Source organism: Paroedura picta, chromosome 7 (genome assembly GCF_049243985.1).
Source record: "Paroedura picta isolate Pp20150507F chromosome 7, Ppicta_v3.0, whole genome shotgun sequence".
Taxonomy (NCBI): domain Eukaryota; kingdom Metazoa; phylum Chordata; class Lepidosauria; order Squamata; family Gekkonidae; genus Paroedura; species Paroedura picta.
The window spans coordinates 96,496,386-96,559,452 of record NC_135375.1 but is presented as its reverse complement, the minus strand read 5'-3'; the positions used below and the strand labels follow the sequence as shown (position 1 = coordinate 96,559,452).

The 63,067-nt window shown below is 48.1% G+C and overlaps 2 protein-coding genes across 2 annotated transcripts; one reads left to right on the top strand and one right to left on the bottom strand.

The window, feature by feature from the left end:
• The first annotated feature begins 2,653 nt into the window (after positions 1–2,653).
• Positions 2,654–5,845, top strand: TOMM5 (translocase of outer mitochondrial membrane 5). Its single transcript, XM_077345525.1, has 2 exons — positions 2,654–2,869; positions 5,424–5,845. The coding sequence occupies exons 1-2, from the start codon at positions 2,749–2,751 to the stop codon at positions 5,456–5,458; spliced, it is 156 nt and encodes a 51-aa protein (XP_077201640.1). The 5' UTR covers positions 2,654–2,748; the 3' UTR covers positions 5,459–5,845.
• A 3,409-nt stretch (positions 5,846–9,254) lies between these two features.
• On the bottom strand, positions 9,255–51,778 carry IGFBPL1 (insulin like growth factor binding protein like 1). Its single transcript, XM_077345524.1, has 5 exons — positions 51,268–51,778; positions 12,699–12,808; positions 12,041–12,157; positions 10,624–10,770; positions 9,255–9,484 (listed from the first exon to the last, which is right to left on the bottom strand). The coding sequence occupies exons 1-4, from the start codon at positions 51,707–51,709 to the stop codon at positions 10,627–10,629; spliced, it is 813 nt and encodes a 270-aa protein (XP_077201639.1). The 5' UTR covers positions 51,710–51,778; the 3' UTR covers positions 9,255–9,484; positions 10,624–10,626.
• Between the last annotated feature and the right edge of the window lie 11,289 nt (positions 51,779–63,067).

Below are 63,067 nucleotides of genomic sequence, written 5' to 3'. Positions count from 1 at the left end.
GAAGCAAAAGAGACTGGCTACATGGTAATGGAGCATTGAGAAAATCCCCTGAGAGGCAAAAACAGGAAAAAATGTTGATTGAAACAAAATTTATTCTGACCCAAAAGCCTATGCAAAAACTACTTCAAATATGTTCAGACCGGTGAAACCATAAAAAATGAGCTTGAATAGTTACCGGTAAAAAGCTATTTTCTGGAAATACAATACCTTCAGAAAACTTTTTTGTTGTGCTGAGAGAGTGTGATTTGCAGATTACAGACAACAGATTCCCTAGAGTAGGGGTAGTCAACCTGTGGTCCTCCAGATGTCCATGGACTACAATCCCCAGGGGTTCATGGGAATTGTAGTCCATGAACATCTGGAGGACCACAGGTTGACTACCCCTGCCCTAGAGAAAATGACATCTTCAGAAAGTGGGTAATTCTACAGCATCTAATCCTGGCGGAGCCTGAGTGGTTTTCCCTCCCAGGCTGTACTCTTCCCAGGCTCCAACCCCAAAGCTCCGGGAATTCCCCTACCCCTGCCTGCTGACCTGCACCTTGGCAACCAACACAAAGAGATGTGGGCATTTCCTGTTTAGCTTCCCTGCCAATCCAACCAAAATTTCCCCGGGAAGGAGCAAGAGCCAGACAAGAGCTAGTGCTTGCTTCACTTTCCCTTGGAAAGTGGGAAACATTTCTTCCTCACATTCACGCTCACCCCCTCACACTGTGCCTTTCGGAGCTGCCCAACAGGAAATGGGTGTATGTCTCTCCATTCCAGGAAGAGATTCATCTGCCAGTGTTGCCAAAAGTACAGGACAGAGTTGGGAAACAAAAAGCTCAGCAACCTGACAAGCTACTTCTCCCTTTGAGAAGAAAGCCAAAATGCAGATGAAAGTCACCAAATAGGTAAGGAAACAGGGGTTTCAGGCTGCATGGCCACAGGTATAATCACAAATGAGGCAGGATGGCCATTTCATTAATGATGTTAAACAGGGAAAGCACGCTGGGTCACAATGGAATGAAACCTCCATGATGAACTAGCAACAATCACACTGGGGTACATATAGGACCCTGCATCACAGATCAAGGTTACTGGCATGAGGGAATTGGATCTCAGCCTCCTCTCTATTGTCTCTGGCTGAGTTGACAGATGGGCCAGCTGCTCTGGAAGATTTCTCTTGTGTTTTTTCAGGCTCCTTTATACACCTGCTGTCCTTTAGCTTGGGCCAACTGTGTCTCCTGGCAGGTGTTTTTCTCCCAGTGGTTCTTGAATAGCTTGAGAGTGTTGGGCTAGGAATTGGGAGACCCAGATTCAAATCTCCCCTCTGCCACAGAAGTTTGACCTTGAGAAGGGCCACTCTGAGCCAATCACTCCCTGTCAGCTTCACCTACCTCAAAGGGTGGTTGTGACAAAAAAATAGGAGAGAGCAATGTTGTAAACACCTTTCAGCCTTCAGTGGAGAGACATGCAGGATATAAATGTGTAAGTCAAGTTATGTGTGGACTTTTTTAGACCTGAAGAATGAATTTTTTCAGCAGTCACATGCTGCTAATATATTCTTAATCTGGTTATGGGTCAACCAACATCAGTCTTGTCTACAGTGAGTGGTGACAACTCATCAGCATCTCAGATTGGGGTCTTTCCCATCACCTACTACTCTTTAAGAACTTGCCACAATTTGTTGTGCTCCACACAATCAAAGGCTTTAACATAGTCAATGAAGCAGAAATAGATGTTCTTCTGGAACTCCCTAGCTTTCTCCATGATCCAGTGTATGTTGGCAATTTGATCTCTAGTTCCTCTGCCTCTTCGAAATCCTGCCGGTAATTCTGGAAGTTCTCGGTCCACATATTGCTGGAGCCTAGCTTGTAGTATTATGAGCATAACTTTGCTAGTATCCATATAATACGTAATGCCAAAACGTGGACCAGTTCAAAACACACACTTTCACATCTCTTCCCAGTTCTACAAAGTAAAAATATTTCCATTAACAATAAGAAACAACTCCTCAGGAGAAAGCTGCCTGTTTGGAAGGTGCTACACCAAAGAAGCCTCTCCCCTTTCAAACTCCCACCATGCCCAGGCTCCACGGACTCAAATCTCTTGTAATCTCCCAACCTAGATTTGGAAACCCTACCTGCTGGTGTCCATTATACGGCATTGCAAAGGCAAAGCTTTTACAAAGCGCTGTCGGGGTCCCCCCCCCCTTACAATATGAATATACTTTTTACAGCCTCACTATACAGCTATGCATCCTTAAGATATAGCTTGAAACAGGAGCAACTTGGACACCTTATTTGCCTCCTCGTGGTGCAAGAAAGATTTGCAAGCCAATCGGGTTTTTAAAAAGGTAATAATGGATGACTCATGGTTTTGCCTCTTCTTCCCAGCCCCCCTCCCCTCCGGGTAGCTGAGCCACGTGGTTGCTGCTGCCGCTGCATCACGGCAACCCCCCCCGTCCTTGATTTCCCCGGATCGAGACGAGGGTGACCGTGCCAAGAATCGCACCGTAGACACCGCGGTTCCACTCTCTCCCTCTTTTGCCGCAGAAATCAGAGTGGAGAGCCGGTTCGATTTCTGACCGGAAGTGTCGATTCAGGCTCTGGTAGTGTGTAACTCTATAGTCGCCCCTTCCTTTCTCGCTCAGCGTGACGTCTGTCCTCAGCGGGGACCCGTAGAGAGGCGGGGCGTCGACGGAAAGGACCTCCCCGGAGCTTCCTGCGGGACGTGGAAGGGGCTGCGGAGCGGGAAGGAGACTCGACGATGTTCCGCATCGAAGGGCTGGGGCCGAAGCTGGACCCGGAGGAGCTGAAGCGGAAGATGCGGGAAGACGTCCTCTCCTCGGTCCGCAACTTCCTCATCTACGTGGCGGTGCTTCGCATCAGTGAGTGTCCTGCCTGCTGCAGTGAGGCCGGGTGCGCATGCGCTAGGCAAGGCTGAGCACATGCGCAAGACGCGGCCTCCCGACACGTGCGGATTAGGGGGCTGGCGGCTTTCCACGCCGGGCAGAGCAGGTCGCGGGTCTTTAGGGGCGGTGGGGAGAAGGTGGCGGCTCGGCAGCTTCCGTCGCCTCAGAAAACAAGCAGGGTACTGGGCCATCCAGAAAACGCCCAGCATTACTCCTTGCCACGCTTTTTTGGCTTGAGATTGGAAAAACTGCACACCAGCATAGGAGAAGTTGGTGTTTATATCCTGCTTTTCATTACTCAAAGGAGTTCCAAAGCGGCTTACATGCCCCTTCCCTTCCTCTCCCCACAACAGACACCCTGTGAGGTTGAGAGAGTTCTGATAGAACTGTTCTATGAGAACAGCTCTAACAGGGCTGTGACTGGCCCAGGGTCACCCAGCTGGAGGAGCAGGGAATCAAACCCAGTTCTAATCTGGAGCCGCTGCATTTAGCCATTATTCCAAAACAAGATTGGGTGTATGCAGGGTAGGGTAGGGTAATCTGGTGCATTTGAGATGTGATCCGTACATGTGGGGTCTTGGCTTAGTGGTAGATGGGACTGCAGATGCAAGATTCAGTTTTTAAATCTCCCTGTGAAAAGTATGGGAAGCTGGGGTTGAGGTGGGCAAAGTTTATTTTTTCTTAGGGTGCCTTTTTTGGGTAGTTGTGTTGGTATGGAGTTGTTTTTTTTTTAATGTGGAAACAGATTGACCACCTATGGTAGTACAATAAAATCAGAGTCCATTAGCACCTTTAAGACCAACAAAGATTTATTCAAGGTACTATTTAAAGGTCTTAACGGTGATTTTATTGTGCTACTTTAGACCAACACAGTTACCCATTCTCACTACCTGTGGTAGTGTAGTGTATTCCATTCTGTTTCAGGCATGATTTAAAATGGTGTGACAATGCAGATTTACGGGATCAGAGGAAGATGGATTGCAGCATGGAAACTGAAAGTGTTCTCCCAATCTTAATGCTGCATTGTAATACTTTTCCTGCAAAAACACCAATGCCTGTAATAATCCATACATGGCTCACTGTTCTACATCACTCTCCTTTCTCCCAAATGCCTGGTCCTGGGAAGGGGAGTAGGAAGGTGGTGCCCTCGAGGTTTTTGTGCTCTGCAGTAGCACCAAATGCCTCAGAAGCTATTTCCTCTTCCCCAGCTGAGAGATCTCCCTGAGTCTTGTGTCCTGTTTCAGAAGCAACATGAAATGAGTAGCCATGCTTGTCTGTACAAGTAGAAAAGAGCAAGAATTCAGCAGCATCTTAAAGATGAACAAAATTTGTGGCAGGGTAGGAGCTTTTGTGAGTCACTGCTCAAATACTATCTGAAGAAGTGAAAACTCCTACCCTGCTACAAATTTTGTTCGTCTTTAAGAAGATGGATCTCTGGACATCTTCCTGATCTTGGAGGGGGAAAGAGGGGGTCCTTGTGGGTTTCAGAGTGCAGAGATCCTTGGGATACTGTGGAATCTCAGTGTGATGTCTGAAACAGGACCCTTCTCCCGAGAAGGATGATCACTAACTTTGGCTGGTTACTATGGCCAGCTGAAATCTCTGCTTCGAGAGTCTTGTTTCCATATTCTTGACTAGAGATACAAATCCTTAATGAAAGTTCTTTCCCCGGGGGGATTGGGGACTGCAAATTTAGGGGAAACTGAAATATATGCAAGCCTTTTCTTTCCTATAAAATCTAAAGCTATTTTTCTGCTTTAACAGTATCAAAGGCATTATGCAATGGTATTAATTGACATGTGTATGGTCCAGAATATAAACACTTCAGGTTCCTGCAAACAAAACTCCCAGTGATAAAAAGCAAGAGGCAGCTTGGTGTAGTGGTCAAGAGCAACAGCCTCTACTCCGGAGAACTATTCCCCGCTTCTCCTCCAATCACAGTTCATTTCAGAGCTCTCTCAGCCTCACCTACCTCACAGGGTGTCTGTTGTGGGGAGAATAGGTGATTGTAAGCCACTTTGAAAGTCCTTCAGTTACTTAAAAGCAGGGTACAAAAACCCAAATAATCTTCTATGCTTTCTTTGGACCTTTCCCTCATTCCAAAAGAAAATACCTATTCCATAGCTGTTTTTCAGTGCTCTCCCACATTTCCAATTTTTTTGGCAGTGGAATTGAAAGAAAGTATATGGCGGCTTCCTGGGTCTCATAAGGATGTAACAAGTATTGAAACTTTCTACATCAGTGTTCAAAGTAATTCAAAAGCTTTCAGTTTGTGCTAATCGCAAAGAACTGCAGTCAATTAAAGCAGGGTAGTCAACCTGTGGTCCTCCAGATGTCCATGGACTACAATTCCCATGAGCCCCTTCCAGTGTTTGCTGGCATGGGGTCATGGGATTTGTAGTCCATGGACATCTGGAGGACCACAGGTTGACTGCCCCTGACTTAAAGGATTTTGTGCAAATCATTGTTGTCCGCTAGCTTAGAGGGCTTTGGAAAAAACAAACAAACGGCGATCTCTCTCTATTTCCAGCTCCCTACGTATTAAAGAAGCTGGACAGCATATGAGGAGTGCTTCATGGATGGCCTGCGGATGGAAGAGCATGCTGCATTGCAGTCCCGAGTTTTGTCAAACTGGCTGAAACGTTTCTTACGACGATGATTGTGAAGCTGGTGAATACCAGAAAAGAATGTTCTCCCTTCCCTCCCATTCAGACTCTGGAGCACGCCTCTGTTCCCTCCGTGTGTCAGAAGGAAGCTTCTTTATGCTGGTACCTGGTTTAAAGATATTATCCACCTTGATGGGGAGGAAAAGGCTAAACAGAGTGCTTTGGAACAGAGCTACCTCCGAGCTGTCACCGTGATGCTGTAGTCACTCAACGGGCCTAAGTGTGTCTCGTGAAGACTCGTGTGCTGTTGGAATGGTTGAAATAAAATGGGTCGTCTGTTCTGAAATCGGTGTTCTGAAATATTTGAGTAAATCCGGGATGCTGCACTTCCCTGCTCTTGACCATCATGGGAGACAGCATAGTGGGAGGGGGGTGGTGAGATGCTCTCTTAGGGACTTCCTCCAGTACAAGGTTGCTGAGCTCTGTGATAGCTAGCCTGGAATCACAGCACTTCAGTGCTCTTAAATATCAGTTCCATATCATCCTGAACTTTTCTATTGTTAAGAAACCCCTGAAACATTCTTCAGGCTTCGAGAAACTCCAGAACTAGCATGATCGTCCAGAATATGGCTGGGAAGAATAGCTGTATGCACGTCCACCCAGGGGCCTTCCCCTTTCTACCTCTCCCAGACTCATTTTGGGAGGGGGGTGGGTGGGTCAGCATGATCATATATGGTCATATCACCTGATAAATGTTTATCACGTTTTAAAAATATGCACCAAATTAATTAACTCCCCCCACTCAGGGTTTCAGGAAACCCTTGTTGAGAAAGCCTGCTGTAAACTCATAGGGGCTCCATCTTCTGGGGATCCCCCCCCTTTACTTGTTTAGCTGCTTTCAGCCTTTCACAGGCAGCAAGCATCTCAGTCTTTACTGAGCTAGTTGTGTTTTCAATTGGCAACTTTTATGCTGTATATCTAGAGACTCCTCCCTACCCTAGGCAATAAAAAATAGAAATCCCTACCTTGTTTCTGGGTGGCTTCCTTTGTGATAGGCATGGGTTATGATTTTTGCCTTTGAGGGGGATAAGTGGGCTGTGAGGAACTGCAGACAAGGAAACGATCTGGGAGCTGCATCACTGAGATGTCACTTCAACGATTCTGTAAACTCTCAAACCCTTAAGCAAGTTTATTATCTCCTCGCCCCCTTTAACTGAGAGGCTTTTTTGTGTGTGCATGTTTACCCTTTTTCATCAGCCTGTTGAAGAATGTGTGTGTGCACACATTCACACAAATAAATGAATACTCCCTGATTTTGTTGCTTTGACTACTGCCAGGGGATTTGTATTTTGTGACATAGGTGCCATTCAACCATAGTGCTATTGTCTAACTCAGGACAATAACTCAGGGGTGGCCTTACTGGCTCTCCAGATGTCCATGGACTACAATTCCCACGAGCCCCGGCCAGCACATGCTGGCCGGGACTCATGTGAATTGTAATCCCATGGACACCTGGAGAGCCACAGTTTGGTCTCACTAGGACTTCCGCATTCAGAGGCAGCATACTTCTACAGAGCAGATGCGGGAGGACCTGCAGGGGAAGCCTGCCACCTTGATGTCCTCCTTGTGAACTTGCAGAACATCTGGCTCTCGGTTGGGTTCAGACATCAGTCTGACTCTGCAAAGCTATTAAAATGCTGGCAGTCTTGGTAGTGGGCCTTCAGAGAGCCATGTCTCAACCACTTACATTCCTCTCCCCCTTTCTGATTACTCCCATCATGCAAGATTCATGGCTGTAGTGACAGTAACACTGCCAGAAACCCATTAAGGAAAATACAATTGTTTTTTAAAATGGACAAGTATCGGTGTTGTGTATTTTAAAAAGACCCACCAGGGGGCAGCAGCATCCAGCAATTGTCTCCAGATAGTTTGGCTGATTTGTCAGAGATTTCTTAGGCAGGCAGGCGGGAGATGGCTAGAAAATTGTGTGGTGCACATTGCAACTGCCGTGTCAGGTAGAATGGGTAGTGCGCAGAGTGGAAAAGGCAAGATGGAACCCCGGGGGGTGCTGCTGTCATGGCCAAATGGCTGGGCCTTTGGCTCCTATACATTCAACAGCAGACAGGCTCAGCAGAAATTAAGCCAGCGATGACTTTTCTAGGAGAGACAGCAAGAAACTGGAAAAAAAAGAATCCAGATGAATTTTTGCATGTTAGGCTGCTGCTACATTCTAGAGGGAAACGGCATTATCTTTTAACGCTCTATATGTATTTTACATCCCAGCTTTCTCCTCAATAAAGCAAATTGAATTGTTCTCCCCTTCCATTTTGCTCCTCATGACAGCCCTGTGAGGTAGTTTATGCCAAGACCGCATGACTGGCCCAGAAAGCTTAAGAGTGGGGATTTGAGCCCAAGATCCTCGGAGCCTAGTTTGAAACTAGAACCGCTGCATCATGCTGGCTCTCTGGTGCTATTACATGCTCAAGGTGGCACAAAGGCTCCTATGGAAGATGCTCCACCTTAAATTGGAACATTATTTTGGTGGCGGTCAGCTGGTGCAGCCCCTCTGACAACCTTAGTGACAGTCGTACAGTTGTGGCCTGATGTCACCCAGAATGAGGAACAAACCTTCATGTAATTCCTTTCATTAGTGCCAATGATTTTATTTTACCGCCATGCTTGTACAATGTGAAATGGGGTTTTAATGGAGTTTTAATGGGGGTTTATTGTGTTTTGTTATGTCACCCGGCACGAGACGGCTTGCCGTGAGTGGCGGGAAACAAATCCAAATAATAATAATAATAATAATAATAAGCAGCACCAGCCCTGGGTTCAGTCAGAAACTCAAAGGACCACAGATCCTCCACTGTGACTAAGCTAATGTGGTGGCTGCCTTGTGAAAGTATTTTTGCTTGCAGGAGCTCTTCGTAAGGCCAAATGTTGCAGAAAGCATTTTAAAAAGGAAGAGAAGAAAGTGCATTTTTCCAAGTTGCCCTATAAGTTTCAAAGACAAGTGGAAATTGAATTCGGTCTCGTAGCAGGGTTGCAAGACCCAGTTGGGTCCCCATTTGTCTTTGAAGCTTGCTGGGCGACTTAGAAAAAAGCGCTTTCTTTCCTTCCTTTTAAAAATGCTTTTTGCAACGTCTAGCTTTACAAAGAGTTCTGAGGAGCAAAAAACCTCACAAAAGGTTTCATGTTATTGTGGCTGGCACTAATGAAAGGAATTACATGAAGGTTTGTTCCTCATTCTGGGGGACATCAGGCCAGTCATTCACTCTTGACATAGCCTACTTTACAGGGTGGTTGTGAGGCTAAAATGAAGCAGAGGTGAACAAGGGGTAGGTGGAAGAAGAAGAGCATTTTAAATATCCCTGCGTTTTGCTACCCAAAGCAGCTTTCTCTTCTTCTCCCAACAGACCCCTTGTGAGGTAGGTGGGACTGAGCTCTGAGAGAACTGCTCTGTGAGGAGTTCTAAAAGAACTATGACTTGCCCAAGGTCACCCAGCTGGCTGCATGTGGAGGAGTAGGGAATCAAACCTGGTTTGCCAGATTAGTATCTGCAGCTCTTTAACCACACCGCTCTGGCTCTCAAGGAAAAGATCAAAATGTTCTCAAATCATTTAAACCATTGACTTAAAAATGGGGAAACGGCTTATTGTTGGGATTTGTGTCTGTGGATGCAGCAAGGATGTCGTTCAGCGCTCTATATCTGGGTGTAAACAGTTGTGACGCCTAGGCCAATAAAAAGATACAGATTAAAATGGTAAAAAATCCCCATGCTTTATTGAGCGTTTCTGTTGCATTCTCAACTACATTATTAATAGGATATACTCTAGAAAAACCACCTGCGATGTCTTGATAAGAGGAACGATCAAGCTGGTGTCTTTGAATCCTCCACAAGGAAGACAGCAAAATCAGCCATCCGTCTCTGGGTTATAACTGCAGTGGGAGGTGATTCTCTCAGAAGTCATTAAATTGCTTCATCCTAGAGGGAGATGGGAAAGCTGTAATCCAGTGACTGCACAGACACCAGTGTGATAGATACCTGCCTGTATATGAAACCCTTCAAACTGGTAAGCAGAACACTGCAAGAGAACTCCAGGGGCCAATTTTAACATTTAATAATTCAAGAGGGCCGCATGACTTATTTTCACTTATAAAAATCCATCAATTCATAATAATAATAATATGCTAATAAAATGTTAGGTTTAGCCCACCCCTCTAGGATACAATCAGTGGCTTAACCCCCAGCCCTTATCCCCAGCCAAAACAAAGCCAGAGTACCTGTGATGGTGCTTGCTCATACGTATGACTTTTTGCCCCTCTCCTTCTTCTCCTTTTGTCCCCCCCCCCCTGCCTCCCACATCAAGTCCCACCTGGCCAAGACCTCTCATTTGCTAAGGTCACCTAGTAAAGCATCACAGGTAATTCTACAATTCGTTTCCCTTCTCCCATCCAGATTCAGACTGTAAATTCCACATGGAACGGTCTTCTCACGTTTGCTACGTCCCCTGTTATGCATCACGGACACAGGTGATGCTACATTAATTGAGATGAATGGATTTGAACAGCTGATGCTTGATTTCACCCTCTGTCTGAAAACACCCCTCCAAGATTCAAAGAGGACTAAGAATTAGGGATGGGCACGACCCCAATATTCTTACGAAAATACCCTGGCTCATGCCTCACAAACTAAGATTCAGGGGAGGCAGCTTTCCTGAACATTTCACGGACATTTTTCTGGTTCGGGGATTTGACTGGCAGCTATTTTAGGTGGACAGCAGATGGGAGTGCAAGCCGCACTTTCGGCCTGAAATGGCCACAAGTGATTTCAATGCGGCAGGTTGCTTCCCTCCCTTTGCAAGGGGGGGGGGGCGGGCAGGAGGAAGTGACCCACTGTGCTGAAAAGGCTTGACAGTGGGGCCAGTGGGCCTCTCAGCTGTCAGGCCGAAAGGGCTGCAAGTCATCCAAGCGACCTTCCTTCCCCCTGCTTCTAAACAGCAGACGTGGACTGAACTAGACCCGTTCGTTTTGGAGGGAGGCTGGTTGGGTCGTCTGAACCCCGAACTGGAATTTTCTGGTTCGTGTTCATCCCAGAATATCGTCTGGGAATAGCAAGTTTACCTGCTACTTCATGTCTTCCAATGGTAGAAGATGAGCTTTCTTGTGGGCATCCAGGACCTTAATGCTTCCTTCTGCCTCAGTTTCTCCCACCATGTTTGTAGCATGACACTGGTAAACCCCCTCATCTTCTTTTGTCAGCGGGTTAATCTGCCAGGGGGCAAAAAAAAGTATTACAAGAACAGCAAAAGTTAGCATGCCGTTAGCATACACAATCTATATTGTGTAGATTCAGGTCTGTTGAACAAAAATGATGGCTGTTATTCAGGAAACCTATAGATCAGCCTTTCTCGACTATTTTACCATTAAGAAACCTCTGAAGCCTTTTTGAGGTTTCGACATACCCCAGAAACGGTGCGATCATGCAGAATATGGTAGGGAAGCACGGCTATATACCCAGGGGCCCTCCCCTCCCAACCCCCTCCAAACCCATCATTGGCCATTTGGGAGGGGTGGGTGGGTTGATATGATCATATACGGTCATATTACCTGATAAATGTTTAAAAAAATAAAAAATCCCACCCATTTGGGAAACCTTTCCGGGGCCGTCAAGAAACCCTGGTTGAGAAAGCCTGCTATAGATTAATTATGTTAACTCTTATTAATTATATTAACTCTTAGTACGTGTGTAAAACAGAGAGAAAGGGCATTTTCCTGCTTCACAGGATGTTTTTTTCCCTTCTGTGTGGAAATGCTGCTTCTAAAGCAGTACCAAATTTTTTTAAATGAGTAGCATTCAACATTTCTTATTGTACTATGCAATCTCTGTACCACTTTATGTTCCATATTAATACTTCTGCTACCCTTCAGTGACAGTATCATAGACACATAGAGTTAGAAAGGGACATCTAAGCCCCTGTTCAATGCAAGACCAGTTCTTTCTGATTGTTCCAGACTTCTACAATCCTAACATGCGGGTTCTTGGAAGTCCCATTTTGTTGACTGTACTAACTCACTCTTTGTAATCTGCCTTGATTCCACGTGAGAAAAGCGAACTATAAATCATGTAAATAAATACAAACAATTAACCATTTTTCAGGTATGTGACCTTACTGGGGATCCCTTTTTAATGGAGGGAAAAGATTTTAAAGTGATGAATCAGTTTGTCGACGGAAGGTTCCAGCCCTAGAATTTTTCAAACAAAGGTATTTGTAAATTCCTTAAGAAAAAAATAGCAAGAAAAATGACAGGCATTTAAAGTACGGCTGTTTAATGTACTGGATGCTGTTAAGTTTGTATGGGTTGATTATGCAAATAGTCTCTGCACAGGGGGACGTTGCTTTTGGTGAGCTGGTCCCATGTGGCTGGTAGTTGGATCCCAACAAAAAGGGATGCAAGATTTCCCCCCAGCTCCGCCATCCCTGTGTCGCAGGCAGAGCATCCCCTGGCTGCCTTTCTGCACTGCCATGCACAAGCTTACCAAAACCCAGCCTGTGCTCTCGTGTTTAGAAGGTCCCCCCCGGACTTGGACTGCAACGTTGACTCTGTCCCCAGGCAGTTCTTCTAGAAGCTTCACTCCCTTTGGGGATTCTGTGACCTGCAGAGTTGACCAAGACAGGATGTGATCAAGCTAGATTTGTGGAATGTGAACCAGGGGAGTTCCTTCAACATCAACAGGAAGTGACAACACAAACTCCACCCACTCTAGGCAGTGGCCTCTGTGATCTTCCAACATTTGTTTGGGCAGGAATCCAGCTGCTGCTGGATCCAGCACCTTCTCCATGAGCAACATGGCTCCAGGGAACACCTTGGAAGGGCTATCTCTGAAGGACCACCTTTCAGCAGCCTTTCTCAGCTTTTTTACCCTTGAGAAACCCCTGAAACATTCTTCAGGCTTTGAGAAACCCCAGAAGCATTGCAATCATGCAGAATAAGGTTGGGAAGAAGAGCTATGTGCCTGCCCACCCTGGGCCCCTCCCCTTCTTACCCTCTCCAGGCCCATTATTGGCCATTTAGGGAGGGGCAGGTTGACATGACCATATATGGTCATATTTCCTGATAAATGTTTAACAAATTTAAAAAATATATACAAAAATTAATTCCCATACATTCAGGAAACCCAGGGCCTTACAGCGTACCTTTTTCCAGGTGATGATAGGTGTTGGGACAGCTTTCACTTCACAGGACAGGTAGACTTGAGACCCTGTAACGTTGTGGATTTTTTTGGGTGGCAGCATAATAGTAGGAGCTGGAAGGGAAACAAAGGGACATCTCAAAATTATGGCTCTCCCAGACAGGAATGGACTGCGTCACTGATTCGGATGGAGGGTGCAATTTGGTACAGAATTAGGGTTTTTCTTCCTTTTAAACTTGATGTCCTTATTGTACAAATACAGGCAGGACGGGAAAAGAGTTTTTCTGGGGGTGGAGCTTCCACGACCTGACCCACTCTCAGTGTTATATCATTGCTAGACCAAAGCTCTAGCACATTTTTTTTTTACCTTGCCTGTTCTCCAAGGAGATCTGGGCCTTCTACCTGGTTTTCCCTCCCCCTTTTTTCATCCTGTTGGTTAGTCCAAAGAAAAGTTATGGGGTCAAGATAACCTAGCGTGGTGTAGTGGCTAAGAGTGGCAGCTTCTAATCTGGCGAGCTGAGTTTGATTCCCTGCTCCTCCACATGAAGCCAGCTGGGTGACCTTGGGCTCATCACAGCCCTGATAGCACAGTCCTGTCAGAGCTCTCTCAGCCTCACCTCACAGGGTGTCTGTTGTGGGGAGAGGAAGGGAAGGTGATTGTAAGCCGCTTTGAGACTCCTTTGGGCAGTGAAAAGTGAGGTATAAAACTGAATTCTTCTTCTTCAGTGTGAAGGTATAATGAACCTGAGTTTCCTGTAGTCTAGCCTGACACTGCAACCACTATGCCACACTGGGCCTTTAGGTATGCTGTAGCTCTCTTCCTGCCAACATTCCTTTGCAAATTGAGAGAGAGGTTTGTGTCCCATCAACCCTTATTTGAAAACTGGACATGCAAAAGGATTACTGTGGTACAAGCTAAGGGTTGATAAAACAGTTCACTTTGCATGCTGAATTTTGCAATATTTCAGAGGGTTTTTTTGTGGGGGATGAAACAGTTATGCACAAGCTTGAGATGAGAGAAGTCGCTCTTTAGGATAGGCAGAACTGTTGATCTGAGCAGGACACCAGGCAATCCAAGATGATTGTTTAGGGCAGTGGTTCTCAACCTGGGGGTCGGGACCCTTTCACAGGGGTCACGGTAGGGCAAACAGCTTGGCGTGTGTGTGTGTGTGTGTGTGTGTGCCATTGACACATCCACCTTGCGGGGTAGATCGAGATAGAGCGTTCGTCTGTCTGGAGCAGTGGAAAAGAGCGAGATCAGCATATAGGGACAAGAGGCAGAACTGAATTGAGAAACCCTGGAAAAAAACCAATTTGAACAATGGCTCTTCACGCCATTGGTCAATTTTGGTTTAATTTCTGTGAAAGAACACTTGCCTGATTTTATGGATGGGGGTCACCACAATATAAGGAACTGTATTAAAGGGTCGCGGCATTAAGAAGGTTGAGGGTGGAGGGTGGTATATTAATATGAATAAATGAATGAATGAATGAATGAAGATGATGATGATGATGATGATAATAATAATGAAAGTGGCAAGGGAATGGGGACAGGATTCGATTCTCCCAAATCATCTGCCGACTGGGCAGCGTTAACTTTTGCTCAAAGATATTCTGAAACAATTCACACCCTAGACAGCCTTGATTACCAGAGGAATAATTGTGCGCACCATAAACAGCAAGCCGTCCTTCTCTGGAAAAGACACACACACCCCTCCACCGTCCATCCATCGCCAGACTGTGGCACGTTGGAACATGAAGGTTCAGGTGTCTTTTTGCTCCCCCCGTTTTTTACTTCACGCAGAGGGCTTTGTTAACTGTAACTATGGCAACATTTCACCGGAATGGCGGGCCTCCTCGTAGGGGATTTTCTTGCAACATTAAGTCAATTTTCATCCAGTTTTTTGTTTTGTTTTTTACAGCCCCAAGAGCAGACACATCTCCCTGCTCACTTGCACTCTTCCCTTTCACACAGCAACTATCACAGGATAATATTTTTCAAGCTGGTCTCTAAAACACAGGATCACACCTGCGATAGGCCCTTCTTGAAAGCTGAGCCCAGCCCAGCAGCCTGTACCACCACACTACAGATGCGGAGGGACTATGGAACACGTTGTGCGTTATGCTCTTAGTGTGCCGGCCCTCAGAAGGACATGGGTTTTCCGCACTGTTAGCAGCTGTCCCCGTCGATGTCTGAAAACGAAGGGAACAGTGTGTGTGTGTGTGTGTGAGACCATCTGCCAGGAGAGAACTCCCATCTGTAAAATTACCACTGACAAATGAATATTTGTATTGATGCTACTTAACTGAGTCAGTAAGGAGATGAAGCCCCCCTTTTACAACCCAGGGCAATTCCCTTGGATCCCGGGATTAATACCTGCTGTGCCCCTTCTGCTTCCAAGGGGTCTGGCGGTCGAATAGCATAATTGTTCACACCTGCTTCAAGATAGGGCTGTCCCTTTGGTGCAAGCGGACACTTTTTTTTTTTTGCAGGCTGCAAATTTGCGCCGTATGACAGATGGCATCTCTGAAACAGCAGCCTTCCTCGACATGACGGTCTCGCAGATAAGTTGACTGATGCTCCCAAGACTGTCGACGGCTTGCTGAATACCTGAGTGTCATTGCTGATGGTTTGCCAAAGAAATGTTTTCTGGGGCACATCAAAATCCAAGCAAGAAGTAGAACGCCAATGTTGGTAAACTGGATTATCAAACAGTTCTCATGTTGTAGGCTGCCCAGCGCAAGGATGGCTAATATTGGGCCAGTGTTGCAAACAGGCTGCTGGATTTACACAAGTGCTTCCCATGAGTCAAAAGTTACGTAAGTCAAGTTCTTCTTGGAAGCCACTGTAGGTGCCAAGCAATTTACTGGCCGTGGAGGGTAGGATTTAGGTTATATAATTGGGCCTACCTGGTTATAATTGTAGTCTTTCATGTATCCCTTCACTTTTGTTCGGTTAACACAGGATTTCTCAGCCGGGGGTTCAGGAAACCCTGGGGTTTCTTGACAGGCCTGGAAGGGTTTCCTGAACAGGTGCAAGTTAATTAAATGTTTATTTAAAAATTTAAAAAAACATTTATTGGGTGATATGACCCCCCACCCGCAAAATAGTCAGAGATGAGGGGGTGGGAAGGGCCCCAGATGGGCATGTACACAGCCATGCTTCCTAACCTTTTTCTGCATGGTCATGCCATGTCTGGGGTTTCTGAAAGCCTGAAGAATGTTTCGGGGATTTCTCAAGGGTAAAAAAGTTGAAAAGTCTGGGTTAGCAGAAAGCACCATAAACGTTTAGGAAATTAACCTAAATTAACTTCTCTGCTAACAACTCTCGCTGAACTCTGAAAGCCCGCCTGGCAGGACAAGCCTTATTTCTTTAAATTTAAACAAAATAATGTGGAGTAAGAGAGATGAAGCTGGATCACATAGATCCATAATTGCTATCGGTGCTTTTTACCTCCTGCCAGCAGTAGGCACTTGACGCAGGTGAAAAACCCTATTGTTTGAGGAACGATTCCACAAGGACCAACTTGCAGCTTTGTAGGAACTCTCCATATAAAAGTGGGAATCTCTGTTTCTTTAAGAACCCTAAGGCTTAAGCCAGGGGTAGTCAAACTGCGGCCCTCCAGATGTCCATGGACTACAATTCCCAGGAGCCCCTGCCAGCAAATGCTGGCAGGGGCTCCTGGGAATTGTAGTCCATGGACATCTGGAGGGCCGCAGTTTGACTACCCCTGGCTTAAGCCACCTCTTTGTTAAGCTCACTTAGTAGTTTCTCTGTTCTTACTTATGTACATAAAATCTATCAAGTCACAGCTGACTTATGATGAGACCAGTGAGGGGCTTTCAAGGCAAGGGAGAAGCAGAGGTAGTTTGCCATTGCCTTCCTTTGCAGAGGAAAGTACCATCCAAATGCTGACCCTGCTTAGAGACCGAGGCCTGGCAAGTTTGGGCTATACCACACAGCCTTCCCTTCCATGCAGCAATCCAGATTCTTAAACGCCAAATAATGGGAGAAAGAGAGACAGAGAGCTGGTGTGATGTGCTAGAAATCATGTAAAATTCATGCAAAAATCAGCATATAGCAAAAATTAGCATTTGGCACATCCTTTCCTTTCCCGGAACTCTTTGATCATTGCTATGGGCTGGATGCTTGCAGATGTCTTATATCTACACAAGATCGCATCTCCTGTCATTCACCCTGACTAACTACCATTTACCAGTCATGGACCTAGACTAGATTCACATGCATAATCAGATTGTGGTTCCACTCAGGCTTCCTTATGGGTAGGTCTTGTGTGTGTTTCAATAATGGAGAGTCCAAATGATTTGGTGGCGTTGGATTTGGTGGTGGTGGAGAACCAGTTTGGTGTAGTGGTTAGGAGTGCAGACTTCTAATTTGGCATGACGGGTTCGATTCTGCACTCCCCCACATGCAGCCAGCTGGGTGACCTTGGGCTCGCCACGGCACTGATAAAGCAGTGATAGCAGCCTCACCTCCCTCACAGGGTGTCTGTTGTGGGGAGAGGAAAGTGACTGTAAGCCACTTTGAGCCTCCTTCAGGTAGAGAAAAGCGACATATAAGTACCAACTCTTCTTCTTCTCCTGTTACCTATTGTCTGGGATTCCCAAGTTTTTCGAGTCCGTGGAAGCCTTTGGAATTCTGACACAGGGTGGTGGGTGCAAACACAAAATGGCTGCCACAGGAGGTGGAGCCATCGACAAAATGGCAGGAAGTGAGGCTATGCAGAACTCTTAACAGCAACACTTTTGACATTTCAGAAGAAGCTCTCCTTAGCCACATGCGTTTTAAAAAAAGGACAATGGTGAAACGTATTTTGTTGCAGGCATGCAGCTAACTTTTAGTCATGCAGTGCAGATCCTTGTGGGAGCTGCTACCAGAAGCAATTTTTTAAAAAGCTGCTACTATCCCTTGTTGTTTTAGAGAGCAGAACATGGCTGTGGGGAAGGCGATTTCTCTTGTTGCTGTTTCCGTGCTCTATAGCCCATCTGGTACCCCCAACTCATTTTCAAAGTGAGTCTCCCAACAAACATGCAACGTGAAGATTTTATTGAGCTATGCCACCGGAGACTGAGACACTATCCTAAGAGACACCTAACACATGGACCATGAGTCAAATGCAGCCTGCCCATTCCCAAGGTGCAGCTTGGAATTTTTAGCAAATCAAAACCCCTCCCCCTAACAGTTATTCAAATTATTCCAAAAAGGATGTGGACAAAATTGAGAGGGATCACAGGAGAGCAACAAGAATGATACGGGGCCTGGGGACCAAGGAAAGGCTGAGGGACTTGGGAATGTTCAGCCTGGAGAAGAGGAGGTTGAGAGGGGGCAGGATCACTGCCTTTGAAAGGTTGTAAATTGGAGGAGGGCAGGGAGGAGTTTCTGTTGGAAGCAGAGGATAGGACCCACAGTAATGGGTTTAAACTACATAGTGAATGATATCAGCTAGAGAGGAGGATTTTTTTTTTCACAGTCATAGTAGTTCCAACAGTGGAATTGACTGCCTAAGGAGGACCAGCTGGACAAATCCTTATCCTGGATGCTTTAGGCCAGGGGTAGTCAACCTGTGGTCCTCCAGATGTCCATGGACTACAATTCCCATGAGCCCCTGCCAGCATTTGCTGGCAGGGGCTCATGGGAATTGTAGTCCATGGACATCTGGAGGACCACAGGTTGACTACCCCTGCTTTAGGCTGATCCTGCATTGAGCAGGGGCTTGGCCTGGATGGCCTGTGTGATCCCTTCCAATTCTATGGTTCTACGTTCAATTCCACTACAATTACACCACAAAATGGGAATATTGTGAAGAACTGCATCAGTTCATTAAAAAAAATCATGCTCCCAGCCCACGTATGGATTTCAGACGTCCTTATAATAGACAGTATTTCAAAGAACAGTGTTTGAGTCCAGTGGCACCTTTAAGACCAGCAAAGTTTAATTCTGGGTGTGAGTTGGCCATGATATAGAGGCAGGCAATGGCAAGCCACCTCCTTCCCTGGCTGCCAGACAATCCTCAGATTTCCTGGCTGCACTTCACACACGCCATACGATAAATGAATAAATTATAATCTACATAAATGATGCTAGCAGCTGGCACGGATTCGTATTTCAGATATATTAAGCGTGTCTGAAAAACCACACATGGTTCTATAAAAATGACGTGCCTAGTCCTTCCGTCTAAGCAACCCCCTCCTCTTCCACAAAAATGGCCAACATCATTGAAACCTGCCAGTCTCCTGGTTGCAGACCTAAGCAAAACGATCACCACATTTTTTTGAAATCTACAGAGGCAAATAGAGACTTCTTTGATCTCTGTTTCTAGGTTCAGCACAGTGCCTAGCTCTCTGCAGCCAGAATATTTCACACAAACATGAGCACATGGACCTTCTTGCACCGTACTTTAAGGCTTCTCCCTTGCATCCAATTCTCACCCGCTTCCATGACCAGGAGCTCGACTATCCTGAGCATGTAAATTCAACGATGCTCAGCTGGTGTCACCCTAACTAATTAGCCACCATATAGAGGATACTCAAATTGGTCCCCGGGGGTTCAAATGATAAAAGGACATGCAGATAACTACATCAGATAGGAGAAATAATCTAATCGTGGGAAGAAAAATGCTTTGAGCTGGCACAGTGGCTGGAGAGTAGGTGTGTACTGCATTTCCCAGGGCTACTTCATCTAATACATTTTTCTGGGTATGCAGCTAAGACGTTTTAAGCGGTGACTCAGCAAAGCTGGGCATACAATGGCTGGAATATAATGGCTTTTTTGTGTATTGTTCTTTGTTCTTATGTAAACCACCCTGAGCCTCCGGGGAGAGCGGTATCTAAATATATAAATAAATAAATAATCAGTTAATTTCCAGATTTAAGTCTGAATTTCCAAGTCATCTGAACCCTTCATCAGCATTACCTGTTATTCTCTTGGAAACTCCCTTATTTGTGTTTGATTATCTGTACTTAAACCTTTCCTGCCTTTCAGTTAACAACGACAGCAACCAATATTCAAGAAACCACTGCACGGCTATTTCATGTAGACTCTGGAAGGACAAAGGAATAGAAGAAGAAGAGCTGGCTTTTATACCCTGCTTTTCACTGCTCGAGGAGTCTCAAAGCAGCTTACAATTGCTTTCTCTCCCTCTCCCCCTAACAAACTCCCTGTGAGGTAGGAGAGAGCTCTGACAGGACTGCTCTGTGAGAACACCTCTAAGAGGACTGTGACTAGCCAAAGGTCACTCAGCTGGCTGCATGTGGAGGAGCGGGGAATCAAGTCTGGCTCGCCAGATTAGAAGCCACTGCTCTTAGCCACTACACCACTGGCAAACTACCTCTGGAGGACCTCCTCTTCAGGAGCCATCTTCATCTCACAGCTCCCCAGCAGGTGCCACGACATCACCCAAGTTCAAAACACTCCACTTGTGTGCATCTCTCATCGTTCAAGGATGGCCAACTCCTAGGGATGCCAGCCTCCACCCGGGACCTGGAGATACTCTGGAACGACAGCTCAATTCTGGACTATAAAGGAAATACCCCTGAAGGGTAGACTCTGTGGCATCATACCCCACTGAGGCTCCTGTTCTCCTCAGGTTCCATACCCCCAAATGGGAGAATGGGGTCCCCCCAAATGGGACAGGCTCCATCCCCAAATCTTCCCAACCTGGAACTGGCCTCCGTAGACTTCCAACTTCTGTTGGGTGGCCAGGAAAATCAGCAAATCAGCAAACCTGTTTCAGCTAACCACAAAGGGGAGAAAAACCTGAAAGGACAAGAACAAAAAAACCCTAACTGAAAAATGGTTAGGATCCCGAAGGCTGGATGTCTATACAACTGGAATAATAAAAATGATATAAACATTTATTGTGAGCTACTTATAAGATTCTAAAAACATACACAAAGCCCATAGATTTCAAAAAACAGAATAGGCACGAGACAATAGTAACCTTTAGACCTAACATGTTTTGACCCAAATTGGGGGCCTTTTCGCACGGGGATCTTTGTTGCAAATTGTTTGCGGAATGAAAAATCGCCATTTAAAATAGTGGAATTCGTCGTTATGCATACCTGCCTTTGTAGTGGAATCAGTTGCGTTTTTTAGCGTTTCCCACAGGCTTCCGGTCTCGGCAGAAATCGCTAGAAAGGATGCGCTATTGCCAAGCTCGTCCCGCCCCTGGCCGTCAAGCAGCCAATGGGCAGCCGTTAGCATGCTCCCAAACAGCCCCTTTCCCTTTAAGAAAAGTTAAAAAAAAAAAAAAACGACCCATAGCAACGAATCTAGGTAGATTCGTTGCTACGGAGAGACCCATCCAGCTGCCTAATGTGAGCTGTCGTTTGATTGTATGATCGTTTGCACGCTGCCTCGAGTGATAAAAAAAAAATCCCCCCCCCCTCTCACGGGCCCGATTTTCGGCTGAATTTATTTGTAAAAAATAAAGGGACTTTATTTCAGCAAACGGGCTTTTCAGTGGTTTGTGCTTAGTGACTAAAGGTGAAGGACTGAAGCCAGGGAAGCCTCTAAACAGAAAGTTTAGTGCGTTTATCCCCGCACTGGTGCGTTTATCCCCGCTCGCTCGGAGAAAAAAAAATGGCGATCGCTTCGCCGGAAGTTTGGAGGAGAGAGCCAGGGGGAGGGACTTTGAAGAACCAGCAACAATGGTAACGCACAGGTCTTTAGCGCTACTGTTGCAGATTGGTTGCAGGAGTGTATCGCTATCCGGAGGGTGAATCCACTTTTCTGGATTCCCCTGAAAGCGCTACAACGAAGCGCTTTTTGCGGGTCGGTTTCAGGATTGTTGCAGATTGTCTACGACGTCGTGGGTTATGGCAAATTAGTAGCGTTTCCAAATAGCAACCATTGTGCTATTTTGAAGCCGTGCGAAATGGCCCTGGGTCTTCTTTAGAGGTCTAATTATGAACACCCATAAGGATTCAGTAGGAAGTCCCTAAAGCAGCCAGTAGAGGTTTTAAAGGTTTTAAAACTTACTAACAAAATCAATGGAGATGGAGCCGATATAAAACATCCACTAGGCAGATCATGGACTCCTTCTCATAAATGGCTTGAAAATTCTAATGAACGCCCCTATGTGTATATCTTTAACTCTGTCTCAGACCCAGATCACCTGGAGGGGCTCTTTGTGCACGGATTGTTCCAGCTCCCCGTTTAGGGCTTGAGACTAGAGTGGCCTCCCAGGAACACAGGTTGGCTCCTTGCCCACCCTCCCACACAGAAAAAGCTTCTGTTTTTAGAAAACTGCACATTTGGTTAAACTTCAATGAAGACGAAAGACAGCCCAGGCTTAGCTGGCAGGAGGCATGCCCTGGCCAAGAGCTCGTCAGTCACCATTTGTCTTGCTATAATTCCTCTGCAGCTGGTTCACAATCTGCTTGCGATTCAGGGAGAGCCGCTTGGCAGCTCCACCAGACTCCTGGTGCCGTTTCTTCCTCCTTTTCGACAGCAGTGCGCAATTAATTTACCCCTGCCTACTGCTCCTTTATGCAAATCCACTTCCACAGATTGGATCTCAAAACTGGACCTCCCCAAGGAACCTCCTCTCGAGTAATTGGGTCCGGGACTGACATGGCACCCTCAACCTTTCCTGACAAACTCCTGTGCAACCTGGCCCCAGAGAGTTGCTTGTGTGTTTCTCCAAGCCAGCGTTCTGGGTTGGGCTCCTCTCCAGACTTGGGTCAAATGGCTTTCCCAGTTCCACAGGTCCAGGCCCAGGTCTCGAATGACAGTAGCGATGGTGATGAACTTGCCTCTTGTAAATAAGATGTCTCCATCTTCCTGGCCGAGTCTAAGCCAGGAAGACCCTGTCGACAGCCACCTCTGCAAAGACTAGTTGGCTTGGTGTGTCCCTGGCCACCAGTGGCCTTCTGGGGCAGTGGCCAAGCAAGACATTTCCCATAAATGAAAAGAGCCAGTCCACCCATCGGGGCTGATTCACATGTTACAATGGCCACGTGGCAGGTATGTGTGTCACATGGGGAGCTTAATTCTGAGACACACAGGGGCCTATTCAGAGAACCAGGGCACACTGAGAGAAGGGGATGAAGGTTCCTTGTCCTGCAACTTCCTGTGATCTGGTTCAAAGGTAAATCCTTGGGGTAGCTATAGGCAAAGCCTGCAGGGGCTGGGCTCAGTGGCAGAGTATCAGCTTGCCATGCAGAACGTCCCTGGCATTTCCAATTAAAAGGATCAAATCACAACGGATGTGAAAGGCTTTTGCCTGTATCCCTGGAGAGCTGTTGACAGCCTGCGTGGACTATAAGGCTCCTTCCTGTGCTCAGGCATCAATCAATCCATTTTATATGTTTTATGAATCCCGCCATTCCCTAGTTGTCTCAGGGCGGGTAACAAAAGGTTTTAAAAACAGCCACTACAAGATTACACACAAAATGTTTACCAGTTATAAAGTTAGGTTTAAGTTGGAAAATTGTCTTAAGTCTGCTTCCTCTTCAATTAAAACGGTTTCTGAGCAGGGCTAGATGGTGCTGGGTGGATTTTACTGGGTAGAGGGGTTCACAAGCAGCGTCACCCATGCTAACTCCAGGGAGCTAAGATCAGCTTTCAAAATGGCGGCTGTCTCGCTTCTCGTCAGAGGCTCCGCTGGGAAAAGGAGAGGCCTGCTGGGCTCAATCCATTATTGCATCAGTATCACAATATTGTGCACAATATTGAGTTTGGCAGTGGTCCCCAACCCCTGGTTCGGAGACCGGTTCCGGTCCATGGATCAGTTGGTACCAGGCTCCTCCTCCCCTGCTACCTCGGGGGCTGCCCTGCCACTCTGCCGCCGGCTCACCTTTGGTGCTCTCCAGCGGCCACCATGGCTGGGGCTCCCCCTTGGCATGGCACTGTGCAGCTGCTGTTGGCAGCGCCTCCCAGCAGGCGTCAGGAAGTCAGAGGCACCAGCAGGAAAGCAAGCGGAGCAGGGGCTCAGACAGCGGCAGTGACGTCCCTCAGCAAAAGACTACCCCCCCACCGGGCCTCAGTAAAATTGTCAAGCATTGACCGGTCCCCAGTGATAAAAAGGCTGGTGTATGGGATTTCTTCTACCTTGAAGGGATGTCCATCAGTTTTAAGATTGTCTGGGATTTAAATTTTTTGTAATGCATTTTGTTAGGTTATCTTTTTTGGGGGGGAGGGCGGGGGTTTGTTTGGGGGAACTTCAGCATCAACTGGTAAGATTTCGGCAATTAACATTACTGAGCCTGCCTTGTGGAGGCTGTCTATGCTAATCCGGAGCTCTCTTGGTTTCCCCGGCCAAGTGCTAAATGTCAAGCCGTGAAAAAGGGAAAGTGAAAGGTGATTGTTAGCAAGCTGGGATCAAAGCTGTCACTCAAAAGCAGGAGGGCTGATTCTGTGTATTCTGCAGGGGTGCTCACTTCCCTTGGACTCTTGAGTGACAGCTACCAACTCTCCCTTTCAGGATCTCTTTCCAAAGGACAATCGTCTCCTTGAATTACAAAAACTATTATTAAGCGGCTGAAGTCATGAGGTACTGAGTAAAACACACTCTGTTTTCCAAGGAATCCTGGTCTCAATCTTGCAGTACATTTTTGTATGCTATTATCATAAATTATTATAGCTATATGTTAAACATTTTTTTTGCATGGTGTACAAGCAACCCTTAATATATATACACCTGCGTGTGTGTCTATAAGATCTTGCAAAGTAAAAACTGGAGCAAAACAATCAAGACCCAATGAAAGCAGCAGTGATAAGCATCTCAATAAACACTAGATTCAAATGAGTTGCTGTATTTGTCTGAAGTAGCACAATAAAATCAGAGTCCAGCAGCACCTTTAAGACCAACAAAGATTTATTCAAGGCATGAGCTTTCGAGTGCAAGCACTCTTCCTCAGACTAGAAGAGTGCTTGCACTCGAAAGCTCACGCCTTGAATAAATCTTTGTTGGTCTTTCATATAACCATAGTAGTACATCCTTCGGTCTTTTCATACCTTTAAACAACTTGCATGTTCTCTGAATTGTTTCTGTACTTCTATACTAAATGGGATTCACATTTCCATCTTTTATTTGTTCAAATGGGGTTGCTTGATCACTACAAAATAGAAGCTTTATTTTTTTTTCCAGCTGAGGACTGTAGTTGATACAAGTCCCCACAGCTTGTTTCCAGGTAGGAGGCTGCAGGTGGGACCCAGGACCCTGAATTACAGCTCATCTGCAGACTACACAGAATAGTTCCCCTGGAGAAAATGGCTATTTTGAAGGTTGGATTTTATGGCATCATACCCCACTGAGGCCCCTGTTCCCCCCCCCTCAGGCTCCAGCCCCACATCTCCAGGAGTTTCCCATCCTAGATCTGTCCACCCTACACCCCTTCCCCCTCCGGTAGGCAGGGAGGACCTGGCAGTCCTATTCCTGAATTGCAAAAATGGTCTGACAAGACCTGCTTGGTCCAGCGGTGGATTCAGAATGAGCTGAGCTAGATTTTTGCTCTTGTGTTTTGCTATAATGAGAAGTACAGCACGGGCAACAAAACAAACAGGCAGACCTCAATGACCAGTGCTAATCAGTACAAAGAGAATGCTGGAAAAGGAGAATAGTAAATACGGCTTGCTCCAGGACTTGCTTTGAAGGTGAAACAGATCCGACCGGCACGCAGTCTTTGTAGTCTCTTTCCCAGAATGGTTCTCCCAGCCCCTCTGCAGTTGCTTGGTAACGTGCCACAAACAAGAATCTGCCCACTAGTTGTTAAAGCCTCCTGAATTTTAATTTATGGTAAGCGTTTCCAGTCGTCAATGTGAACAGGGGTGGGGGGTGGGGGCAGAGAAGGGAGTCTTCATTATTAGCAAAAAAGTTATTGTGGCAGCTTAAAGTTTTAATTGGTTTCGATTCAAAGTCATTCAGCATTTTTACTTGGCTCGGTGCAGCCCGCTGAGGTTTCCAAACAGAGGCTTATTAAGTGTAAATTCTGTGCCTCGCGGTGCATTGTAATTTTTTGTTCCTCCTGCGTTTGATGTCCATCTCCCGAGGAAGCTGAAGAAGCAGAAGGACAACAGGACTTCTGAAGGGAATTTCTGGGGAGAACTGATGTGGTGAGAAATTGGGAGCCGGGAGGGAAAGATGTTTGCTGCTTCAGCAACTTAAGCAATTTACTGAAGCTTTAAAAAGAAACCCTGTGTTTACACGCCAGCATGGACACGCTCATTGTTCTGTAAGCACAGCCACGTTAATGTGCATTGTTGAATTCTTCTGAAAATTCCTGGTTTCAAATGCAGTGTAGTCTAAACTGTCAATGGCAGAGAACTACCAGTTGTTGTGGTCTGTCTCACTAGATGTCAACAAAGCGTTTGAATTCTTTTCTTCTTCCTTCCGCCTCCCCACTTCCTATTTTTATAATGAAATATTCTATGTGGGTAGAAGAAGGGATATCAATTAGGGTTACCGTATCTTGAAAACACAGAAAGAAGGCACATTTCCTGCCTGACTGCTTCAAATATGTGATTGCTATGGCACATCTAATTTTAAACCCCCCTACTTTGGCCACCTCTTGAGAAGGAAGGACTCCCTGGAGAAGAGCCCAATGCTGGGAGCGATCGAGGGCAAAAGAAGTAGGGGACGACAGAGAATGAGGTGGCTGGATGGAGTCCCTGAAGCAGTCGGTGGGAACTTAAATGGACTCCGGGGAATGATAGAGGACAGGAAGGCCTGGAGGATCATTGTCCATGGGGTTGCGATGGGTCAGATACGACTTTGAAAGTAACAACAACTAGTTAAGCTGCGATAATTGCTACGGACTAGGAATATTCCTAACATCTCAACCCCAAAACAGGACATTTTCATCAGATTTTTTTAAAAAACAGAACCCCAGACATAAAAAGAAGACACGTCCTGTTAAAGGACACGTTTAAGACACGTTTTAAGGGGATTATAAATGTACACATCTTTCTGTATTTTAACTGTTAGTTTCTTCTGCTACACTTAGTAAAGCAGGATTTTTTAAACCTAAAAACAGTCATGTTCTTTGTTATATTCCTGGGTTAATGGAAGAAATGCCAGGCTACTGGGCATACACAGCTCTTTTTCAGTGATCTCAGCAGCAGATACATGTTGTGGCAGGAGGCAACAAGAACAAAGAACCCCCTCCCTCCCCAAGAAAACCCCAACATAGATACATGTGGCAGACAAAAGAACTTCCCGTGGGTGGGTGTGATTGGCTAGATTGAAAGTGATTGATTTAAACCGATTGGATCCAGGAGTGGGATCCTTATTGCGCATTGCTCAGTTCTGCATCTGCCTGGATCCTGCCTCGGACCTTGGCAGATCCACACGTACAGCAGTTTTGATATGGCAACTTTTGAACGGCAACAATACAGGAGATTGTTATTCTGCGTCGAAATGGAAACACAGAGGGTTAAGAGATAATGGGGGAAAGAAGTGGGAGCCCTCAAAGAAGCAAAATGAAGGACAGGCGTGTATCTACTGGCAGAACAGACTCCAAGCCAAAGGGAGCACAGCTCAACTGGAGCTAGATGTTAAGAGAAGGTTAAGCAGGTTAGCAATTGATGGCAAGACCTGCTGCGCTCTGGTGGCAGACAAAGGATGCTTTCAGAAGAAGTAGTAGTTATTTTTTACACCCCACTTTTCACTGCCCGAAAGAATCCCAAAGTGGCTTACAATCAACTTTCCCTTACTCTCCCCACAACAGATACCCTGTGGGGTACCTAGGACAAAGAGAGCTCTGAGAGAACTGCTCTGCAAGAACAGCTCTAACAGGACTTTGACTGGCCCAAGGTCATCCAGCTGGCCGCATGTGGGAAAGTGGGGAATCAAACCTGGCTCTCCAGATTACTTTTAACCACGACACCAAGTTTTTACACGCACTTTCAATCCACTGGATTTTACTGTGTGAAATGGCAAAAACGGCCGCAGAAGCAGATTGAAACAGCATTATTTAGCAGATGTGAAAGCACCCTGAGAGAGGTATGCCTGGTCTCAACCAGGGCCAGCGCCTTTTTGGTCCTGGCCCCAATCTGGTGGAATGAGCTCCTGGGAAAGCTAAGGAGCTGTCCCAGTTCTGCAGGGCCTGTAAAATGGAGCTCTTACGCCAGGTTGAGACCAGGACATTTAAGTCTGGGCCGCTCCCTGAGCAAGCCAGGCCACTGGGCTAGCCCTTGTTGTGTTCCCCCTGAGGGTTGTGCTATAAAGCCTGTAGGGTAGAGAGTTTATTGTTGTCACCAAAGGTGGGATTTTTTGGGGTTTTACTGTTTTAAGGGGATTATGACTGGGATTACTGAGTTCGATTGTTTTAAGGGGATTTTATTGTGGACGGTTTGTTACTTGCCACGAGCCACATTGTGGGAGTCGCAGGATAGAACTAAAATTATAAACAAACAAACAAACAAACAATCTTCACAACATTCAAAACGTGCAGATCTTTGTTGCCGTGTTTCTTTTGGTTGCCAGGCCAGTGCTGGGTAGCAATTTCGACTCCACAGTGTTGTGCAAATCTATGGCTGACTTACAGGCGAGGGTCCCTGTGGGTGGAATTGCTTGAATTAAACTCGGCTCGCCAGATTAGAAGTTGGTGCTCATAACCATTACATCAAACTGGCTTAATTTCATTCAAATGGCTGGTCAGGGCAGGGCATCTGTATGTATGTCCGAATCACTGTCTCCTCTAACTGCTGCTTAGTGATTTAAATACCAAGGTACAAAATTCAATCAAGTATGTCACAATGCAGTGAATCGCCTGGGAAACAGGGCAAGGCATGAAAAAGGTATTTGTGGACTCACATCCCAAGCTACAAGTAGGAAGTATCCTTTGTGGGTGGAGATGAGACCACCCACAGGAATCTCTGTTCTGCCCCCATCTCTTGGGATGGTGTTACAGTGAGAATATCCGTCCCTACATATTCAGAGACAGTATCTGCAAACCAAGGCAGAAGAACACCTTAATTCTATGATTCTTTCCCCTGGAAGTAGGCTGGGTGTGGACAGGGAAGACCGTAGGGGAGGGGGGGGGGAAGAATTGTAGAATCATCAGGAATCTTAAAACCACCCGTGGCGCCACAGGCGCCATGGACTAAATAAAGCGCTAAGCAGTGGTGGGGAGGAGTTAGGGCGGGCTGTGTCCGGGATAAAAAGTCGGAGGAGCGAATCAGGAGCTGCAAAGCGGCTCCTGATTCGCTCCTCCGAGTGTCAATCCTGGACCAAGGAGGCAATGGGGAGGCGCGCCTCCTTGGCCGCCATTGCCTCACCTCGATGCGGGGAGAGGAGCAGGGCCGCCGCGTCGAAGACTTTCTTTCCACACACAAACCAAGCCAACTCTGACTTTTCCCGGCCGCTGGATCGGCTGCGCCGCAGACGCGGTGAGGCCGCTCCAGCGGCTGGGAGAAGGCTGCTAACACCCTACCTTCGGCCGACCCTCGCCACGCACTTCGCCACCCCCACCGCCACAGACTTCCTTCGGCCGGCGGCCTCACGCCGCATCAGGCCTCCGGCCAACGACACAATGGCCCCATGCTGCCGGCCCGGAAAAAAACCGCTGCCCGATCCACTGCTCTCCTTCTTCAAGCTGCCGATGACGACCAAAACTTGCGAGGAGCCTTCCCAGGGTGAGTTCGCCCCCACTACGCTGCCCCACCAGCCCAGTCCGTCCCCGTCTTCTGCCTGCCTCCCCGCCCACACAGACAACTCCACAGGAGCCTTTGCGGGTTGGGAGGGGGGTCCCGGTATGCCTGCTAGCGCCCATTTTATTTTAAGGTGAAATGGGCTTTAAATCTAGTAGAATAATAGAGCAGGAAGGGACCTCCTGGGTCATCTAGTCCAACCTCTGCACTATGCAGGACACTCACAATCCTATCGCTCATCCACTGTCACCTGTCACCCCCTAAAGCCTTCACAGAATCAGCCTCTCCATCACATGGCTATCCAACCTCTATTTTAAAAATTCCCACCACCTCCTGTTCCACTGAGAAACCGCTCTGTCAGGAACTTTGTCCGGATGTTTAGATAGAATTTCTTTTGAATTAATTTCATCCCAATCATTCTGGTCTGCCCTTCTGGGGCAAGAGAGAACACTTTCGCTCCATCCTCCATATGGTACCCTTGGATATCAGATCCCCTCTCAGTCATCTCCTCTCTAGGCTAAACACACCAAGCTCTCCCAACCTTTCTTCATATGTCTTGGTCTCCAAACCCCTCACCATCTTTGTTGCCCTCCTCTGGACACATTCCAGTTTTTCAACTTCCCTCTTCAACTGGGGTGCCCAAAACTGAACACAGTACTCCAAGTGAGGCTGAACCAGAGCAGAGTAAAGTGGTACCATCACCTCCTGTGATCTGGACACGATACTCCGTTTGATACAGCCCCAAATCCCATTTGCCTTTTTAGCCACTGAGTCTCACTGCTGGCTCATGTTCATTGTATGGTCTACTAAGACTCCTAGATCCTTTTTGCACATGCTACTGCCAAGATGAGTCTCCCCCATCTTATATTGGTATATCTGGTTTTTCCCACCTAAATGCAGAACTTTACATTTGTCCCTATTGAACGTCGTTTTATTCAGTTTAACCCACTTCTCTAGCCTATTAAGATCATCCTGTATTCTGTTGCTGTCTTCAGTTGTGTTTGCTACCCCTCCCAGTTTAGTATCGTCTCCAAATTTAATAAGTATTCCCTCTAATCCTTCTTCCAAATCATTTATAAATATGTTGAACAACACAGGCCCCAGGACAGATGCTTGGGGTACTCCACTTGTCACTCTTTTCCATGAAGATGCTGAACCATTAAGAAGTACCCTCTGGGTACGAGTTGTCAACCAATTTTTGCTCCACCTGACAGAATTAGGATCATTACCGCATTTTACCAACTTGTGAACAAGAATATCATGTGGAACCTTATCAAAAGCTTTACTGAAATCCAGATAAACTGTGTCCATGGCATTCCCCTGATCCAGCAAGGTAGTCACTTGCTCGAAAAAAGAGATAAGGTTGGTCTGACATGACTTGTTCTTGCAAAACCCGGGCTGAGTCTTAGAAATCACTGCTCTTAGTTCCAGCTATTCAAGGACCGAGTGATTATTTGTTTCAAAATTTTGCCAGCTACAGATGTCAAGCTGAGGGGTCGATAATTCTCCGGATCCTCCATTTCCCCTTTCTTGAAGATGGGGACAACATTTGCCCACCTCCAATCATCTGGCACCTCACCTGTTCTCCAAGAAGTGTCAAAAATAATGGACAGAGGTTCAGAGATGACATCTGCAAGTTCTTTTAGTACCCTTGGATGCAGTTCATCTGGCCCAGAAGACTTTGTTTCATTTAAAGAAACTAGGTGTTTGTGGACTGCTCCTACAGTGATCCTAGGCCACCATTCCCGTCCCCCGTGTTGTGTTACGTTTTTGCCACATTGATCACTATTTCCCTCACAAGAGAAGACTGAGGAGAAATAGGAGTTAAGCAGTTCGGCCCTCTCTTCATCATCTTAACACCGCCCGTGGCGCCACGGGCGCCACGGACTAAATAAACCTGTAAGGCGTTCTGAGGCGGGTTGTGTCCGGGATGAGGAAGGGTCCGGATTGGACCCTTCCTCCGGACAGACAATCGGAGGGACCAAGCGGCAGGCGCGAAGCGCCTGCTGATTGATCCCTCCGATTTCCAGCACAGCGCGGCTTGCAGTTGCTCCTTTGCGCCGCTGCCGAGGCCTACCTGCCGCCGCCGCCATCGGAGAAGAAGAGAGCCGACGCCCCACGGAGCCCCTGGCAGTCGCGCGAAGCGCTGCCGCCGGGGCCTACCTGCCGCCGCCGCCGCCTCAGAAGAAGAGAGCCGCCGCGAGACGGAGCCGCTGCCCCACGGAGCCCCCAGAGCCGCGGCTCACCTTCCCCGGGGCCTGGGGAGCTTTTTTCCGGATCGGGGGGGGGGGAGGAGGAAAAAAGCTCCCCAGGCCCCAGGGAAGGCGATCCGTGGCTCGCAGAGCCGTGGATCGCCTTCCCCGGGGCCTGGGGAGCTTTTTTCCGGATCGGGGGGGGGGGAAGCTCCCCAGGCCCCTAGCGCCCGCTGAATTTTAGTTTCAGCGGGCTCTACTACTAGTCTGTTATAATTTCACTTTCTTGTCCTCGCAGTGGTCCTATGGTGTCCCTATTCTTTTTCTCGCTTGAAATAGAACTAAAGAAGCCTTTTTTGTTATGTTTAGCATTTCTTGCTAGCCTAAGCTCATATTGAGCTTTAGCTTTTCTAACATTCCCCCTACAGTTATTGGTTATTTGTTTTTTTACTCATCCTTGGCAATAAGGCCTTCCTTCCATTTCCTAAAATACTCTTTTTTATTCTTCAAATCTTTTCAAGTTGGGTTCTTTGTCCTACTCAGTGCCCATTCTGCACGTTGGATAATGCATGTTCAATGTGCTTTTGCTGCTGGGTTTTGCTGTGCAAAACAGAAAAATCTACTTCTAAAGTGCACTGGAAGTGCATTATCCAGTGTGTATAGAATCTGAATACTTTTTAGCCACTTCGGCATCTGCTCATAATCCACTCAAAAGGCAACAATCAGAAGAGAGCTATGATAAAAAAAACAACAACCAGGCAGACTTAAAAAGAGCAACAAATACAATGAACCAGTGAGAAGTGAAGCGCAAGAGAGCTGTGGAGAGCAGCACCACATTGGAACTTCTGTCCTAAAATACATCTCTGAACAGGACCTTTCAGCCGCATACTGACATCCCTGACAGAATTTTAAAAAAACCTGTCTTCTGCCATTGCCTCAAGAAGAACAGCCAAGTAAAGTTCAACAGCAAGCAGAGAACCTGGACGATGGAAGCTCTCTCCTCCTCTCTGATCATTCCACTTCAGAAAAGCAGGACTTGGCATATACTGGGTGCCAGGTTGGTCCAGGAGGAGAAAGGCCTTCCGACCTCTTTAACTTTCTCCTCTTAGGCACACTAACCTGGGCTGAATCTGCACGGAGCTTTTATTCCAATCCCAGGTCAGTTCAGTCCCTGCCGTCTACACTGAATGTGATTTCCATTTTGATTTGGGGCAATTTAAATTTTTCATCTGCAACAAGCACGATTGATCTGGAGTGACCCTACCTTTTCCCCGTGATATCCTGGAGTGGATATAACCCTTGATATTTGAAAAATCGGCATGAGTAGTGCTGCTGCTTTCTGCTTGTCCAGAATTAACTTGCTGCCTCGAACCTCCAACGCTGTAGAAAAGCCCTGATTGGCCAGGGCTTCAGCTAAAGCAGTGGTCCGCAACCTTCTGGTTGCCGCGGACCGCTGCTCTGGAGTGGCGGGAGAGGGTGGCCCGGGGCCCCGCGCACGCGCAACAGCCCCAGCGCAAACGCGCATGCACGGACTGCTGCGCACGCGCGTTTGCGCCGCTGCCATGCAGGGAGGGCCACAGCTCCCTCTCCCGGCCCCTCCGGGCCACCAGCAAATCGGCCGCCAAAGCGGCCGATTAGCTTGCGGCTCGGCAAGCTTCTCTTCCCCCCACCTCCCGAAACAAGAAGCTTGCCGGGCCGTGAGCTAATCGGCTGCTTCGGCGGCCGATTTGCTCGTGGCCTGGCGAGCTTCTCGCTTCGGGGGGGGGGGCGAGAAGAGGGAGCTGCGGCCCGGCGCCAAGGCCTTCGCGGCCCGCGGGTTGGGGACCACTGAGCTAAAGGCTTCCTTGTTCCCAGGTTGCAAGGTTTCCCTTAAAGGGGAAGCCCTAACTTCTCTTGGCAGAAATTTGCCTCTTGGATTAATTCCCCCTCCTCTGCTGTCTCCAATCCTCTCTCTTCTCCTCCCCCGTTCAAGAAAAGAAAGAAGCTCTTGCTGCACTTGCCTTCCCTCCCCTTTCTGAGCTTCCCTAGAATCATAGAATCATAGAGTTGGAAGGGGCCATACAGGCCATCTAGTCCAACCCCCTGCTCAACGCAGGATTAGCCCTAAGCATCCTAAAGCATCCAAGAAAAGTGTGTATCCAACCTTTGCTTGATTGCTTCCCTAATCACATGCAGAACACTTTTCTGTTTCAATGGGGAGAGGGACAGAGGAAGACCTGAAGTCAAATTGATCTGAATTCAGCAGGAATGTGTTGCATTTTGTGCATTAACCATGCAACCCCATGAAGAGTTCTGTAGGACGCAAACGCTTGCCCGTTACCTTGTCCCAATAAGTCGTGTCCCATGTCTTTTGCTTTGGGGGCTGATTTTCCCCCTCAGGACACGGGGAAAACCGATCGGACAGAGCTTTCATTAAGGCCACAGAGACTGGTGGTGGAAAGGGCCAAAAAGTCACTGTTGACTTAAGGTGACTCCAGATGACTTTTCAAGGCAGGCGCTCATGGGAATTGTAGTCCATGGACATCTGGAGAGCCACAGTTTGGCAACCCCTACCAGAGGATTTTCAAGGCAAGAGACGTTCAGAGGTGGTTTGCCATTGCCCGCCTCCATGTAGTGAGGATGGACTTCTCTGGTTGTTTCCCATCCCTGTATTAACCAAGGCCAACCTTTAGTTTCTGAGGGGTGGCAAGATCAAGCCAGCTTGGGACATCCAGGTCAGGGCCTATGGGGATTACCACCGCATTTTGGAAAAAACTTAGGACCGATAAACAAAGATTTAGCAAGAATGGTTTGTCTCCACAGAGGAAAGCACAGTAAGATGCTACAAGAAACACTTCCTTAGTATCCCTGGACTGGTACTTCTTCCTCCTCCATTTCTCCCCAATTATTAAAAACAAAATTCATGCTGACAGCATCACGCCAGATTCCCAGTTTCCCTGCCCCTCTTCTCCTTCATCAGCAGCCCTTGTACAAGGGCACGCCAACTCAGAAAGCCATGCTATTGCATTATGGGCATTTTCAGCAGTGGCCGTGTGCTTCCTGCCCTGTCTGATTCCGGATCCAGCGAAACCCTTTCAGTCATAGTATCCCTACTGTGTTTCCTCTTTGGGGAACGTGATACAGTTCAGCTAATGCGTTTGAACTAAAAATATACAGTCTTTGGACCTCAGTCAAGGTTGGTAAGTATTTTTATGGGTAAAGCAAGCGAGGGTTGTATTTTTATCATTCGGGATTCGCTGTGCAGAGATGGTGACATTTCCGCATATAAACTTCTGATTTTCTATTTTAATCCTTTGGGCACTGTATTATGGCCAATGAGCATATCAGGATATCAACACAGGCATTCCAATGTTAATATATAAATATAGACCTGTATTACATATTTTCCCTGGATGACATATCGTATTTCTACTGGAGACAGAGGCCCAATTACGCACATACATTTTACTGCAGATTTTCAGAGGAATAAGCCTTTAACCTTGATTTTGGATTCGTTGTCCACCTTATGCATCGTTCTTCTTCCTCGGGTGTATCTATTCTGCAGCTACCGTTTTTAACAATGCACTTTTTAAAATGGTGGGAACACCACTTGGTGTAGTGGTTAAGAGTGGCAGCCTCTCATCTGGTGAGCTGGGTATGATTCCCTGCTTCTCCACATGCAGCCAGCTGGGTGTCATTGGGCCAGTCATAACATATTAAACAGGTGACAGATTCAAATGGGTAGCCGTGTTGGTCTGAAGTAGCACAATCAAATCAGAGTCCAGCAGCACCTTTAAGACCAACAAAGATTTATGCAGGGCGTGAGCTTTCGAGTGTAAGCGCTCTTCAAAGATTACTTGCACTTGAAAGCTCACGCTCTGAATAAATCTTTGTTGGTCTTAAAGGTGCTGCTGGACTCTGATTAAACAGGTGACAATCATGGTCTCTCTGTGTTTATGGCAGCATGGCTGAATAAACCAGGACCACCAAAAGATACTTTTGAGGTTTGCAAACAGACGAGTAAGGTCATGTCCCAAAAAACTGGTGTGGGGAAGGAAGCCTCAGAAAGTCCAGAAAGAATTTCATTGACCCTGAAAACTAAAGCAGTGGCTGAAGACCAACATGGCAACTTCAGAAAGAAGGCAGTGCTTCATATTTATTCTATGTGTCACCTATTTTTTCTCCTCCATGTGGGTCTCAAAGGGGACCCTCTCCTCTGTCCTACCCTCAGCACAACACTGTCAAGTAGATGAGGCTGAGAGCTGGGAAGCTTCCCTAGCAGATTGAAACCCTGGTCTCCTATCCTTGTTTGACCATTGCACCTCTCTGGATCTCCTGGTAGAACCCCTGCACAGTTACTTACTCTGGAGTTGTGATACTTGGCTCTGAGAGACCTGAGCTCCAACTTACTTCAAAGGGCTGCTGTGAGTGGAAGAGGAGAAAGGGGAGAACCCTGAACTCTGCAGATAAAAATAATGTGTGTAAAAGGGGAAGAGGGGCGGGGGAAGACGAGACAATATGTCCTGCAGTAAGAGAAAGAACGGATGCCGTCTGGATGCAATTCATTAGCTGGAGAAAGTGTGAAAGCACTCATGTGAACAAGCAATCCAGTACATAATAAGGACTGGGATGAAAAAAAAAAACCATCTGGCAGTACAATGTTTATAATTAGAGTCACTGTACACGGAGCACAGCCCGGAAGATCCAGTCGCTGCTTCTGCTTCCATCCCTGGGTCATCCCTGGTTCCGTGCCACGCCAGGAAGCTTTAAAGGGACGGCACATTTTAAAATGGAACAGGAAAGATGGGAGGAATTTGATTTCTGTCCCCTAATAGGTGACTTTAGGCAGTGTCTCTGTCTCAGTACGCCAACAGCCATGGACATGTGCTTGGCTTTGCCTATCATCAGCAGATCATTAAAAGCAGTAGCCCTCGCTGTAACTTCTATCCTGGGGGAGGGGGGGGAGCAGATATATGGGGCATGTGTGAAAATCTGCTGCGTTTAATAATGCCTTGTCGATTTACACAGACCTGCGCGTCAGGGAGCTATTACAATAGCAAAGACAGAATGCCTTCCAGGCTGTCTAGTTCAAAGGCACAAGCTGTCAGGAAAGCAGCTGAACCCCCCTGACAACGCTCAAAGGACAGTGATGCCGTCCGACAGCCATAACATTCCATGCCGCTAGCAGAAAATCCGCCTCTAATCTTTAGAAGAATGAGAGGGCGAGACTTCAAAGGTGTCCTTTCCAAGCGGAGCCACGGCGTGTTGCTCTTACGGGCTTTGGAAGAAGCCTGGATGTGCTCAGAAAAAAATATATATATTCTGGAAGCAAAGTACGGACACGGCCGGGCCAGAGTCAAGCACTTTTATGGGCAGCAATCTCAATGGCAAAGCGAGGTTCAAATGAGATGGTGCTACTACCGAAAGGAGACCTGCTTCCCTGATCTTTTCTGAACACCGAAAAGTAGCCTTGGGTGTGGTGACAAGCTGGTCGCCTCTGATGAAAATCCTTTCCCTCTGGAACGAAGGTGAAACAGCTTGTCTAGCCAACCCCCCCACTTCCAGACTGCTCCCAGAGCGAGGAAAGCGGCATAGGGGTGCAGGGAGTGGGTGCCACAACCCAGAGAGAAAAAGTCTGCCACTCCAAAGTCTGACTGCACTGAATTGGACAAGTCAGCTGCCTGTCTTGCAGAACCGCCTGTGAATGGGTCCTCACAAGCTTCACAGACACCTAGAGACCCATCAGCCCTAGGTGTGAGGATGACCCTCCTTCCCACGGGAATTAAACCGGTGGGGTCACTGAGTTCTAAGACTGAAACGCTCTACCAAAAGGGAGAACTCGGCTGCAATCTTTTGCTTTTAAGACCAACAAAGACTTATTCAAGGCGTGAGCTTTCGAGTGCATCCGGTCTTCTTCAGAAAGCCATAATTCTACCATATGGCATCATATGGCTTAACTTGGATGTTGTGATGCAGTTTACTAATTTACCGTAATCAGCTTTTGCCTTATATCTCCACTGTTATGATGGTTGTTCATTAGTCTGAGGAAGAGTGCAAGCCCTCGAAAGCTCACGCCTTGAAGACATCTTTGTTGGTCTTAAAGGTGCTACTGGACTCAATTTCTGTTGTGCAACTTCAGACCAACACAGCTGTCCACTTGAATCTATCTTTTGCTTTGTTATTGACCACCGCCGGAATGAGGACAGGACTGCAGCTGTGGCAATAAAGTGTCTTACAATGGACATCATCTAGGGGTGATGTCGGTTTATCTCAATTCTCAGTTGCCTTGGCGGATCTCCCCCTGCTTCCATGATAGCTCTCAAATTAGATCTGGGCTTATTTCAGCCACTCTGTTCTGCACTGGTTATACTTTGTTTGGAATATTCTGCAACTCAAGGAGGAGTCTGACAAGTTGTGACGTGTTCAGAGAAGGGCGACTAGGAGAGGTTGAGAGAGTTGGGTGTGTGTAGCTTGGAGAAAGCAGGGCAAGGGGTGATAGGATGGCTGTGTTTCACCATGTGAAAGGGAGACATGCTGAAGAGGAGGCCAGTTTGTTTACTGCAGAGGCAAGGACTAGGAGTAATGGGTTCAAATTACGGGAAAGGAGGTTCCACTTAAATACCAAAAAGCATTTGCTGACAGTGAGAGCGGTTTTCTAGATGGAACATGCTACCTTGGAGAGTGGTGGGGTTTCCTTCGTTGGAAATTTTAGGAGGAGACTAGATGAGTATGTTTTTAAAGTCCCCAAGAAGGTGTGTGTATGTGTGTGGGGGGCTGTACTTGACGACCCTTTGTGGGTTTTTCTAGCTCTGTGTAATTCTGATTACTACTTTACTTGATCCTTTCTCTTTTGTTTCCACCCAAATAAATGTATCTGCTTTTAACTGGAATCAGGGTTGTTTTGTTCTCCTAAGCTTTGCACACTCTCAGAACTGAACAAAAATAAGGAAGGGTTCTCCCCTCTTTTCTCCAAAAGCAAATACAGCTGGAAGCATCTGGATGGAATAGAATCATAGAATCATAGAGTTGGAAGGGGCCATACAGGCCATCTAGCCCAGCCTCCTGCTCAACGCAGGATTAGCCCAAAGCATCCTAAAGCCACATATAAAAGCTACATCTTGACTGGTGGCATCAGCAGCTCTTCCCCTGGAGTGTTCAGCTTCTCTTTCCCATTAACTCCCTGACCTGGATGACCCAGGCAAGTCCAATCGCATCAAATCTTGGAAGGTCAGTAGGGTTGGCCTTGGTCAGTTCTTGGATGGGAGACCTCTAAGGCAGGGGTAGTCAACCTGTGATCCTCCAGATGTCCATGGACCACAATTCCCATGAGCCCCTGCCACAGTGTTTGCTGGCAGGGGCTTATGGGAATTGTAGTCCATGGACATCTGGAGGACCACAAGTTGATTACCCCTGCTCTAAGGAACACCAGGGTCATGACGTGGAGGCAGGCAATGGTAAACACCTCTGAACATCCCTTGCCTGGCTGCCAAACAATCTTCAGATCTGGCTACACTACACTCAAGCCATATGATAAAGAATAATAAATCCCCTTCACTCATTACAGATGGGCCTCCTTTCCTTCACTGCATCCCAGAGAAGAGAGGAAGTCAAAGTTTGCTAATTGGTGTTTGCATTTTTAGTGGTCTCTAGTGAAAGGACACAGGATGGAAGTTTGTTCAGAAGGAACATATGAATCACTCCACTGGTGCACAGTTTTAAACTAAAAACAAGAGAGAAGACAAGCTGAAGAAGAGCTGTTTTTCTTTTTATAACCTGCTTTTCACTACCAGAAGTGGCTTACAAATACCTTTCCCTTCCCCACAACAGATCCCCTGTGAGAACTGGCCCAAGGTCACCCAGCTGGCTGCATGGGGAGGACTGGGGGATCAAACCCGGCTCTCCATATTAGAGTTGGCCACTCTTTAACTACTACATCACGATGGCTTTGGTGAAATTGCAGACAGGCCCCAGTTCAGTAGTACAGCATCTGCTCGGCATGCAGAAAGTCCCAGAATCTGTAGCTGAAAAGATCAGGGAGCAGGTGATGTGAAGGGCCTCTGTTTTATGTTGGAAGTGAAGGACTTTGCAATGCCTCAGACTTCAGAGGGAGACTACAATAGGGTCAGAGAGAGAGAGAGAGAGAGAGAGAGAGAGAGAGAGAGAGAGAGAGAGAGAGAGAGAGAGAGAGAGAGAGAGAGAGAGAGAGAGAAGCTCATACACAAAACATCCTTTCATTCTCTGCTCTGTGCTATCCTACTCAAGTGTATGATGCGATTCTCAGGGCATCTTCCTTCCCTTGGCTTTTGATGCCTTTTCTCTACACACTGTCAGATCTCCATCTTAGCATCAAGAGAGCAGGACATGGTTTCCTTATCATCAGGGATTCCCTTGGAACACTGGGGTGATGCGAGAGCTCCCCAGGGGTTTATGTGACCTCTCCCCAAAGTTTGGATAGCCACTGACATCACTAGATGTCACTGGAGCCCATTTCCCCTCGTGCTCTACAGGCCTAGCCTCTTTCTCCACAATGGAAACAGTAAATGATCAACAGATAGACTGGCTGGCTCCCACCTCTTACTTCTGCACCCACTTCTCTGTCCCCACTTCTGGGGTGTTCAGCTCCTCTTTCTCACTAACTCCCTGACATGGATGATCCAGTTACTTCAGTTACTTGAAGCCTGAAAAATCCTTCAGGAGTTCTTCAGTGAAAAGGTTGAAAGAGGCTGCCTTATAATAAAGTGCCCATATTAGTTTGAAAAGACAAAAGGAGTCTATTTATTCATTTGTCATTTTTCTTGCCTGTGCGCACACAGAGACCACAAGGCCTCTGATGTCTTCTGAGCCATTGGGAACTCTGCTAATTACTGGGAAAGGAGCTAATATTTCCAACCCTTGAGACCCTGGAGAGTCACTGCCAATCAGAGCTGGCCAAAATGTCCCTGATCGACCAACCGTCTGTCTCGGTATAAGGCAGCTGCATGCAATGCATCTTTCTTTCAACCTTGTTAGTTCCACTGGAGACCAGAGGTGGCAGCTGTTTCGGCAAGGAGAGGAAGAACAGGTGGGAGAACCACGAGAAGCAGAGAGGGAGAAGTTGGTGATTGGGGTGAAGTTAGCCTGGATGCTGTGGAACAGCATGGGGATATTTGGACTATATGTTGGGATATTTGGACTAAACTCCCATAGTTTAGCAGAGTGCACAATGTTTCAAGCAACAGCAGAAATCATGTGTTCCTTGTGTGTGCAGGCAAGAAAACAATAAATTTTTCCCCACTTTTCAAATGAATTTGACTGCTTTATTGTAGGAACCACATTTCTTGGGCACTAATCTAATCTAACTAGGATGGAGGGAGAGGCAGGATTCTATGTCCTGCTCTCAGGATACCACGGATGGTGAGGTCTGGCAATGCGTGTGAGAGGGATATCAGAACGGAAGGAAGGCTGTTCCGAAAGAACAGCATTCTACATATCAAAGGGTTAGCATCAAAGGAGAGACAGGAAGGCTCTTCTGTGCCCTGGCCTGTCCGTTCTTCTTACTCTCTCATAGTTCCCCTCTGGAGTCTAAGATGCAGGAGATATTGCAAAGTCCTTCAATTCCAAGAGGCAGGGCATTTTCACAGCTAACCACTGGTCCCCATTCCCAGAAAAAAAATGCCCAGTGTATTTTCCTCCAGTGGAAAAAACGATGGAGGAAACCTTTGAGTAACAAGCCACAGGAAGGGGGTTTTAGACCAAATCTTTACAGCTGCCAAGGCCCCAAGTCGGGCGGATAAAGAAAATGGCCAGAGTGTCTTTTATTTACATTTTTTACATCTGTTGTTAAGATATCCAAGGTCTCTATGCCTTTTCAAACTTCAGCCTCATTTCTACATCACTGCAGAAGAATACCAGATGTGCGCATCTGGTTGTTTGTGTTTTCCCAGTGGCAAAAAAAGAATTGTCACCATCTTGATACAGTGCCTGTCTGATTTCCTAATTTTTTTTCCAAGCACAGCTCTGCACTGTAGGTCAGCAGAAAGGCAGCCTTCTTGGGAGGGAGCTATATTTTTTGGCTTTTCAAAAAGCAAATCTGGCTCATGTATTGCATGATCCGTCCACTTGTGAATATTATTTTGCCGTTTCTCTTACTGCTCGTATAACTGATAAGGGGTGCGATTCCCCCTCAGAGTAACCAAAGAAAGCGCCACAGAGTTAAGGCCAAGCGCACGGCGTGCTACACACAGAACCCCCCCCCACTACACCCCCAAATCTAATTTATGAAAATGTAACTGTGCCCACGTCGGCAGTGAAATGAGCAAAGCTCCAGCCTAATCTCCTATTGGCTGAGTCGGCAAGAGGATTAAAGAGTGTGAAAAGCACCAGCGGGAATGAAAGGAGCTCTGTCAGTTATTTCTCGATGTAGCCGGAGTATTGTAAAGCAAACGGTGGGGACGGAGGAGCTCAAAGGAATTGCAGGTTCTCTCAAAGCAATCCGTCTTGTTGGAGTCCCCCCTCCCTTCGTTTCGCCAACTTTTGCCTCCAGAGCGATTGACAGGGGCAGAGAGGCTGGCTTTGTCCAGAGAAAGGGCCACAAAGCCGCTGATGAATGGACGTGATTAAAGGGGCAAGCGGCGGGATGGGTACGACTCTTGGACAAGCACAGGTCTTAACCTTAGGGCTGGCTGGCATTCTCACGGAGAAGTGAGGACATGGTCAGGAGGTGGGGGATGATTTTCGCCTACCCACCAGTTCTAAAAGACATCCTGCTATTACTTCTGAAGGAGTAAGCCCTGTTGGACAATGGGCATCAGAACCAATATCCCCCCTCCCAATAGGGGAAAAAAAGAAAAGAAATCACTTTGCAATCCCCTCGGATCCCTGCAAAGCTCATTAAAAACCTATTTAAAAAAAGAACACGCCTTAAAGGAACTATCTGCTTACGGATTGTAAGAGAAGCAGCTGTTATAAACAAGACGGCTCCCAGAGGAGACTGTTAAATATCACCCCACTGATTATACATGAATAAATTAGTGCCCCTCTGTTAAGATATAATGAGGTACTTACTGACACATAAATGCCTCCTCTTTGGCTAGGCTTTCATTATCATTAGAATTGGGCTCAAAACAATAGCAGGCTGAGCACCAATAAGTCCACTTAGACAAAAGCGTACGGATGGTTTATTTGCATTCGTCTGGCAAACACAAAGAGGGAATATGCTCAGGCTGCCTTTATGGAACCACATCTCCGTTTGGGGAAATGCACGGGGCGGGGCGGACACCGATCAAGCCACGAAAAGTTTAGCTGCTGCTGTGGCTAAGGGTATGAGCCAGGGGTAGTCAAACTGCGGCCCTCCAGATGTCCATGGACTACAATTCCCAGGAGCCCCTGCCAGCAAATGCTGGCAGGGGCTCCTGGGAATTGTAGTCCATGGACATCTGGAGGGCCGCAGTTTGACGAGCCCTGGTATGAGCATTCAGCTTGGTTCAGGTTTTGTGCTGCTATGCAAACCTGCTAGGGTTGCTAACCCTGGGTCAGTTTTGTTGAGTCCAGAAAGTGACAGAAGTCCCACAGAGACGGTGTGAAGGTCCGAGATAACCTCAGGTTGCTTTGGTTTAAAACAAATGAGTCAAAATGTTGGTCATGTTGTGCCTGCAGACCCAGAATGTATTGGAGATGGACAGAAACAGAACTTGCTCAAGGTGTACACTCTCACACTATGGTCATTTGAACAACTCTGGACACCATCAAGATCCTAGATGTGATCCTGGACGGTTTTCTATTTATGGTCACAAATGTTGCCCACCAGGCGTCTTAGCATCTTTGCCAAGCATGAGAAATCACACCTTACTTGACAGATTCCAGTCTAGCTACAGTGATCCATTGAATAGTCATCAGACTGGACTACTGCAACTTGCTCTACATGGAGCTGCCCTTGAAGCTGCTCCAGACCACAGCAATGCTCTCCCAGCTACACGGGCTCCAGATTGAAGACCCTAAACGATCTGGAACCTGCATATCTGCAGGACTGCCTCCTCCCCTACATTCCCCAAAGGGGACTAAGATCTAGAACTGAGTAGAACTTGTTCAAAATCCCCAGCCCCAAAGATGTCAAACTGGCCCACTACCCAGTCTCAAAAAAGTAAAAAAGCACTTCAAGATTGGGGTCTCCCGGAGAACTGCATGGGCAACGATGACTCTACCACACCCCTTTCAGCTTTCTGAGAAAACAATAATCTGCTTCTGATTCGAGCGTCCTCAAGAAAGCAAAGGTTCTCCCAGGTTCAAGACTTTCCCCAGCATAAAGGGACACTCCCATGAAACAGGCTCGATGAGACTTCTAAAGTACTATACGGATGCTAAGGATTATTCATCAGAATCCAGGCTGCATGTACAAATTCCTCAAGTCTTCCATTAACATCGCCTGGCTCTTCTGGAAGTCAAGCCCAACAAAATCAAGATACGCTTTGTGAGCTGCAGACGTGTTCAGGGCAACCACAGCCACACAGGCCGAGAAGCGGCCCGACTGCAGACAATTTAAGGTACAATGGCAATAATTCTCAAAGGAAACGAAATCCTGCTTTGTGGGAAATCACTGGGACTCGCTGCTTATTTTGGGAAGGGGGGTGAACAGAAGAATTTCTAATGTGCAAACATAACATGAGAAAAATCCCAGCAGCTGCAGGAAGCAAAAGAGGCACAGCTATACACAACAAATTCACGTAAGTTGACAAAAAAGAGTCGGGCAGCACATCAGGGACAAACAAATGTATGATGAAGTAGAAGAAGAACTGGCTTTTTGTACCCTGTTTCTTACTACCCAAAGAAGCCACATAGCAGCTTACAAACACCTTTCTTTTCCTTTCCTCACCACAGACACCCTGTGAGGTCGCTAAGTGAGGCTGACAGAACGAAGAGACCTGCTCTGCAAGAACAGCTCTAAGAGAAACGTGACTGGCCCAAGGTCACCCAGCTGGCTGCAAACCCAGTTCTCCAGATGAGAGTCTTCCACTCTTTAACTTCTACACCATGCTGGCTCCTTCTGCCCAGATGCATGGAGCGTAATCTAATCATGACACATCATGCATGTGATGAAGTGGGCCGAGTTTAAACCACAGTGGGAGAGATCATTGTTTAGAACAGGGGTCCCAAAAGCTTTTGAGCCTCTGGGCACCTTTGGGTTTCCAAAACAGGCTAGTGGGCGCAAACACAAAATGGCTGCCACAGGAGGCGGAGTCAACCATGCAGAGGAAGCCAAGTGCACGGGATAAAGGGGGTCATTTCAAAAATACTGGGAAAGAGGAGTGAGAAAATAAAACCAACACTATGGTGGTACCTGCCACTGAAACCATGTTACTTTAACGTGCCCAGCCAATCAGAACTTCAGTGGCTAATCAGATGCCCTGCTGAGTGACTGCCAGTAAAGGTGTCAGCGGGGGCCCTGGTGCCCATGGGCATCAATTTGGGGACCCCTGGTTTGGAATTATAGATATTGTTTGAGTTTTCAGACTAACTAATCAGCCACTGTACCGTGGATACAGTAGATGAGCAATTGGGATGTGAGTGTCCTGCATAGTGCAGCGGGTTGGACTAGATGACCCAGGAGGTCCCTTCCAATTCTATTATTCTATGATTCTATGACTGACACATGTCTCCTTTTATGGTCTGCTGGGCTGGCATTCTGGTTTCCATGCTCTAGGCCTCTGCAGGCAGTGTAATTGCAGACTCTTCCCTTTAGATACTGAACCACCCCCTTGGTTTGCAAACCTACTTCGAATGATGGTTTCAGATGTGTTTGCTGGCGGATTGCAAATCTTGGCTTGTTGATAAAATCAGGGCACCAAGTTTGCTGAACTAAACAGTTGGGGCCAGGATACTGAAAGAGCGGCTTTCTCCTGCGTATAAATATCCTTGCTATGATCACAGAAGCAGTCCTTTCCCAAGCCTCTGCACTTTCCGAGGTTAGGTAAGATCCCTTGGGAAAGAGCCTTCTCTGTGGTGGCTTAAGAGCCTTCTCTTGTGGGGGTCCCTAGAATTCCCTCCTCCCAGAGATCCTTCTGGCATGTCACTTGCCTGATTTTAGTCCCCTAGAGAAACCCTCTCTTTTTGTACAGGGTTTGGACTCATTCTTTTTTGTAAATGATATCTGTGCGATTGCAGCCCTGAAAGTTTTCTTCTGTATCATTGCTTCTATTAGAGATCATGAAGCTGATCAGTTAAGAAACTGAGGCATAAACAACCATCTCAGTGGATCCCTGAAATGCCATTTATAAGGCAATATGACCAAGTCAAGAGTGCACATGGCTCCTGGTCTCACAGGATGCTCTTTTTCCCCCCTGGGATGACTGCTGTTCATGCCCTTGCAGCTGTCTCCAATTAGAGCCTGCTGGGAGAGCACCACCCAACTGGGGGCTGGAGATGGCCAGCAGAGGAAGCATCCGCAAGAGCAGCGGGTCTCCGCTCCGCAGGATGTGTTTGTGCTCCTTGTGGAAGCTCAGCACGCTGTTCCGCCATGGCGGACTGCAGGTATGAATATCAGCAGGGTACCTCCCTGGGCTGCAGCACAATGCATGCTTGGACTATGAGGATTATGAATTCCGAAACAGCATAGCCAGATACTGAAACCAAGAGCTTGCAATTTTTCTACTGCAAAAATATGTCCAGGGACAGCAGAGGGAGAGGATCCCCAAGTCCAAATCCAGGGTAACGCCTTTTATTCAGACCAACCCAAACACAACCTATTGCATGAGCTTTGGACGATGGGGTTGGTAATACCACACCAGCTAAAATTCAGCGCCCCCTGGGCAAAAGTGTCCATCTAGAACAATGGCTTTGGAGTGACATCAACGGATCTGACTCAGTCTACCATCGTAGATACCTTTTCTGATGTGGAACACATCTTCTGGTGCGCTTAATGAAACGGAAACACTCACGGACGTGCCAGAAGACCCTGGGAGGTAGTCAGTAGTGGTGGCGGCGGCTGAGGAGGCTGCCCTGCCATGGCGGCACCACCTGCAGAGTCCAGGGCAGCCACGGTAGTGGCGCAGGCAGCCCAGCTGTGGTAGTGCTGCCCGCTGAGTCTGGAGCAGCCGCGGTGGCAGCGCAGGCCGGGGGAGCTGCAGAGGCTGAGGCAGCCACAGCACCACTGCCCATGGAGGCTGGCCCAGTTGTGGTGCTGCTGGAGCCCCAAAGGAGATGCACAGCTGCCAGCTGCAGTGGAGGACTGCCAAACATGGCAGCTCACCTGCTGCAAGAAGTAAGGTGGGGGAAGGGAGGGGTGAATGGGGGGAAGGAGTCTCAGTGCGTGTATGTGTCTCGGGGGGGGGGGAAGGGTCCAGCGACAAGGTTGGGGAAGCGCTAGGTAGCTCAGGAAAGGGCAGGAGGAAGTGGGGGAAAGGAATCTGTGTCTCCGTGTGTATGCGTGTCTAAGAGAGAGGGAGGAGGGAGGGACCAGGAAGCATGATGGGGAAGCAAGAGGGAAGGGGGAGAGGCAAGGGCGGAGTGTGGGGGCAAAAGAGTCTGTGCTACGCCCCTTCCCTTATGTTGATGTGTTCCACAAAAGGGGCGAGAATCCTTTTGTGAGTTCATTTGCTACATTCAAGTCAACAGGCAGAAAGGATCAATCTGTTCTCCTTACCCTTAAAGCAGTGCCTTCCCCAATTTTAGACGCAGCCACCATGTTCCATTCCTATATCTCCAACTCCACACATACAACCAAGTGTATTCTCTACACAGAAGAGTATTATGGTCTTCAAATGCCAACATCGTGGTGGTTCCTGGCCTGAAGGAAGGGCATCTGGCCTCAACTGGAATCAGGGCCTTTTCAGTCCTGGCTACAACTTGGTGGAATCAGTTGCCAGCCGAGATCCAGGCCCTGACAGAACTATACAAATTCCACAGGTCCTGCAAAATGGCGCTATTCCACCAATCGGATGGCTGAGGACGGAGCAAATAAAATCACATGGGCCTCCTGTCCTTCCCTATCCAGGACAAAATCCCACCGCTGAACACATGGAAAAGTAGCAGGACAATGGAGTAATCGATATATTGTTTTACTGTATTTTAAACGGAATGTTAAAGTTGTATATTGTCCCAAGCCTGTCCACAGAGAGGGGCAGTCTATAAATGTAATAATCTATACACATATGAATAAATACTAGCCATTTGATCTCGTGTAGCACTTTCAAAACTCCCCCCCCACCCCCAATTCTATGAACAAAGGTTGAGTGGCTGAAGGTAGAATTTCCCACCCACAGTGCCACTAACGTTGATTTGTTTGCTCCATCCTTACTTAACCTCAAAAATGACAACATGGAGAAATCAGCTAGAGAATGTTCTTCTCCAAGGACGTGTCCTTATTCAACAAAAGCAGCAGCAAAATATCGAAAGAGAGATGCTGGTGTGAAATGGTTACCCTCGACTTTATTGGGAGGTTTGGCTCTAATTGTTTTGGCTGAACTGAGAAAAGGAATTTATCTCCTACTACAATCAACACAGTACAGATGGGATGACAAGCGTGTCGTAGACTATAAGAGCCCATGGGATCAGATTGGTGGTCCATCCAGGCCAGAACCAGTGTGCTGGCGTGGTTGAGGGCGGTGAACTCTGATCTGGAGAACTGGATATGATTCCCTACTCCTGCACATGCAGCCAGCTGGGTGACCTTGGGACAGTCCCAGTTCTCTCAGAGCTCTCACAGTCCTTCCTTCCTCCCTGTTCTCTCAGAGCTCTCTCAGTCCTTCCTCCCTCACAGGGTGTCTGTTGTGGGGAGAGGAAGGGCAGGCGATTGTAAACCACTTTGAAACTCCTTAGGGAAGAGAAAAGTGGGATATAAAAACCAACTCTTCTTCATCCTGTTCAGCACAATGTCCAAACATTTGCCCTGGAGGGTTGAGCAAACAGGATACAAAGGCTGAGGCCTTCTCCTAATATTACCACCTAGAAATTGGGTTTCAAAGGTTTACTGCTCCTGTAGACGGAGGGTCCCTTCAGGCATCATGGCTAGTAGCAACTGGTACTCTCCCACTGAATCAAATACACAGGAGAGCACTCGACCAATTGCTACTTTTAAAACCATCCATGCTCCTGGCCATCACTATTTCCAGTGGCAGGGAAAGTACCTCTTACCTTTCTTTTGGCCCCTTTGTTGTTCATTCTCTTCCCAGCACTTGTGAATTTGCCAACAGAAAAAGTGCATGAATGCTTACAGGCCACATGCTGTCCATCTGTATGCCCCATGACCTCTGGATGGTTTTTGCTCCAACAGGTAAACACAGCCACATGTGAGCACAAACACTCTTTTGTAGCCAGGTTATCTTAGAGAGAAAGATTCCCCCATCCCATTGCTATCAGATCCTGAATATATGACATTTCTTTATTTCCTCCCCTTTATAACTGTGCCATATCTTGGCTGACCAAAGGAAACAACCCCCCCACCCAGAGTCCAGGGGCATCATGGAAACCAGCTTGATGTAGTGGTTAAGAGTGGCAGCCTCTCTTCTGGAAAGCCAGGTTTGATTCCTCATTCCTCCTCCACTTGGAGCCAGCTGGGTGACCTTGGGCCAGTCACAGTCCTCTCAGTGCTCTCTCAGCCCCACTTACCTCACTGGGTGCCTGTTGTGGGGAGAGGTAAGGGAACAACATTGCAAATCCCTTGGAGAATCTTTTGGGCAGTGAAAAGCAGGGTACAAAAAACAGTTTCTCCTCTTCTCTTCTTAGACTAATGAAATTTAGTCCCAGGGTAGGTTTCTGAGAGCAGGAACAGATTTCACCAGAAGCACCCAAGGAGATATATTTATACTTCCGCTTATAAGCAACACAAAGAAGGGTGTGGGGAGATGTTACAAAGGGAGGCTGGTGAGGAATAATAACCAGTCACAGGGAATTCAGCCTGTTCAGAGTGAGCAAAGAAACTTGGAGATGGAAAAAGCATGATTAATATAAAATCAGATGTAATCAAGGAAAGTGCAGTGAGAGACCATACAGTGTAGTGGTTAGTTATCCTAGGATCTGGTAGAGCCAGGTTCAAATCCCCAGCCTTGCCATGGAAGCTTTCTAAGTGATTGTTGGCTAGTCACAGGCCCTTAACCTAACGTCATAGAATCACAGAGTTGGAAGGCCATCTAGTCCAACCCTCTGCTTAATGCAAGATCAGTAAAATGTACCTTACAGCAGCGGTCCGCAACCTTTTGCAGGCTGCGGACCGCTGGGCCAGGGTGGGGGGAGAGGGCAACCTGGGGCCCCGTGCACGAGCTGCAGCCCCGGCACAAACGCGCATGCGCGGACTCACCGCACGTGCGCATTTGCGTCCAGCGGGGGCGCAAACGTGTGTGCGCGGCAGCGAATGCGCTGCAAATGCGCGCATGTGCAGACTTGCTGTGCGTGCGCGTTTGTGCCTCTGCTGTAAGCAAACACACATGCGCGGCATTTGCGCTGCTGTCATGCCGGTGGCCGCGGCTCCCTCTCCCCGCCCCTCCAGGCCGCAAGGAAATCGGCCGCCAAAGCGGCCGATTAGCTTGCGGCCCGGCAAGCTTCTCTTCCCCCCCCAAAGCAAGAAGCTTGCTGGGCTGCAAGCGAGCTTCCCGCTGCGGGGGGAGGGGGCGGGAAGAGGGAGCTGCGGCCTGGGGACCACTGCCTTACAGGACTGGTGTAGTGGTTAAGAGCAGCGGCTTCTACTCTGGTGAGCCGGATTTGATTCCCTGCTCCTCCACATGCAGCCAGCTGGGCGACCTTGAGCCAGTCACAGTCTTGATAGTACTGTTCTCACAGGGCAGTCCTGTCAGAAGCTCTCTCAGTCCCACCTAACTCGCAGGGTGTTTGTTGTGAGGAGGGGAAGGCAAGCGAAAAATGGGGTATAAAAACCAACTCTTCTTCTGTTGTGCAAGCAAAATGGAGGTGGGGAGAAGGTTGTAAGCTACAACAGGTCCCCAATGTGGTGAAAAGTGAGCTGTAAATGAGACGATAAGTAAACAGGGATGGCCCTGGAAGCCCAGGGGGGCTATGAAGAGGCAGGCAAGGGCAGACCGCCTCTGCTGGTCTCTGGCCTGGAAGACCCTAAGGGGGTTGGGCATCCGTCGGCTGCTTCCTGACAGCCCCTCCGTCCTCAGCCTCTTCCACCCAGCCACTTGAAGAAGACCATAGTTACTGAGAAAAGGCTGGCTGCGGTCCCTCCTCCTTCTCTCGGGGCAGAAGCAACTTTTCAGCCCCCCTCCAAGTGGGTGTTTAAAGGGGCCTTGCAGCCCCGCATCCTTCCCAAGCCTTCTTTACAACACCCCTCCCACCTCCAGACTGGGATCAAAGGTCTTCGAGACCTCCATTTCTGGTGAGGGAAGAGAGTCTCTCAAAGCGGCTTCCATTCGCCTTCCCTTCCTCTCCCCACAACAGACCGGGAGAGGTCGGTAGGGCCGAGAGAGCTCTGACAGGACAGCTCTGTGAGAAGAGCTCTGAGAGAGCTGCGACCAGCATCGGGTCAGCCAGCTGGCTGCATGTGGAGGAGCAAGAAAGCGACCCCCGCTTTGCACCACGCTTTCACTCTGGAAACCTGACCCTCTTTTGGGTCTCCTGGACTGGCCTGGCGTCCCTCCTCCCCGGAGCTGATGTTTTCGTACAACCCCGAGGAAACGAGGGGTGCGACGAGGGGACAGCTGGGACCGCCCGCAGAAGGATGGACACGTCTAACGCGGAGGAGGTCAGCAAGTGTGCAGAAAAGGGGGAAATGGGTGCGACTAGGAACAGCCTCGCCCGTTTCTCCAGCCCCGCCGTGGGGGGGGGGTCTCCTCCCTGCCCTCCCGCCGTCCCCCGCCTTGGCTCACCGAGCTTGCACTCGCCGTCGTGCTTCTTCTGGACGCGCTCCCGGCCGGCATGCAGGGCGCGCCAGCTGTGCAGGTGGAGGGCGCACACGCTGCCGTAGGAGCGCCCGTCGGAGCCGCACACGGCGCCGTCCTCCTCGCACACGCACCGCCCGGTGCCCTCTTCGCCGCCGCCGCCGCCGTCGGCCTCCGCCTGCCCCTCGGCCCGCTGGCTCACGCACACCAGCTTCGGGCCGCAGCGGCCGCCCCGCGCCCCGCCGCACCGCTCCCCCTCGACGCCCAGGCAGCGGCCGCAGCAGCCGCACTCGTCCCGCGCCGTCAGCTCGGGCGCCGCGCACCGCACCGGCGGGCAGAGGTCCGGCTGGCAGGCGCCGCAGCCCGCGCCCTCCGCGCCCCTCGACGCCAGGTGCAGGCAGAGCGCCACGAGCGGCAGCCAAGGCGCCATCCTTCGGCGGTACAGAGCGAAACACACGAACCCCGAGCCGGCCAGCCGCCGTCTGGAGGGCTCCGGCAGACCCGCCGACCCCAGAGGAGGGAAGGAGCCCCGCCCCTCCCACAGACCACGCCTCCCCGGCACCGCCCCCTCGGACGGCCCCGCCCCGAAAAGCCGTCGGGGCCCTGGGGGTGGGTGGGCGCGAGAATGGTGATGTTGCGGTCGTTGCCTGCCTCTTCTATCATTCTCATCATCATCTTGAGCGTCGTACCTGAAAGGGCTCCGTGGCCAGTTTGACAGAAGTTTTTACAATTATGCATTCTCTTGATTCATTCGTGGCGCCTTCTCCCCTCCCCAGTGGGGACCCCGGGGGGCTGACGTCACGCTCCTCGCTTTCCTTTTCTCCTTACTACCACCCTGCAAGGTAGGTTTGCCTGGGCGCCTGTGAGTGGCTCAGTCTCCCCCCAGCCCCCCAATGGGGATGGGGGGATTCGAACCTGGCGCCTCGTGGGACACTCTGACCGCGACCTTCTGCTGGCTCTCTTAAAAAGAAAAGAGAACTCGGATGCAGGTGCCTGCCTGAGGGAGGGAGAGACAGAAGGAGAGTGGGAGAAGGAACCAGGATATTGATGTAGGGGGAAACAAAACGGGCAAACAGTGAGGTGGGGGAAAGATCGTCTGCAGGTGAGAGTTTTGGGGCTTTAGAAAGAGATCTGGAGGTTTGGGAGAATAATTTGAGGCGCATGACCGTCCAGGCTGAAAAAAGGCAGACCTCATGGTGCAGCTTCTTAGAAAGGGGCTTGGAAGCGTTTATAAACTGGAAACTGCGGGAACAGCTGCCCTTCCCGATTGACGTCCCCTTCCCGTCCCCTGTTTAGAACTTAGAATTTAGATTAGTGGGGTCACACTGAGTTATATTGTGTGATTTTGTATTTATAATGTATTATGTTGTCTTGTATTGTTACCTGCCCTGAGCTTCTAGGAAAGGCAGGTAACCATAATAGATTTATTTAATAATATATACTTGTATATGGTACATGTAAGATCCTCTTGTGGTGCAAGGCAGCAGAAATGCTGTCTGAAGCTGTCTGCCCATGAGGCTGGGAGTTCAATCCCAGCAGCCGGCTTAAGGTCGACTCAGCCTTCCATCCTTCCGAGGTCGGTAAAATGAGTACCCAGCTTGCTGGGGGGTAAACGGTAATGACTGGGGAAGGCACTGGCAAACCACCCCGTATTGAGTCTGCCATGAAAATGCTGGAGGGCGTCACCCCAAGGGTCAGACATAACCTGGTGCTTGCACAGGGGATACCTTTACCTTTACCTTTTTATATGGTACATCCTCATTGGAAACACTGGGTACCGTCCTGGTTGGATGTATCTCAGAAAGGATGTTGGAGCACCTTCCCTTTGAGAAAAACAAGAGATAAAAAGGTGAACCCTGAGGGGGAAGGAATGTGAGAGACATTTCTAGAATTCTGCACAAGGTGGAGAAAGTGGATAGTGTGTGTTCTTCCCTCCCTGTAAAAGTAGAACTCAGAAGCACCCTATGAAAGTCAATAGACTGAAGCCTGACAAAAGGGAATGCTTCTTTGCATAATGAGTTCTTACACTGGAATTCTCTGGCCAGAGATGTGGCGACACCCATGGACATCTGTTCTGTTAGTGGACTCAGCATCTTCATGGTGAATGGGTTTGTTCACAGCAACTGCAGAAAGGGAGCGTCTGAATCTAGAGGGAGTATGTCAGTTTTAGGAGGCAGCATAAAGGGGAGATTTGGGCCTTTCTGTCTTTTTTACTGGCCCTTCAGGGCAACTGGTTGGCTACAGGATGCTTGGATTAGAAAGACCCCTGGTCTGATCCAGCATCACACCTCTTCTGCTCTAGGATGAAATGGCCCAACTATGTTGACAGCTCCAAACAGGTCACTATCAGTACTATCCTGGTCGGCTTCACAAGCAGAGCTGTTTTTCTGTGCCCCACTTTTTGCTACCCAAAGGAGTCTCAAAGCGGCTTCCAATCACCTTCCTCTCCCCATGAGAGACACCCTTGTGAGGTAGGTGGGGCTGAGAGAGCTCTGAGAGAACTGGGACTGGCCCAAGGTCACCCAGTGGGCGGCTTGTGGAGGCGGAGTGGAGAATCAAGCCCGAGTCTCCAGATTAGAGGCTGAATGCTCCTACTCACTGCACCAAACTGCCATTCAGCTTACAGGGAACGTTCTCATTGGGCGGCAGCCGCGATTAGCCATTGCTAGTGACTGGGAACAATAATAACAGAAGAAAGAAGAAGAAGAAGAAGAAGAAGAAGAAGAAGAAGAAGAAGAAGAAGAGTTGGTTCTTATATGCCGCTTTCCCCTACCTGAAGGAGGCTCAAAGCGGCTTACAGTCGCCTTCCCATTCCTCTCCCTAAATAGAAATGTCTTATCTAAGAATAGATGAGAGCCTCTTGTGGCGCAGAGTGGTAAGGCAGCCATCTGAAAGCTCTGCCCATGAGGCTGGGAGTTTGATTCCAGCAGCCGGCTCAAGGTTGACTCAGCCTTCCATCCTTCCGAGGTCGGTAAAATGAGTACCCAGCTTGCTGGGGGGTAAACGGTCAAGACTGGGGAAGGCACTGGCAAACCACCCCGTATTGAGTCTGCCAAGAAAACGCTGGAGGGCGTCACCCCAAGGGTCAGACATGACTCGGTGCTTGCACAGGGGATACCTTTACCTTTACCTTTTAAGAATAGATGAGACATTTCTATTTACATTTATGGTTAAATTGTTTTAATGTTTATTATAGCCTAGGATAGGTTCTTTCTTCTATTACACTCATTTCGAACCGTCCTCTTTTCGTAGTGGCTGGGAACAAGCAGGCGCCAGGGCTGTTGGGGGTGCCCGTGAGCGGGGCCACCACACCTGTGCCACTACACATTCGGATTGTGTTGCCTACCCCTGCCTGTCTGAATGGGACTCCCCAAGTCTCTCCGTCACCCTGCTTCACTTAGCGCTATAGCAAGCGGTGGGCTTTTTGTTTTAGCTTGGGGGTTCCCATGGTGCTCTGGGGCAGACCTCATCCTGCTCTCTTGAAAAGTGAGGTCACCGCCCATCTGGGCTGTCCCGCTCATTCCTTTGCAGTGTGTGCTTTTTCAGGTAGTTCAATCCCCGGGCAGCATTGTCCAGAGGGGCAGCCTCCAGAGGAGCTTTGTGCCGGACATAATAGCTGGCAGATTCCCACGCCCGCGTTAGCTGGGCTGAGACGAACGAGCGCTTCCAGCCGGCCTCTTTGAATGTGGTGGGAATGTTTTCTTTTTAAAAATATTTTTATTTTGTTTTCTAATTAGTGACGGAGTAAAGACAGAAAGGATAGGAAGTGAGCGTTTACAAACGCGTCAGAAATTCACTCCGGTGTCTTTGGAATTCCTCAGCTGGCCTGTGGCTTACAACAGCTGTTGGTTTGGCCATCCCTGCCAGTTTCCTGATCCTTTCGCACCAAGAGACTACCTGCGGCTCCTGTTGTTGTTTCCATCCGTAATGTGGTGGGAGCGCTGAGCTTGGTCGAGGCAGGTGCAGGGTCATCCCCGGCCAAGTTACAACCTTCGAAATCCATCAGAGCTGATGCTGGCTGGCCAGTATAGACTGAGGCAGGGGTAGTCAACCTGTGGTCCTCCAGATGTCCATGGACTACAATTCCCATGAGCCCCTGCCAGCAAATGCTGGCAGGCGCTTATGGGAATTGTAGTCCATGGACATCTGGAGGACCACAGGTTGACTACCCCTGGTCTAAGGTCCAAGTGGTGCATGAGCAAGGGCATCTATTACTGTATTATATGGATTGAAAACATTTTCTAAGCTGCCTTTCCACCCCATCAGGCGCCAATTCAGTTAAAATGGTAAAGTTCAATCAAAAACACGCAAACGCCTAATATTAGAAGGAGGAATGATACTGCTGTGGGGGGTTAGGGCCATGGTGCTCAGATTTGACTCTTTTGACTGAAGAAATTGAGGCTTGCAAGATGGATACTGAGCAGAATTTAGCAGTCCCGGATCAGAATCTTGAGGAGTGTGGATGGAGATTCTTCTGGACTTTTTGGACCTTGTTCCCAGGTAATGTTTTAAGATTATTTCACTGGCTGGGCCTGTTAGAAGTAAAGAATTTGGCAGTGTCTCTTAGCCTCAGCCTCCAGAGGCAGCTATCATAGAGATAGAAAGATAGATGATCATATCACCCGATAAATGTTTAACAATTAAAAAATATATTTTAAAAATGACTTAATTCCCACCCATTCAGGAAACCTTTCCAGGGCCATCAAGAAACCCCGGGGTTTCATGAAGCCCTGGTTGAGAATGCCTGGGTTAGAATGTCAGGATAGGATCCAGGGGATTCCTCTTCAAAGCCCCGCTCTGCCAGGGAAACTCACTGGGTGCCCTCGAGCAAGTCCCTCTTTCAGCCTAGCCCAGGGGTAGTCAAACTGCGGCCCTCCAGATGTCCATGGACTACAATTCCCACGAGCCCCTGCCAGCATTTGCTGGAGATTGTAGTCCATGGACATCTGGAGGGCCGCAGTTTGACTACCCCTTGCCTAGCCTATCGCATAGGGACGTTTGGGTGGCTAACAGTGGAGAGGGGAGAGTGATGTTTATTGGATCCCCGAGCAGAGAGAAAAGTTGGTTATCAACATCTAAATAATGAGAGTTGGCTCCATGCATAATTTCCACTGATGGGACTTCCACCAGCAGTCCAGGGCTGTCTCCCCACTCCTTATTCCTCTGTCACCCCAAATAGCCCCTGAAACATTCCCTCTAGGAGGGGGCATGGACCCGAGGAAGAGCCAGGATCCAACCCAGTGCTTCTTCCACCATTCTCCTCTCCTCCAGGCCTCCTCCTAGGAGCCCCTTCCAGTCACTTTGTCCTTGGGGACCCTTCCCTCCAGCTAGGGCCCCACCTGTCCACCTGGGCTGCTGTTGCTGCTTCTCCTCCTCCTCCTTTCCTGCAGCTCAGCTGTGAATCTCCTCCCCAGATGTTCTTGAGAAAAGGGACCTTTGTGACATCATCAGCCGTGGCAACAATCAGACATGCACCTGGGGAAAGCAGGTGGGCGGGGCTTGCTGACACAGGGGCTGGGGGTGGGGCCTCCACAGAGAAATGCCTGCCTGTGAACTGGCCTCCTTTCCTGGTGTCTGACATACAGCCCCCCACAGAGGAGTGGTAGGAAAGGGGTTGACTGCCTTGGGCTGCGAGTCCCTTGGTTCATCCTCATTGTCGGGAAAGTGGGATGGGGGTGGGGGTGCTACAATGATGCCTGCTCCAGAGGAAAGGCTGCAGGGGTTCACACCAGGCAGCTGTTGGGTGTCGCTCCATCTGCGCCCAGCCTTGGTTTGGTGATGTATGTTTGTTGGGGCCAAGCTGCTGCCAGCTGGTGAACATGTTGCCTAGCTGTCCTCCACCTGCCGGGGCAGGTGTCACTGGACACTGACATATCAAGGTGCATGGCTCCCACTGCCTATGGGGGCTTCACAGGAACCATCGTGCCCCATCAAGCATGGCAGCCAGGGTGTGATCCTTGGTCACCATGCCCTAAAAACACAGCTGGCACCAGTCCCCTCCTTGACTTCCACCCTCTTTCTTCCCCTTGGATTCTGTGGTAGTTGCTGGGTGGGCATAGAGGCCTGATTATTGATGCGTTATGGGCAGGGATTGATGGAATGGCTGCTGCCTCAAGACGCTTATGATGTCAGCAGGGCCTTTGTGACATCAGCAGGGCTTGCTTTGCCAACCAACCAGAATGGAAGGGTTAAAGGGAATGGAGCGAGTGTGCATTCCCGCCTAAAGCAGGGCGTCAGCGTGATGTGGTGGAGGCTGCAGTTGTTAACAGGGTTGGAGACCCAGGTTAGAATCCCCACTCTACCATAGAGGCTCACCAGCCTAGTCATTGGCCTAACCTACTTCTCAGGGTTGTTATGTATATAAACTAGAGGAGAGGAGAACAACAGAGGAGAGGAGAACAAAGCCATGCACTTTGCGTCCCTATTGAGTCTTCCCATGCAGCTGATTGACTTTTTAAACCTTAAATTTTATATATTATATATATATATATATAACTTCATAAATTTATTGTATATGTGTTTGTTATGTTGTAAGCCACCCCAAGCTGGCAATGCTGGAAGGGGCAGGATATAAATAATAAAAATAAAGGATGGACAGATGGAAGCAAGAAAGGAAGGAAGGAAGCAAAGAAAGCGGGGCATAAATGAGTGAAGGGATGGATGAATTTTTGCAGTTCCTGCAGGGGGGCCATGGGGAGTAGACTCATAGCGTCATAGAGCTGGAAGGGGCCTCCATCTAGTCCAACCCCCTGTAGCATGTAGAATATCCACAACTACCTGCCCACCTACAGCACCCCAATTCCACACCCAGATGATGCCCTCCCCCATAAAACAACCCCAAGCCAGGCTGGCCTGGAGAAAATTCACCTTCTGATGCCAAAATGCCAATTGGCATTTCCCTGGGCATGCAAGAAAGGGCCAAAAGAGCCAAGCATGGACACAATCCCTTCTAATCAGAGTTGCCAACAGGCCTGAAAAAGCATGTCCTGCCCTTTAAATAGAGGCTTGATGTGTGGAAATGGGCAGGTGAAGCTTTTTGTGGGATGGAGGTAAATAACATTAACGGTGCAGGATCCTTTGTCCCAGACAGTCCCTCGTGTAATTGGCGCATTTGCCAGTGCCCAAGGAGCTCTGCCCATGCTGTGCTTCCTAGGTCAAGTGCCTTGGATGGAAACAGGAGCACTGGTACAGTTCAGAGAGATGCTTTGGCCTCAAGGTCATTAAGGAGGAGGTGTGTCAGACCATCAATCCCATTTAAGTCTTTCCCTGGGGATGGACTGCCATCTAGTGGTCAATATTTGTATGGCCTGTTTGGTGGATCAAGAAGCACAAATATTTCAAGACCTACCAGCAGATACATAATGTAAAAGAGCACAATTCCATCTTTTGCGACCACCTGAAGAATGTGACGAACAGTGGAGCAATTACCTGGTCTTTCTTAGGAAAGACAGCAGCAACTTTTAGTTAGGGCCAACATACGATGGGAACTGACTATATATTACTTAAGATAATAACAGATTATATTTTCATATGTATCAACAATTACTTTGCTAAGAAAGACAGCAGTAACTTTTAGGTTAGGACTAATATGCGATGGGAACTGAATATGTACTTTTAAAGATAATAACAGACTATACTCTCACAGGTATCAACAATTATTTTGCTAGCTGGTTGTTTCTTTTTCTTTTCATCTTTCTATAAGCGCTTCATGTACAATAAAAATTAAAAAAATATTAAAAAATTATATGGCCTAATTCCATCTGTTTTTACATTGTTTTATCTCTATGGGTTTGTATCCCCTCTGTGGATTCACTTTATTTTCAGCTTCCATGGAGAAGAGGAGGCTTTTGACATAAAAGGCAAGATACAACTATCAGAATAGTAACGAGTTTAATAGCAGTTTAGGAGGGGTTATGGCTCAGTGGTAGAGCATCTTCTTGGCATGGAGAAGGTCTTTCATTTAGCAGTTAGGCAAGTTCATTCAGCTTATCCAAGCCAGAAAAATACCCTTAAAATACCCCATTCCCCACTAGATTTTGGCGGTAGTGGTTGAGACTGATGGCTTCTAACCTGGAGAACTGAGTTTGATTCCCCGCTCCTCCACATGCAGCCAGCTGGGTGACCTTGGGCTGGTCACAGCACTGATAGTTCTGTTTTCACAGAGCAGTCATGTCAGAGCTCTCTCAGCCTCACCTCCCTCACAGGGTGTCTGTTGTGGGGAGAGGAAGGGAAGGTGACTGTAAGCCACTTTGAGACTCCTCCAGGTAATGTAAAGCAGGGTATAAAAACTAACTCTTCTTCTTCCTCGTGTTCCATGCCCATAAATGCCTGCATATCTGGACATAAAACTTCAATGCAGTGTTTTTGCCATTTCTCATAACTGGCTTCTCCAGTTGCTGAACTTAACTGAGTTGCAGCAGATATTCTATACTAAATACGATCTGATCCAGTAGGAGGTGGAGGTTGCACTTCTATGAATGCTTACCAGGAAAGAAGAAGAAGAAGAAGAGTTGGTTCTTATATGCCGCTTTTCTCTATCCGAAGGAGGCTCAAAGCGGCTTACAGTCGCCTTCCCTTTCCTCTCCCCGCAACAGACACCCTGTGAGGGAGGTGAGGCTGAGAGAGCCCTGATATCACTGCTCGGTCAGAATAGTTTTATCAGTGCCGTGGCAGCCCAAGGTCACCCAGCTGACTGTATGTGGGGGAGTTCAGAATCGAACCCGGCATGCCAGATTAGAAGTCCACACTCCTAACCACTACACCAAACTGGCTCTCTGAAATAAATGGGACTTATTTCAAGCTATGCACAGGGCTGCAGTGTCAGCTTTCTAGCTTAAGGAAAAGACAGACAGATTGCCTCCAGATAGTGATTGCAACACTCCTCAGGCATTTGCATTTGCGGATGTGTAACGGAGAACCATTCAAGCAGTGACAGTGGGAAAATATATGACCATCTAGGGGGTCCTGGAACAATCTCTCTTGTTCTTAGCCTGGCCTACCTCACAGGGTTATTGTGAGAAGAAAATGAAAGGGGGATCATATCTACTCTGCGCTCCTGAGTACGACCGGAATAACAAATGTAACAGACAGGGCAAGTAGACTTTGTCACGCTGTTCCATTCCTTTGAACCTCAGCCCTTCCCATGGTGCATTACTGGCACATTAATGATGCACGCAAGAACATTGATGGAATGATGCGTCCCCAAAGAGCAGTTCTCTGTGATTGTACATGTGGTATAATTAAGACTCCGTTGGACGCCCTGCATCAGGAATGAGTAGGGAAACGCATGCGCATCCCTACAGCACCATACAAAAAGAATCTCTATGCCGTGGTACGGAGGGTTGCCAATCTTCAGGAGTTGGCTGGAGTTTTTCTGGAATTGCCAAGGAGCTTCAGTGGACAGAGATCAGTCCACCTGGAGGGAAATGGCCTGTCCCTGGATGGGCTGGAAGTCCCTGGTGGGGCCAGGAGATGCTGCCTGTACTTAGCTGTGCCGACCTTGAAGCTGGCAGAGTTTGTAGTCATCAGACCCGGCAGGAAGCCAGCAGCACAAGTCCTGGCCAGCTTGCTGGGAGCATTAACAACCCAAGCAGCCTGTTACCAGAGTCCAGGAAGCCAGCCAGAGGTGGGTCAGTACACGGTCCAGAAGTCCAAAGATAGGTGGCAAGGCAGAATAGGCCAGGGCGGTCCAAGAGGTGGAGGCAGCCAGCAAGGAGTCAAGGTCACAGTCTGGATCAGGCATGGTCAAGAGATCCGGCTGGGCAGGAACCTCAGTGCGCAGACACGGATAAGGCAACCATTCCACTTGTTGCACCCAGGCTGAGCTCTCTGTGCTTCAGCCTTACACAGGGGTGGGGGGGGGGAGGATAAAGAGAGCTCCTGTGAAGACTCCCATAGAGCGTGCAGGTCTCTCAGCCCTCATCCTGTGAGGAATCAGGCATGTCCTGGAGCCTCTGGTGATAACGCCCAGCCAGCAGGGTCCTCTATGAGCAACTGAGGTTTTGTCTCTGTTTTGCTTTCTTTGCTCCAGAGGCCGCCTTCTGCTCAAGGCCTCCTGGCTGGTGCTGGCCTGTGTCTCCTTTTCCTCCCCTGAATCATCACCAGCCTCCACCGGCTGGCTCCTGGCGGCCACTTTGGTAGGTGGACTCTGGCATTAGACTCTGTGGAGGACCCTGCCCTCCTCAGGCTCCCCCCCAATTCTCCAGGTATTTCTAAAGCTGGAGCTGGCAGCCCTAGTAATATGCAATGACAGCTTAATGGCTTCGTCCGTGTGCATCTTTAGAAAGTCAGGGTTGCCAAACCCGGTTGGGAAAATGTCTGGAGCAGGGGTAGTGAAACTGCGGCCCTCCAGATGTCCATGGACTACAATTTCCAGAAGCCCCTGCCAGCATTTGCTGGCAGGGGCTTCTGGGAATTGTAGTCCATGGACATCTGAAGGGCCGCAGTTTGACTACCCCTGGTCTGGAGGGTTGGGGCGTCAAGTCTAGGGAGAATGGGGTTTGGGGAAGGGAAAGATCTTAATGTAGTATAATGCCATAGAGTTTGCTGCCCAGATAGATCTTCCTCCCAGGGAAACTGATCTCTGTCCTCTGGAGCCTGGATGTAATTCTGGGAGAACTCCTCACCTGGAGGTTGGCAAACCTATTAAAGGTATAAGGGAAGAAAAGAGATGCAAGCAAACTGGGAACCATACCAAAATAATCTGAGGATATATGTAGACACTCTCTTTAGTTAAACTGGAATTAAGGAAGCAAGAAGAATCCACAACGTGAAGTTCCATAGCAGGAAAGGAATGTAGGGGAGAGAAATTGCCTCACCTTTAGTGAGAAAGACACAAAGCAATTTACCAGAGCGATAAAGTGATCGAGTTTCCATCTAAAGACCGCTAGAGGGCAGTGTAGGCCAATTCATCAGCCAGAGCTTCCCTCCCAACTTTAATAACAAAAGGAGGACAAGATGCATCTCTGCAGGTGTCTTTCTTGGGCTTCAAAGAGGATTTAAAACATGGTTCTTCCCCCATTATCATCGCACTCATTCAGTGCTAGTAGTGCCCTGTCCCCTTCACTGTGGATTACTAGAGAAGAATTAGGGCTACTGGAGGAAACGGTCTACTCTTAGAGCTAGGCTGGAAGTTTAGTTTAAACCAGGGATGACCAGACTGTGACTCTCCAGTTGTCCAGTTCCTACGAGCCCCTGCCAGCACAAGCGGATCATACCGATCTACATCAGAGATGATACACACGGTTGTATATAACAATTTTAACCCAATTTACAATAGAAAAAGTTCTTCAATCTGACATGGCTGGTTCTGATCTCACACAGTATTTGTATTTGCAGAATCCTCAGCCAGCAAATATTTCCTATTCCTCCCCCTGAGTATTGGGAAATCCTGCTGTGTGCTTCTCTGCGAAAAGCTCCAGAGAAATTGAAAGAAATGGATGTTCTTTTGTGGCTTTTAAACATTTTTGAGCTCTAATAATAAATGGTTTCCATTTTTCTCTATTTGGTTTTATCTCTGACCTTTGTGGTTCTCACTTGCTTTGTTGTTTGCCCTGAGAGAACTGTAGAAATTTCCAGCACCATCCTAAGCAGAGTCAAATTCTTCTGAGGTCACTGATGTTTCTGAGGCCACCGGAGAGCTGCTGCCAGTCAGAGCAGGCAATACTGCCCAATGGCCTGACTCAGTAGAAAGCCGCTTCATATGAAGACATAGAGGATTTTAAACAATGCACAGTCTGCCAATAATTGACCTATTGCAATCAGCCTGTTGTGTGGCTCTGAAATTTTA

What these genes read in the sequence shown, in the direction of transcription:
- TOMM5 (XM_077345525.1), top strand. Translation starts at nt 2,749, where the DNA reads ATGTTCCGCATCGAAGGGCTGGGGCCGAAGCTGGACCCGGAGGAGCTG. An exon ending in CGTGGCGGTGCTTCGCATCA is followed by an intron (nt 2,870 to 5,423) that starts GTGAGTGTCCTG and finishes CTCTATTTCCAG; the next exon opens with CTCCCTACGTATTAAAGAAG.
- IGFBPL1 (XM_077345524.1), bottom strand. Translation starts at nt 51,709, where the DNA reads ATGGCGCCTTGGCTGCCGCTCGTGGCGCTCTGCCTGCACCTGGCGTCG. An exon ending in CGACGGCGAGTGCAAGCTCG is followed by an intron (nt 12,809 to 51,267) that starts GTGAGCCAAGGC and finishes TTTCCCTTCCAG; the next exon opens with CTCCTACTATTATGCTGCCA. An exon ending in CTATCATCACCTGGAAAAAG is followed by an intron (nt 12,158 to 12,698) that starts GTACGCTGTAAG and finishes TCAACTCTGCAG; the next exon opens with GTCACAGAATCCCCAAAGGG.